This window comes from Saccostrea cucullata, unplaced genomic scaffold (assembly GCF_032062105.1).
Source record: "Saccostrea cucullata isolate Sc308-1 unplaced genomic scaffold, CSIRO_AGI_Scuc_v1 ctg1235, whole genome shotgun sequence".
NCBI classification, from domain to species: Eukaryota; Metazoa; Mollusca; class Bivalvia; order Ostreida; family Ostreidae; genus Saccostrea; species Saccostrea cuccullata.
Genome location: NW_026921301.1, coordinates 19,072 through 89,045, shown reverse-complemented (window position 1 = coordinate 89,045; position 69,974 = coordinate 19,072). Strand labels below are relative to the sequence as shown.

The following is a 69,974-nucleotide window of genomic DNA, read 5'->3' as shown; positions in this document are numbered from 1 at the left end:
TAAATATTGTCTACGACTTTTTGGGACAGCCGTTGTATATCGTGTGGTGTCCGATCCGAAAACTTGGTTTTCTATAGGCTTAAATCTTGTCCGTCAAATTTCGTTAGAATCAGAAAAATTAAAAAAAAAATCTTTATTCATTAAATAAATTAAATATCGTATGCATCCTTTCCCTAATCAATTAATAGTTTTGGAATATTTTGGAATTCTTCTTGTATGTGTTACTTCATATAACTATTGACGACCTCGAGGTCTTGATGAACTCTTACGACCCAGCCAATGTAGCGCACTGGCGATTTATAGCTATAAGGGATGCATTTATTTATTAATTAATCCTAGATTTTTTTTTAAATCGAAAGGTTTTATATGTAGATAGTATTTCAGATACAGTACATTTAATTACCATTTCAAAATCCCACGATGCTTTGTATTATTTAAACTGTTTGTAAATGTTACATATGTAACCAGATATATTGCAAAGATCAACTGGTCGAATTTAGTCAGCATTCTTTAAAAAAAAAGAATAAGAGAAATTTAGACCAAACTCAATCGGGAGTATCTTGTCCTTTTTGACATTCAACTTTGTAAAAAAAATTGTAACTTCAAAAAATTCACTGACAAAATAAAGCAAATGTCAATTTTAATTACAACTGTTAAATATTAAATAAGTTTACACTTAAATTAAGAGGTTACCTTATGAGGGAAAAAGATACTAAGAGAGGAAATAGCCGTTGAAGCCCGTTGAAGGAAAATGGAGATATTATATAATAGAATATAAATATTCTTAAATGGAAGAAATGCCCGATTATAATTTTCCAAGATGTTCATCACCAATAGATTCATTTCACAATAATTGGGAGATAGATAATTCATAAAATCTTGTAGACACATAAGAAAAATTCATCAAAATTATATGTTTACTTAAACACAACTTTGGGTTTTTTGCTTATTTAAGCATCCATTTTTCCGTCTTTATTTATTCCGCTCAGGAAATTGCAACTGATTCTGTACTATTTCCGTTCGGTGATTGTGGAACAAATTACACATATCTAGTCCTGTAAATTCTGCAGAGGAAACTTAATCATACAATTGAAATTAAAAATTATCGAAAATACAAAAATACATTTTCAACAGTTCATATTTCTTTTTAAAAAAAATCAGAGAGACATTTAAATTTCAATCGTGAGGCCAGGAAGGAAAAAACGATTGAAAAACATTAAGGAAATTTTTGTCAATTTATTCGAAACCCTGTGTACAGTCAGAGAGAAATGATTCTCCAAAATAGCGGTCAAAACTAACACAGGATAACACAGCAAATCCACCAACATTGTGAAACAGTAACGGGTAGACCCCCTCGGTTGTCCAGACAAGCTTGGAATTGACGTGGCCTACTTCTAACGAGACATCCCTAGTTATTTTGGGGAAGGTTATTCTATTCCTGTTGAAGTGCTGAAGCAGGTTCTTGGACATTGACAAGTGGTCCGAATTCTTTATACTGACATGTTTATCAGAACTGTTTAATACATTCTCACAAGAACTTTAATTCATAATTCATAATTTTCATTTTACCCTCTTTTCTACATCTTTGATAAAAAGTAAAAGTAATTGATAACAGGAGTTTATATCATACTCGTCGATTTTTACTTAGTTGAATATTGTAAATTCTTGCATGTGTTGCCCTCTGTATTTCGTGTCGTGGTTCCTGTTTCAGCGATTCTTGGTAGGATTGTAAGGCCCCGTCTAAGTCTCCAACAACTTGCTGACAGATTCCTAGTATCTGCCAGGATATGTCTCTGTGTATTGGTGGTACATATCTTCCATCATCGTAAAGGAGCAGTGTGTGAAGGTCTGTCAGTGACTGTAGATACTGAGATCTATTACCAAGGCGGTAATTTGATAAAACAGAAAGCATTTCTACCAATACAAAAATTGGATAACGTGCACCTTCAGCATACAGTGATATTAATTTGGTCTCTTCTTGTTCTAATATTAATTCTTCAATAAAGTGTATCCTATGATAAAACTTAATATCAATAACCCAGGTGGCTTTCATTTTTCTAGACAAAGATGCATTACTTATTTCTTCACTATATCTGTGTCTGTCTACTGGTTTGTTGTAATACAAAATAAAGTGTTCTGAAAGTCTTTGTTTCATCAGATTAGAAACATCAAGTGCTTTATTGTATCTCCCCGTCCTATAGTAATACAATGCTAAATACAGTGAATGTGAGATGTTTCCTATCTTTGACGACAATTTCAACATGTTGCACAGCATTTTTCCCTTATTGTACATACGTTTATTTTTAGAATTTGATGAATACTTTAGAATTACAAAAGTGGTCAGTGCAAGAACATCAGATGTACAACACTGCAATGTTAAGGAACTATACGGTGACAGTGACGAATTTAACAATGTGTCCATAGATTTTAGAAATAAAAAGAAATGGCATTTCAATAAAACAATTTCGTGTAATTCAAGTAGTGTACACAAATCGTTACATACACATCCAATTTCGTGACATATTCCTCCAGAAAATTGAATCCTACATGGACCGCTGAGGGCTGGCTCTAGGATCGATCTGACCGTAGAACTTAATAGTAGGCAGGAAACGCCCATTCTGTAATACTGGTTAAGTTGATCTAATAAAGACTCACGTGCAATGCCGACAATCTTATTTATAAACAAATTGTTCTGTGGAATGAAGAAATTGGCAAATTTACCACGGTATACACACAGAATGAGATATTTTAAGCACTTCCAAAAGCATTCTAATAGATTTTCAGGAGACCACCTCAAATGTCCAACTTGTATTAACAAGAACATTGTAGTCTTCATGAAGTAAGAACACAGTAATGGTTCTTCTACGTTCTTATTGATTACTTCTTCGAGAAATATTTTGAGAAGTCCATAGCACATAAATTGAATATGATTCATAGAATACACTAGTTTTTGTTCTGCAAGAGAAAAGGAAAATCTCCAATTTAATATATTTCCAACACTAGTGGCAATACTCCCAATAGCCACACAGTGGTAATTATTGTTTAAGATATTTTTAAGTGCACTTGCAGGAGGCCAATTGTGTCTTAGGCATCTTTCAATCCAGTCATTTGTATCAGGGGGCCAATATTTGCAGGTAAAACAGAATGCTATATCAACATCTCCCGAGAAATGCCCACTGAAGCAAGGGCCATGTTCGTGACCATTTTTATACAACATACAGCTAGAATACTTTTCAACGAAAACTTTCCTCAGAAAGAAGCTAGATATGTAAATTCGATCATTTAAAGGAACGAATGCTGATGTTAAGAAATCAATCATGTATGCAGGACGTGTAAGAAGCTGTAGTCTAACAAATCCAGGTGGTGTATCCGTGACATCCATGAGAATAATGTCAAGATTTGATAAAGGATAGTCCCTCAACTGAGAAATGTCATTTATCAAAAAATGACGTTCACAAAACCACATCATGTAATCTCTGTCAGATGTATTAAACCTAAATCCTTCTCTATAACTACCGCTTAACATTATTCTTTTGGAATCTACATCTTTTGAAATTTTAGATGTATTTTCCTGTATCTTGTCATCCATGTCCAGCACGTCCCTTCTGATAGTCACTACTGTTGGTGTCCCTATCTTACAACACAGACCATGATACAGGATCTCTGATAGGCGGGGAATGTAAGCCATTCTGTAAATTAAGCAGGGAGAATGATAAAGAAGCAAAATAGCAAACATATAAGAAAATAAAGTTACTTTTTAAAGATATTTTTAGCGAGGTATGATTTTGTCTGAAATGACAATTTTAAATGCCACCTTAACTGAATATGTTTTTTTAATTAAATTTATTTTCACTTGATGAGGATTTAAAGTTGTTTGTGAACCTGTGCTTTATTATTGTTTGATGCAGATGAGTAATAATTAATAGATATATTTATTAATATATACCATTTTGGCAGCAGAAACAATTTTGACGTGTTTAAAACTTACGGAAATTACCTGTACATGTATTTTAAAAAAAATCAATAGTGTAAACAAAGATTATAATACTTTAAAATTATACAAAAATGATTGATATAATATAAATTATTGATAAAATTTGAATTGTAATTATTTAAAATTGAATGTCAGCCAAACAGAAATGCTAAAGCCTGTCTGAATTTCTAATGTTACCTCGGTTGCAAAAGACGCACAACTTTCATAACTTTAAAGGTGATAAGCATTTGTCAACGAAAATCCACGATTTCCGATTTTGATAAAAGAAAAAACTGGGGGTACCTACATGTACATGTATTTACATGTTCAAATTAAGTAAGCACTCGACTCACTTAGCAGCGATGGTCGTTAAAGATCAGATTGAAACAGCAAATATCACTTACCTGATTTATGTTCTATAAAATATTACCGGTGCATATACTACCATAAAAGCTGTAAATTCCAAGAACTCGGTAAAATACTATTAATCGCATTTTTAATATCATGAACGGACATCATTTGTAATATGCTGGAATAAATCAGATCTGTCTTCGTTCAAGGAAGTACAAAAATGTGTAATCTTGAAGAAAACATCTGGTAACTGAAAAAATTTAAAGTGATCTAAATACAAATACTCATGCTTTGATTTCACAGAAACTGACGTGTTGTCCAATAGGGGAATTAACAAAGTTGATTTGATCATAACTTGTCCAATCATAGCATTTAAGGTTTTTTTTTCTATTTATGGTGCATTTTCGTGTGTTAGAAAATAAGTAGAAATACATGTAGGTGTTTAAGTTAATATCTAAAGACTCTAATTTTTAATCAGTTAAAGTCTGAGTATTTTTCTTGCAATAAATAATTGACGACACATTCATGGGATTTTTTTTATTATAATAATAAGTGAAGAATGAAAACAAAATTGAATTCAATTTGGAAAGTTTACATGAATATTAAACATGACGTCATTTCCCTGTAGCATTTTTTTTTTCGTGAATTAACGCAAGTATTTAGTTAATAAAATGTACACTAAAGAGATAACATTTCATTAAAAATTGGTAATAAATGTTTTTTTATCGATTACTGAGTAATTTGATATACTGTATTGGTTATGATAATATTAGTTTATGTCTCCTATGTTTCTTGCAGCCTCGTTATTTGTCAGCCAGAAAACAACACTATCTAAAGAGTGAATGTAGTTGCATAAGTCATTTATGGATGACACAAGGGTAAGACATAAAAATTGAGAGATCCTATGTTTTCCTACAAATTGTATATAGGCATACACCTTGATTTGGATCTCCCAAGATGTAAAGGTACAAGTTCTCATAATGATTGGACAAAGATGTATCTAACAAAATTGCTGTTTTATGGACAATTCCGCATAATTGATAATATACCATATGAGGAGTATAAAATTCCAAGACCCCGATTGAAGGTATATATTGTACTTCAAAGGTCGCTAAATTATCATATTGACTGAACCCATGCAATAATTGTTTAATTATATGATTCAATGATTAAATGTAAATGATACCAATAAACAGTTAACGCCACCTTCTTCTTTACATTGAATTTCAGACATACATGTAACAAAGGATACAAGACTACCACAAATCATTATTGACCCGTCCTACTTCGCGTTTTTAGAGATTGCCACCAGAAACAACAAAATACAGAGGGAAATTTTAAATATAAATGCTACTAAGATTTTGATTTTTCTAAGTAAGAAAAAATCAAACATGATAAATTGTCTACTTATCAATACAGTAATTGTGTATATGTACTTTTTCTGTTCCCGAAAGATAAAAAGCTATTAAAATTAATCCATCATCTGCATAATAATCCATCATCTGTATAATATATCACGTGCACTTTCCTTCAAAAGCTGCTTTTAAAAGAAAGTGAATACAGAAAAGGTGCATTTTAAAACATCTAGCTGATGTGCAAACTCACAGTCACGCATTGAACAAAAATGTCGGCTTTTACTATTCTTTTTGCGACTGTTTTGATAGGAAGCTTGTATCTTCTGGGAGTTATCGGTAAGGTTTGAATATTTATGCGCAAACTGTTTTATTGTTTTAGATTGTTCAAAGGAAGAAAATTCTATTGTGTACATGTGTGTGTATGAAACTGTATGATATTTTTTGTTGTCATCTATTTATTTAAAAAAAAACAACAATTTATTAACATAATAAAGTGAACTGAAGTGAATTAATGGAAGATATGAAATCAAAATTATGCTATATATTAACTATTTTAAATAGTGAAGGTGGAAAAATTAAGTTTTCTAAATAAAGACTTGAACTGAAATGAAAATGATAAAAATATTGACAGAAAAATGTAATTTAACCAAATAAATACACGCAGAGAAATAGAAATTTGGGAAGAAACATAAAAATAACGATCTGAATTTAGAGAAACACATGAGGTAGAATTACACACTGAATTATGCATCGTTTCCAAAAATCATATTACATTCTTTCCTTTTATAAAACAACTATAAATACAGGCTTATCAGAACATTTTGAATAATTATAATTAAACAAGTTAAATTTCGGTGTGGGATTATTAATTTTTTTTCTGTTGTTTGAATGATAGTATCTATAGCATTTTCAATAATGTTTATCCTTGATCTCGAATTTCCTCTGTTGAAGCTTCATGTCAACCAAATCCCTGTCAGAATGGAGGTATATTATGCCACTAGAAGGCGCTGTCCGTTGTTTTTGTCCAATCAAATATGAGGACCTTTATTGTGAAAGTAAGTCTATAGAGTATAGTTTAACAAGAACAATCGTTTTCTTTTCTTTCACAGATATCTTGATTATCAGTTTTCAATTGCCTTTAAGGAAGCTCTGCACACTAAAGAGTTCTGTTTACATGGTAGTTTTATGAATTTAGAAGTTAGAGTGATCTGTCCTTAGAAGTAAGATTGAAAAAATGGTTATTTACGGTTAATGACACAATTCTTAATAGATTAAAATATTCTTATCGTTATATTAGACCAATAATAGTAAATGAATTCATTATTTCTATTTATTTTCCCTATGTAAACATGATTGATTTCTGCTTACGAATAGTGTATAATTGCCTTTTAACATTTTTCTTGCAGAAATAAGGCAGGTACCTTATGTTGAAAAAGAAACAAAATACTTGTAACCCAAAATGCACCGTCACCTTTATATGATAAGTATAAAAGCTCTTCTTAAAATTGATGTTAACACTGCACACTAAAGAGTCCTATTTTAGGGTATTCTTAATGATGTCAAAGTGATCTGTCCTTAGATGTGAGATAGAAAAAACTGGCTATTTGCAATTAATCATACAATTGTTAATAGACTAAAATATGCTTAGCATTATATTAGACCAAGAATATAAGTAATTGAATTCATAAATTCCATTAATTTTCCCAAATGTAGTAAACAACAGTGTTTCTGTTCATGCATAGTCCATTGTCTTTGACCATTTTTGTGCAGAATTAAGGCAGGTACCAATATACCTTAATTTTGTGTGCGCCACCAAGTTAATTTCCAAGGCATCCTTGGATAAAGGGGGGGGGGTTTCATTGTTACAATGAAGATCTAAGCTCTTTTCGAAGGTAAGATAATGAAGAAAAGTCAGAAATAGGGTGGGGGCATTCAAAAAACTTCTTACCAAGAACCACTGGGCCAAAAAAGTTTAAACTTATGTTGAAGCGTCCTGGGGTAGTGTAGATTCTGAATTGTACAAATCATGATCTTCAGTCGGTAGGACTGGGCCACAATAGGGACTCTAAGTTTTACATTAAAATATGAAGCAAAACATCTTTCAAATTCTTCTTCTCTGGAACCACTGGGCAAGAAAAGCTGAAATTTATTTGGAATCATCCTAGAGTAGTGTGGATACTAATTGTTCAAATCATGGCCCCGGGGATAGTGTGGGGCCACAACAGGGAATCTAAAGATGAACATTAAAATATATAGAAAAAAGTCTTCTTCTTAAGTACTACTAGGCCAGAAAAGATGCAACTGCAATTGTTCCAATTATGACTCATGGGGGTAGGAAGGAGCCACAATGAGGAATTATCCAAGTTTTACATTGAAATATATAGAAGAAATGTTTAAAAATCCTCTCAAGAACCACTAGGCCAGATAAGCTTCTACTTATGTGGAAGCATCTTGGAGTAGTTTAGGTTTTATATTGTTTAAATCATGACTCCTCCCAGGGAGAAGACAAGGTTACAACAAGGAATATTTACATTGAAATATGTAGAAAAAATCATAAAAATTTTTCTTCTAAAAAAACCCACCAGACCAGAAAAGCGGCAACTTATGTGGAAACATCCTGGGGTAGTGAAAATTCTTAATTATTCATATCATGACTGTTGAGAGTAGGGCGGGGACACAATAGGTAATTCAAGGCGGCATCAAGTGAGTGAGGCGAAGAACAGCAGGGCCAATGTTACTCAGGTGAGCGTTGTAACTCATGGGGTAATAACTAATAACTAACTAACTAATAAGGTGTTTGATTTTTAAAAAATGTAAAAATATGAAAATTCATAACATGCATATCTGCAATTGCATCATGGTTGTTTGTTTGTTGTTTAACGTCCCTCTCAATAATTTTTCACTCATATGGAGACGCAACAACTTGCCGATGAAGTTCGACCTATACTAGGTACTCAAGGCCATTGAGGAGTAGTGATTGATATTTTCGTGCCAGGATCTATTGCGACACGAGGCCTCGGTTAAAGGTCTTATCCGAAGGATCGGTCTCCACGTCCAACAGTGGGATTCGATCCTGCGACGCAAGGATCTCCCAACTTTGAGACTCTAGAGCAGACGCTCTACTACTGCGCCATGAGGGCGACTTCTATTAAGGTTGTAATTTGTTTTTTTTTCTCCAGAAAGGGAAGAAGTAAATAATACAAAACTTTTAAACATGAACATACAAACTCGTATTTCATTGTTTTTTTTTCCTGAGCCCATGATTGTTCTTGTCATTAGCAATTTCAAAATGTGCTTTGGATAAGAACATTAACCAATGGCATAACTGGGCACAAATTTTTTGAGCTGTATATAAAACTGAAAATATCATATAATTAAAAAAGTCATGTAATTGAATATTAATGTCTCTGTCCTAAAATTCGGCAAAGGCATTTTACTGCAGTCATTATACATGTAATAGATTTAATGAAGATTAAGGTTTTTCTTTAAAAAAAAATATGACTAACGTTTATCATACCTTTAGGTACATCATGTATGATCCCCCGCTTTCAGTTTCAGGAGTTGGGATGTCATTATCTTTTTTTCTTAAATGCTATTTAATCTAAAATTTAATAGCCTTTATTCCTCTAAAAAATAAAGTCGATGTTTTAGTATGATACTTCCATACGAATATGAATGGTTTTGCAGTATTCACTCGTTTAGTATTATTTTTATATAGACCTTTTTTACTTATGATGAAATGGCGCCAGATATGGCACCACCTTGTAAGTTAACTAGGAATGGATGTGGATGTCCCCATGGACGGACTGGTCTTAACTGTGATCAACCTCTACATACAGAAAGTAAGTTTATTATATTAGTCGCAAGTTTCCATTATGACTTTCTTTCCTTCCTGTTACCTTATTTTTACATTTTCAATTCCCAAGTCTTTACTAAATGAGTCCAATTAAATGCATGCTTTAAATAAATTAAACGAAATCGATAACCAGTTCAATATACTTAAGGAAAGAAGCTTATTTCAACTTATGTTTTACGATATAACATATATGGCACGCCAAAATCACAAAAATGAGCTAAACATAGTTTCACAGTCGATAAACTAGGTTTATCGCTTGTAAACTATAGTTTACGGACTGTTAACTATAGTTAACGACGCTAATCTATATTTTACATCCGTAAACCATAGTTAATGCGGTAATCTATGTTTCACAACCGTAAACTATACTTAACAATGAAAACAATCATTTGCGATTGCAAAACATAGATTAATGATAAATACATGTACAGTTTCACGATTTGTAAACTATAGTTTACAAACCGTTATCTATAGTTAACGATCTGATAAATATAGTTTCACGATTTGTGAAACTATGATTAACAACTCTTAACTATAGTTTACGATTGTAAATTATAGTTTACAAACGTGAATCTATGTTTATCAACAAAATCTATTGTTAACGCTTATTACAGACAGATAAACTTAGATTGTCATTCGTAAACTATAGTTAACAACCGTTCAATATAGTTTTACAGATGAAAACTATACTTAACGAATCGTTAACTATAGTTTACGGTTTGTAAACTATAGTTTACAGTCGATATAAATGTAAAACTAGGTTTATCTCATTTTTAGCTCACCTGAGCCGAAGGCTCAAGTGAGCTTTTCTGATCAAAATTTGTCCGTCGTCTGTCGTTGTCGTCGTCGTTGTCGTTGTAAACTTTTCACATTTTCATCTTCTTCTCAAGAACCACTGGGCCAATTTCAACCAAACTTGGCACAAAGTATCCTTGGGTAAAGGGGATTCAAGTTTGTTCAAATGAAGGGCCACGCCCTTTTCCAAGGGGAGATAATCATGAATTTGTTAAAAATTTATGGCATTTTTAAAAAATCTTATTCTCCAGAACCGCTGGGCCAGGAAAGATGAAACTCATGTGGAAGCATCCTCAGGTAGTGTAGATTCAAGTTTGTTCAAATCATGACCCCCGGGGCAAGGGTGGGTCCAAATGGCCGAACCAAGTTTTACATAGGAATATATGGGAAAAATCTTTAAAAATCTTCTTCTCCAGAACCACTGGGCCAGGAAAGATGAAACTCATGTGGAATCATCCTCAGGTAGTGTAGATTCAAGTTTGTTCAAATCAAGACCCCCGGGGCAAGGATGGGGCCAAAATGGCCGACCCAAGTTTTACATAGGAAAATATGGGAAAAATCTTTAAAAATCTTCTTCTCCAGAACCACTGGGCCAGGAAAAATGAAACTCATGTGGAATCATCCTCAGGTAGTGTAGATTGAAGTTTTTCAAATCATGACCCCCGGCCCTGGTGATAGGGTGGGGCCAAAATGGCCGACCCAAGTTTTACATAGAGATATATAGGGAAACCTTTTAAAATCTTCTTTTCAAGTACTTCAAAGCTATGATTAGTGATACCCGGGGTATTTATATGGAATCATCCTCAGGTAGTGTAGATTCTAGTTAGTTCAAATGATGAACGCCTGGAAGGGGGGAGTAAATTCAAGCCCGATGTGCTCAGGTGAGCGCTGTGGCCCATGGGCCTCTTGTTGTGAATTTGGCGTGCCATAAACATAACTTGGGAAGTTTACGTTTTATAAACAGGTTTATAAAAAGCGTTTAACAGTCCCGTTATGTTATATCTTATAACTTAAGTTGTAATAAACTTAATTCCTTATAATTTAATTTCAGTGTAGACAATAAGACAATTTTTCGTCTAGACAAAGGCTTCAAATTGAACGATAATGTTAATAGAAAAGAGTAACACGTTTTTTTACGTAACTAATTGTGACGTAGGCAACTCATGTGGTACGAAATGGATTAAATCTTTTATCTTATCAAATAACGTGTTACATTTAAAATTAAATTATTTTGGGATATACAAAGGAATTTAAAATTGCTTCTAATATTTAAACTGAAAATAGCGTACATGTACATTCATGTATTTTATAAAATTGCTTTCAGCACTTCCATCACATATAGGTATAACTCCACCATCTAAAGATATCCGTACAGCAACTATAAAACTGCCCGATGATATCCTTAAAATGGCAATTGAGAATTGTTGATTAATGATTGTATGTTGTTTACGTCCTGTTCGAGAATTTTTCACTCATATAGAGACGTCACTTTATACCAATAAAGGGCTTCAAATTTAGATTTTTACTCGGTACTGAGGGTCATTACGCTGCAAGGGATCCTTATCGTGCCAGCGTCTGCTTTGACACGGGCCCTTGGTTTTAAAGGTCTCATTCGAGGGTTTAGCGAATTTTATGTCAACATGCTCAAAATGGCCGGTGCTATGCGAAGGAATATTTGCCACCTATTTTTATCGACTTCGATCAGTCGCGGCAGGTGTTCGAACCCACGACTTCGGATCACAAAGTGACGGAAATATTTTGAGAAAGATGTAATTTATATTAAACAGTACGAATTTTGATGCACCAGATAGTACGCATATCGACAAATTATATAATTATGTCTCTCGTTGATGCTTATGCCGAAACGTTGGAAATCCTACACATCTTATTAAAAAAATACTTTGAGAGCAGAAAAAAGAGGTTCCAAAGACCGGAGCCAATTACGTCGAAGGATCAGAAATATGCATGAGGGTAACATTCCTTTTGAAATAAAGTTCTAAATTTTACCATAGCAATTAAATATTTATCCACATTTTCAAGTACCTAGTAGGTACTTAGCTCCTGGGCTGTCGAGAATCTTGGGCACTAACAGTCTACCAGCAGATGTCAACTTATATTGTCCATTTACATGGATTTCTTCTCTTTTTTTCCTTTTTTACTTATATGAAAAAGAATTCAATAAAGGGTGATGTAAAAATGATTTCAATGTGGTTAACGAACATTATTGCAATAAAGTATTTCTGAGTTATACTGTTTAAACATTTTTTTTCAGAATCGTCAAAAATAATGATAGAAGCAAGTGTTTAAAGTCTTCTTTTTGAAAGTATCTGTCATTTCTTTTTTTTTTCAGAGAAACAGAAACAGAAGATCCTTATTTAAAAATCAATGCAGTAAATTTGACTTTTTTATTGCTTACTTTTTCCGAGAAAGTTTACATTTTTATTATTTGTATGATAAACGAGCATGCCATCCCTGAAACACAAATGAACCTGTATGATTTTTCGCGTAAAATGATACAACTTCAAACTATTTGTGTGGAAGCTGCGCGAAGGCGAAATGTGGCTGAAAATACTAATGCATCTTATACCCCATTCATACGACATGTTTTGCATACATCAGTATATTTTACTCATATGTAAATTTACTCACATGTGCAATTTTTGTCGTATGAACTGATTTGCTCACATGTAAATTCTGCACAGTTGAGTAAATTTACACCTGGTCAGGACTAGGTGCAAATTAACTTTTGCATACATGTTGTCGCAAATTTATAGTTCATGTGTGTAAATTTGTCATATGAACTCGCAGCAAATATACTAATGTATGTATTTTGTTTTGTTTATTGCATAAATCTCCATTTTAAGTGTTGTTTCGGTTGTTAATGCATTGTTGTGTGTATAATATCAGTCTGTTAGCATGGCGGCTAGAAAGCAAAACATAAAAACTGGATTTTCTATGGTCATCTATGCTGTACTTCAACAACAGCTAAAAGTAATTTGAGTTTTGATAAGGGTACTGCTTTAAAGGATACGCCGGGTTGTTCTAGCATAGTTCTTTCCACAAATGACTTTTTCAACTCTGAAAACAAGAATCCACACTATATCTCCAGTGTCCTCTGATATAAATTTAAATTTGCAAAAACGTGCGCATCTTGCACCCTTTTCTGGCAAACCTATGTTTTTACCTCTAAATTAAAAAAGATATAGCTGTGGTCAGGCAAACATGTGCCCTGCAGGATGAATAGGTAGTCCCCTTACAATTCAAGTAGTCTTCATGGGAATGCTTCGGAGCTGTGATAGGAGTAGGCATTACATCAATCGCCCGGGCCATTACAGTTTGACTTTCTTCTACCTTTCTTTGTTTTTAAACCAAGCTACTGAAATATAAATTGATGCTACAGGAATTTCAACAACCCTGTTGAAAATAAGCATTTTTGAGCATTCTCGATCCTTGGCCACATGTCCCACCAGGAATTTCTAGGGGAGTCGTCTTTACTGTAAATGTATTATATTTCTAATAGCATGTACGATATTTGGCGGTAATTCAATTTTGATTAAGCGCATTTCTTCTTATTTATGTGTATATGTGCAAGACATTTAGCGGTGTACTTGATTTAGCGGTTGTTGAGTTCCGCCAAAGCCGCCAAAAAGAATACACAGCCAAATGTAATACGTTTACAGTATTCCCTATTCATATTATTTGTTTCGTTTGAATTTTTAAAAAATTGAATGCCCACGCCATTCTCCTGGAAAATACATGTAATATTCAAATACTTCAGAATGACCTCGCAAACTTGAGGTACTGTTGTTTTCAAAACACAAAAAAATTTCCAGTCGTACTTTATTCTGCTGAAGACGACATTCAGTAGATGGCAACAGCCATCTTTTTCTTAACACCCAATGGCTCTTCCATAGACTTTAGGACCGAGGCCAAGGCATTTTTAAATTTCTAACAATGATTTTAATTAATTTTCCTTTTTTCATGTGTAAATTTTTCCTAAAAGTTATTAAGTTTGGTTTTTTTTTTCGCATCAAACAATAAATAGATTGGACACCCCTTATTTCTCTGGGGAACATTCAAAAGTTAATTTTACAGCTTTAAACCTTAATAGTAAAAAATAACATTTTATCTATGCAAATCCACAATTCTGAATCTTATTTTAAATGAAAATATAAAGATTAACTTACAGTACATAAATCTCGTCTGAACGCATCGCAAATTAACTTTTACTTACGTGTGTATATTTACTCATATGTAAATTTGCACACATAAGCAAATTTTCGTCGTATGAATGGGGTATTAGATTTCCTCATCTTCATTAATGAATGATTGGTTTTACAATTTTTAAACTTAACCACTGCAACACAAAACAATGGAATAATTAACACTTTTGAAAGTTAAAAAAATAATAATTAAATTGAAAAGGATTTATCCTGTATCTTACTTCACAAATGTACCAAAATTTGTCCAAATCTGTAGTTATCTTCTAAAGAAAAATTGTTAATACAGTAAGTCAGTAACCATTGCAATATTTTTCAGGAATTGTAGCCTGTTGTATGAAATGTTTTGTTCAATATGACTTAAACTGATGAATGGGTAGTATATTTATTAAGTTAACACACAAAGGAACATATGGACCAGTGTCCCTCTTTTCTAAACGTTTTATTTTTCTAGATACTGCATTTTTCACCTAGTTTTGTTTACTTCTCCACGTGTCCCAGTGCTAAAAATAGGGCCACGCGACCTTTATAACAAAGGAAAGTAATTCTAAAATCAAGACGGACATTAAAACTAAGACGGCAATTGAGAAGTAGGCCCTATGCACATTTTATCAGATAGATAATAAAGTTAAAGCTTTAAAAAAACAGGGCATGGGAAATTGATTAAATACAGAGAAATATGAATTTTTTACATAGTAGGCCTATCTTTTCTGGCACAGAAACCTAAATCGCATTCATGACGGTCATCTTTTATAAACCCGTTATATATATCTAATAATTTAGTGAACATGTTGAAGTTTCCCAAAATTATTTACATGTGTGCAGGATAATAATATCTCAAAATATTGATCATCTGATCAGCTGATTGACTCTCCATTGATTGCCACGCTTCACAGCATAGTCACTAATTAACAACGTGTTTGTTTAACACAGTCCGCTTTCCTTCGAGGCACTATAGGTGCATGGCAGTCGTAGTATAAACACAATTAACTACTCAAGTCATTAAAAAGCAGATGTCAGGACTGAAATGCAATAAACTTTAATCATGGCGGCTGCCGATTTTAACCATGGCGCAGCTCGTTTAACCATGGCGCACATAAATTTAACCATGGCGGGCCGCCATGGTAAAACCTCTTGTGGAGAACCCTGATGATAATTCACAAGAAATGAAGAATCCCAAAGTCCGATTTTATTGAAGGAGCGGTTGTCTATGATATCATAAAGTCTAGATTTTAATTCATATTTAAGAAATAAGATATCATTTTTAGAGTTTCATTGGGATATGACCTGAAGTCGGTCACGTGATCAAATACGTACCGACTTCATGCCATTCCCAGTGAAACTAAAAAAAGATATTTTATTTCTTATATAAAATTATATGTTCATTTTATATTCCCGTGACAAGGCAAAGTAGGCACAATTTAGACTTTGATATGGAAATGCAAAATAACTTTCTACGACGTCATGGGTGAGGGGTTCTGGTGTTAGGGAGGGGTTCCACTGATTATATAGTGAAAATTCATTCACTAGTCGATGTTCGACCGCAGTTTGAGATGTCGTACATGTCGATGAGATGTTGTACCACTTACTACACAGGATTGACAGCTGGGGTCTTTTTTGCATTCGTTGGAATTCGAAAGAAAACGAAATTTATATCATGGTATGTCAAAATAAAAAGTATAAGGTATAATAAAACATTTATTGACTGTGTTCTTGGACAAAATGCGTTTTGTCGACCCCTGGAATTTGAAATAATAAAATAAATATATATTTGCTTTGCGCTTTTGTAATTCATCAATGCAAAAAAAATTCTGAACAGTTTCTGCTGCATACAGTTGCCCTTTAAGGACATACGCAACGTACCTTACTTACTGATATTTTTTCAAGATATTCTTAATTTAAGATTATAGTGCTATCAGATGTTCATAGACAAAATTCAGCATGCATAACCAGGTTTTGAAAAGATAAAAATTAATTAAAATTCTTTAATAATTCAAAAAAAAAAATAAACAAAAATTAGTCAACACAAATTCAAGATATAATGTTTATTCAAACTTGTTTAGGTTGTTGTACACTTCTTCTAAAACAAGTTTGAATAAACAATCTATCTTGAATATATGTATTAAATTAAGAATATCTTGAAAAAATATCACTAAGTAAGGTACGTTGCGTATGTCCTTAAAGGGCAACTGTATGCAGCAGAAACTGTTCTGTAATATAATTTTTTAAAGACGCACTGTTACATGTAACAAGTTTTCACTTTGCGTGCAGCACTGTTTCAAATTCAATGAAAACAATTGAAAACTGCTAGATTTTTTTCCCGTTATTTCTGCGCTTCTAGTAAATCAATAAATGGTATGATGTAGCATATATCAAATAGCTTATTATAAACTAGCTATCATTTCTGAAAATAAGAGAGAGAGAAAAAAAAACATTGAAATTGGCATGGCATATGTAACATGTACTTGTTACAAAAATTGTATCCAAAATGTTCCAGAGAACTAATATTGTACGTTTATAAATAAAATTACGATTTTAGTCATTCTCTTGTATAGCTTACATTATACCGTGTTCAATTATTTTTCACAAATATAGTAAAACGTGTGATTGCATGAGTAATCATGCCAGGATCCGTCGCCTTCCATTGAAACGCAGTTTTCGTTTGCATCACCGTTTGGTTGATTAGAATACCAGTTTGTGTACGTCATAGTCTTGGAAGAGTGTTCCCAGTAAAACGTACCCTCCGAGTTTGAGTCAGTACCCCCGATCCACCAAGAGTCCCCAGAGGCTGAAATTAACAATGTTAAGGTACAATCCTGTTCAACTTTCAGCCTAGCTGAGCTAAAATGTTGTATAGTACAAAAATACGCAAAACTGTACCTTTGTCTTGAATCCATGTTTTCTCAACTTCAGTTTCTATTGCAAGAAGATGTGTTCCCATCGAAATGCAGCTTTCCTAAAATGAAAGAGGAAAAATAAGAATTTTAGTTTCGGTTTACTAGACGTATTTCTCCGATAGGCAGAGAGTTTGCCAAAGATTGTTACTAAGCGCACCTCTGTCAATTCGATCCTTGACGAGAAACTCACCACAACTCGGAAGAATTGTTCCTCATCTGGTAAAGGAGACGGAATTATCATTTGTTTTCTTTTCTGATTCTATAAGTGAAATTAGTTTGAAAAGAGTTTTGATTGCAGTCTATATATAGGTATATGTAGTGTACACTGACTTGGTAAAATTATTGTCGAAAGCAAAAACAATAGTGATGTAACCTAAAGACATACAATACATTTCGTCATTCGTTAATGTCTTATTTCCGTGATAATGTACGTTGTAGTTATACTACTATATTAATTCTAGTTGAAATCCAGAGCAGGTGTTCTCTTCTTCGCATATAGAACCTTTTGAATTAATTCTGTTTCGTATTCATGAATGCAAAAAAGGTTGGCTAATAACAAGGTGCAATTGGTACACATGGAAATTGCAAAAGACGGTGGGAAGTCCTTATCTCCATAAACCACATAGATTTTGTTAATCAGAAACTCAAGCGTCTTTTCATTATGAAATTAAGGGAACTAGTGATACCATCGGAATGATTTTGACAAAAATTCCGAAATGAAATATGACAAGGAAGGTACATATACGAGTTAATTTTTATTGACAATGTACTTGTCTATGATATCCAAAAAGCTTTTAGCATCTATATTTCAATAACACCACCTCTTGAATATCCAACTGCATGGTGCCTCTTTTGTTTCCCCTTAACTGCTTTAACTTCAAAAGATTAAGTCGCCCGCTTGACGCAGTGGCTAGAGCGTCTGCTCGAGAGTCGCGAAGTAAGAAGTTAAAACCCACTGTGAAACGTAGAAACTGGCCCTTCTGATGAGACCGTATAAACCAAGGTCCTGTATCGCAGTAGGTGCTGGCACGAAAAAGATCCATCCCTGCTAACTGGCCCTGAGTGCCGAGTAAAAGACAAAATTTGTAGCTCTCCACCGGCAACTGGTGATGTCTCCATGTGAGTGAAAAATACTCGAGAGGGATGTTACATAACATACAATCAATCAATTTATGTTGTATGGTTGCTCGCGTGGCGTGGTGGTTTGAGTGTCTACTCCACAGTCGCGAATAAGGGACTTGCATGGTTTGTCCATTATCCTTTAGATAAAGTCCCTACCTTTGAAGATCTCCATTGCAGTCTCTTTTTCACAAAGCAATAACTACTCCCTCCGTTCCTTATCCATGACACAGGACAGTCTGCAATATGAAAAATAAAACCATTTGAACATTAAAAAAATGTATAATATAAATATTGTTTCTTTTATTAGGACACCTTCTGTTTAAATTTTCGCAAAGGGAAAAAGCAAAGACGATAATGCAGTATCTTTGCAATTTCCCCTCAGTGCCGAGTATATAGGACACAATTTACAGCTCTCCACCGGCTAGTGGTGGCGTCTCCATATGAGTGAAAAATTCTGGAACGGGACGTTAAACAATATACAATCAATCAATCAATCGATTCTATAGCTTCTTGAATTTGCAATTTCCTCTAAACTTGAAAGTGTTGGCAAGTCATAACACTAATGTTAAGATATTGAAACCCATAAAAATGTTTTAAGAATATACATGAAATAATTTTCACAGACTTTTAGTTTTTCTAAAGAGCTAATGCATGTTATATTTACACACAAAGTTAAGTTGTTCACTGCGATAAATATGCATAGTGTTTCATCAATGTTTTCCTTTCATAATCAAAGTAGCTAAATATGTTAATGATAAAGTAGAAACAAAGCTCAGTTTTGCTTAAGACTCTCTGTTTTTTATTTTAATTTCAAAATTCTTTTTATAATTTTATCGCTGTCCACTTCTCTCAACACTATTGTTAAATTTTGTCAAACATCGAAAAGCATAAAAGAGAGCACTTAATAAAAGATAGATCAAGCCTAAACAATGCTTTGTGAAAAATGGAATGACTGCATCATTTCAATTGTCATCTTGCTTTACTTATTTAGAAATATACCCTTTTCACCTGAATATGGGGATCGACATCTCTCAGTTGATTCGATACGCAATAGCATGCTCTTCATATGAACAAAGTCTAAAACCATTCAAGGTATTGACAAATAAGTTGATGGAAAAAGGGTATCAACAAATTCGTTTAAATTCATCATTTTTTAGTTTTACGGTAGAAACAATAATCTTGTTACCGAAAACAATCTATAAATTAATCAATTATGACCGACGTTTTTCATACTAGTTGAAGGCAATAATTTACAAATTGGATTGTGTTACGATTTTTTCCGTTTTTCCAAACCATGCCAAGAAGCACATGGCGTGTTTGACCGGTCGGTAGGGGATGCTTACTCTCATATTAATTCCACCTTAGATATATTTGGAGGGTCGTATTAGCACTGCTACCGATTTGTATTGTATAAATTGACTTTGAGCTAGAATACTGTTATCTCTATATTTCATAAATACTTTATTTGGTTTTTGAATAACGTATGCGATATAACAAAAGCGAATGTTTAGGATAAATTACTTTTTATCAATTTCCTTATATATAAATATATTAGGTGTTTTGCAGAAATATGAATTAGAGAGATTTTTTTAGAAAAAAAAATAACACATGTAATTTTCACACCAAGATACATGCAATAACAATGCAAAATGTAATAAACCTGGATTATTACATTTTGCGTTATTACATTTTGCGTCGAAATCAACGCAGAATGTAATTTAACGCAAAATGTAACAAGACACTTTTGAGGATTATTACATTCAGCGTTATTACATTTGTGATTATATAATTTGTAATAATAAAGGTTTATAAAATAGTTCGGGTTGGGGATTCAAGTATTTGATACGTCACAATCAGCTGATTTACTACCATATTAAGCCAGTTGTGATTATACCCTGGATTGAGACAGACGTCTGACGACACTGTCCCGTCCGGAGTACACAGCTCAGGTGGGTTGTAACTTATTGTTACCCCTCACCATTTCACGAGTTATACTAACTACATAGATTGTATTCCTTGTACTAACGCACTTCACAACATTGGCGTCGCCTGTAGGATCTCCCGATCGGTGAAGTGCGACATTGTTTATATTTCGCGCCATATTTTTTTTCTTATCAAATAAAATTCTTTTTTAAAAAAAAATAAATTCAAAGGCGGTTTCTATCATTTCCTTGCTTTTTTCTCATTTTTTCATTTAGATTTGATTGTTGTCGGATTTTCTGATAACGATCATAAACATTCCACTCTCGATTTTCTGTCGGACATTCTGATAGTTAATCAACAACACGTCTGTTTCTCTATCTTTATTTATTTATTTTTTGAACAAAACAAAATTGAATCAGAATGGCAAATGGAAAACCCTGTAGACATAAACAATGCTAGTTTGGGGGAATTAAAAACAATCCCAAACATTGGAGATAAAAGGGCAGGGTTAATCATGAGACTTAGGGAAGAAAAGGGGACACTCTCTGTAGAAGATCTAAAAACACTAACATCAATCCCAAGCACAATATGGGACCCCCTTGTGAGTGAGGGTGTGATTGTTTTTGGAGAGAGTCAGAGAGACAAACAATCAGAAAAAATACAACACCCCAAAATTGAAGATGCTTTAAATGAAATTGCAAAATTACAATCAGATATAGCTTGGCTCACAAAAGACAATGAAAGAAAAAACATACAAATTGTTCAGTCAGAAAAAGACATCACTTCTAGACAAAAGCAATTAGAAGATTTAGAAAATACATTAAGATCAGAACATGAACAACAAATGTACAAACTACAACAAAAATTTGAAACAGAACTAGCAAACACAAAAGCAAACTACGAAAACACAATCAGTAAAAAATTGACGGCAAAGAATAAAGAACTTGCGACATTAGAACAAAAACTTTATGAACAAGACAGCAGATGGGTAGGTAAGTTACAACATTTAGAAAACAAAATTAAGCAACTTGAAGATGAAAAAATCGGCCGAGAAGTAGACAAGTTAGCACCACAGGGAATTTACAAAAATACTTCATCTGCGAACCCTGACACTAATGAGCCAAAGGTACCAAGTCCACCAAAAATGTCCACCTTTGATGGAAAGAGCGACTGGAGACCCTTCTTTACACAGTTTTCTCCTATTGCATCCAGATACAAATGGTCTGATGAACAAAAACTGGACAAACTTATTGAGAGTCTTCGAGACAAGGCCTTGAAATACTTCGGTTCCAGACCAAGTTCAGATCAAAGAAGCTTCAAGAAACTGAGTGCAAAAATGAATGAGAGATTTGGCAAGAAAGACCTGTCTCATATAATACGAAGACAACTTCAAGATATCAAACAAGGCCCCGAGGAATCCGTAGACGAGTTTGCGGGTAAGGTTCTGGAAATGACCACAGACGGATACCCAGACACGCCTGAAGACTGTCGACAAACTGTTGCAATAGATGCATTTTTGAGAGGCTGCACAAATAAACAAGCTGCACTCATTGCCATGGACAAAAACCCAGACACATTAGACATTGCCACACTATACATGAAAAGTGCAATCACAAACCAAAAGCTCATTTTAGGTATAAAAAAAAGTCTGAAACAAGAAGGGTCAAGTTTGAAAATTCAGAAAGTGATAGTGAGGAAGAGGAAGAGAAAGTTAGCAAGATTAGGTCTCTTTACAATAAACAAACATCAACACCATACACAGAACAAACAAAAATGTCAAGACTTGAGTCAAGGGTCACAAGATTAGAAGATGACACTAAAGAAATAAAAAAAAACATCCAAGATATTCTGAAAATTTTAAAATCTCCAAATCAGAAACACAATTACAGGTCAAACAGTAGAGAGGGTACAAGACTTAGATCCCCTTCAAGTAGCCCGAACAGACACGCTTGTTTTAAGTGTGATCAAGAAGGTCACTTTGCCAAAGACTGTCCTAATCGTAGAAGTAGGTCACCATTTCAAAGTAGGAATAGGTCCCCATCACCCCAGTCTAAGCCTTTAAACTTCAACAGGTTGGAGATGTAGGCCATTCTTCAACCTATTCAGATACATCAGACAGGCCTCCTAAAGTAAAATTTAAATTACAAGAAATTGACCTTTACAAAGATGATAGATTGAAAAACACCCTTTATGTCCCTTGTACTGTAAACAACAGAATAGTTGATGCTTTGATAGATACTGCAGCACAAGTCACTATTATGAATTGGGAACTTTTTGAAACCCTCAAACCCAAACCAAAATTAATTTAAGAAATAACTTTGAAAGGGGCAGGTAAACATAACATCAAAGCCAAAATAGCGGAAAAGGTCAAGTTGAGAGTAGGGCCAATAGTTCAACGGTGGGATGTAGTGGTTGGGGAGATTGCAGACTCATTATTACTTGGTCTTGATTTTTTTGAAAGCAAACAGTAGTATTATCAATATGCAAAACTTGACTCTTACTTTGGATCAAACATCAGTACCAATCACTAAGATCAAAACAGAGGGTTCTAAGAATGATGTTCAGGTATACAGAATTTCTGTACAGAAAAGAACAATTATACCACCTCAAACAGTTCAAATTACACCAGTAAAAGTTTACAGATCATTCAAAGGTTCACTTTGTATTGAGACGGAAAAAAACTTTTCTAAGGATATTATGCCTCCAAATTCTGTGATTAATTTAGAACATACAAGCATTTCCTTTAGAAATCCAACAGATAGATTTGTCACTTTAAAAAAAGGTGAAAATATAGGTTTTGGAATGGAAATAGATGAAGTGGTTGATATGGAAGATGACGAACAAATATCTGTCAATAAGATTGACATAGATCACTCCATTACTAAACCATCGTCAGAAAATTTAAGATCTCAGTTACCACCTCACTTACAAGACCTACTGAGTATATGATAGATCAATTACTAACCTAAATAAGGAAGACCATTATGAAGTTTTCTCTTTGTTAAACAGATTTCAGCATGTTTTTGCCAAAGATGATTTTGATTTAGGACTTTTTAATGGGGAGATAACTCATAAAATTAACACTGGTGGAGCAAGACCAATCAAACAGAAGATGCGTAGAACTCCAATGGGGGTTTGAAAATGAAGAGAAAAAACATATTGAACAAATGCTAGAAAAAGGTATAATTCAACCCTCTAATTCAGAGTGGGCCTCTCCTCCTGTATTAGTGAGGAAGAAAGATGGGAAAATGAGATTTTGTAGAGATTATAAGGCCCTAAACAAAGTTACAACAAAAATGCTTTTCCCATACCAAATATACAAGATTGCATTGACACTTTAGGGGGAAATATTTTTTCAGTTCTCTAGATATGGCTTCAGGTTACTGGCAGGTACTAGTAGATGAACAAGACAGAAGCAAAACAGCATTTACAACTAAGTATGGCTTGTATGAACATGTTAGATTATCCTTCGGTTTATGTAACAGCCCAGCCACTTTTAGTAGAGTTATCCAACAAGTTCTAAGGGGATTAACATGGCAAGAATGCTTAACATACTTAGATGATGTTATCATTTTAGGTAGTGATATGCTGTCCCATACTAGAAATCTTACTGCAGTTATTTCCAGGTTTGAAAAATACAATCTGAAACTCAACCCCAAAAGTGTGAATTATACCAAAGAGAAATCAAATTTCTAATTTTTAGACACAGATGCATCAGATAATTCAATTGGTGCTGAATTATGTCAAATACAAAATGGTAAAGAACAAATTGTAAGTTTTGCTAGCAAGGTATTAACACCAGCCCAAACAAAATATTGTACCACTCGAAAAGAACTCTTGGCAATTATTACATTTACAAGACAGTTCAGACATTTTTTTTGGGTAATACCTTTATTCTAAGAACCGACCATAATAGTTTGATATGGCTCTTAAATTTCAAAAACATTGAAGGTCAACTAGCAAGATGGACTGAGGAATTGTCACAATATAACATCATTTTACAACATAGACCAGGGAAAAACCATAGTAATGCAGATGCCCTTACCAGAATACCAGATAGTGTAGATCTTTGTAATGAATATAGACCTGGAATAGAATTGAGTCAATTACCTTGTGCTGGGGGCCATTTTTGCACTCGAGCAAAACAACAGTGGGCCACTTTCGAGAATGATATAGATTATGTTACTCCTTTAACAATAAGATCAGTTGACAGTGTTGATGAAATTGTTCTCGGGTTGTCAGATATTTTTGACCGTGAGGAATTAAACAAAAATCAAAGTGAAGATAGTGATATTTACAAGGTCAAGACTTGGATAGAGTCTGGGATAAAACCATCTCAGAAAGAGTTATCATTAAGTAATCCCAGTGTTAGATATCTTTGGTCAGGTGAATCTCAGATACACCTAAAAGATGGTCTTCTATATTATTTATGGGAAGATCATATTAGTCCAAGATATTTGTTTGTAGCTCCAAAAAATATGCAACCGGAAATATTGAAATATTGTCATGACTGCAAAACAGCAGGACATTTAGGTCAAACAAAGACTTATGAAAAATTGGAACAATGCTCAATTTGGTATGGTATGTCACAAGATTCCAAACTTTATGTTGAAAATTGTAGTGTATGTAACAAAAATAAAAAGCCCAAATTCAAAGCTAAGGCTGCTCTAGGTCAATATCATGCAGGTTATCCTCTTCATCGTGTACACATTGACATACTGGGGCCTCTTCCTGTAACCAAAAATGGAAATAAATACATCTTGATGATCATTGATCAATTTACTAAATGGTTAGAAATTGTCCCAATACCAAACCAAAATTCTGAAACAGTAGCAAAAGCTGTGGTTGATAATTTTATATCTCGGTATGATTGCCCTACAGAGTTACATTCTGACCAGGGTAAAAATGTTGATGGTGTACTTATACAAACATTGTGTCAGTTATTACAAATAGCTAAAACTAGGACAACACCGTACCATCCTCAGTCTAACGGTCAAGTTGAAAGATATAACCGTTTAGTACTACAGAGTATTCGACGTTATTTAAAAGACAAACAACATGAATGGGACCTCAATTTACAACAAATTGCAGGTGCTATTAGAGCTACTGAAAATAGACAAACTCAGTTTACACCAAACTTTATGTTTTTAGGAAGGGAGACAACCCAACCTATAGACTTGATACTTGGTACATACAACTTGAACAACTCTGAGAAAGAAATTCCTGAATACTTACAAGATTTGAGGTCTAATATTACAGAATGTCATCAAATTGCAAGAGAAAATATTTGTAAAGCCCAAAATAGACAAAAGCGATACTTTGATACCAATCTATACCAAAGTACATACAATGTAGGAGATGTCGTACTGAAAATTGATTCAGCTACGAAACTGGGTCAAAGTTCAAAATTAAAGTCTCCTTGGAAGGGTCCATATATCATAACTGAGGTCAAATCTCCTGTTTTATTTAAGATCATTGATAAGAAAAACAGAGAATCTGTAATACACCATGACCGTATTAAGCTCTGTAGAGATCTAGATCATCTCGGCTGGGTAAAAAGATTCAGGAATAAATTTTTCAATCAATGTGATTGGTCTTTGAAGCAGATTAATTGTCCTTCCTCAGCTACAACATCTGAATCTGATGCTGTGATATCAGATGTTGCAAACCTTTTTGTTAGGGATGATGCGTCGGATGTTCTGATGCATCATCAAAACCCCAGTACTGCTTCAAGTTCTCTTTCTATAGAAAAAGAACAGGTTAAAAGAGGTCAAAGGACACGACAAAGACCCCATTACCTATCTGATTATGTACAAGATTAAATTAGCAGAAGTGCATGTGAATTAATAACTAACATGTTTTATCAACTTAACTGTTTTTAATGTTATATATATAAATGAAAACAAAACAAAGAAACAAATAATTAAAAGATAAATTAACATTTTTTTTTAAAGTGTATATCTATTTCTTTTTACTGGTTTATATTAAGAGTAACTTGTATTAAATGTAAAGTACAATTGTTTTAGAAATGTCAGACTTAGGAGATCATTTTGTACCTGACTATGAAGAAGAACCTCTACCAAACCATATGCAAGGTTCCACTTTAGGTAAAAAAGGGAAAAAGTGCCCTGTTTGTAACCTGTTTTACACATGTCAGACGACATGTTATTCAAGAACATATTCCTTGGTTTCTTTATCCAAAGACATCATGTTGGACATTTGAATTAGGTTTTGGCCAGGAAAGGTTTTTGAGGCTACATACAGAAAAAGAACATTTTGATGATCCCACATACTGTAGATATGATACTAACATTCATGGTCAAATTTGGGTTGAAAAAATTATCTACTTTAATCAACAGATTCAACAAAGTAAATGTAAAACATTTTCTGCATGTTTAGGAACAATTTGGCAAGAAGATGACCTAGTACAAATAAAATATTACTTAGATACAACCCATCAACATCAGTCATTACCAAAGTCTCCTTATCCTGCTCAAAACTTTACAAGTTTGTTACACTGGAAAATACTCAGTATTCTGTTGGATATAAGCAGCCCTCCTGCTAGGTTCTACAAAATTGTGAATTTACAAAAAAGAAAGACATACTCATAATAGGATCCTCAATTATTCATTGGGCCCATCAAAGATCTATTGACATCCACTCTACCGACTTAGGTTTACAAAATTGAAACATTAAGTGGCATGGAAGAAGAGGCATGAAATGGTCTTCGCTTACAGAAACTCTTCTCTCTGCTACAAAAGATATAATCCCAAGCATTATTATAATTCATTTAGGATCTAATGACATCTCTTTTTCAAGTCCTCTTCCTCTCATAACCAAAATGAAAAATGGCATTTCTTTATACATGGAGAATTTTCCAGATACAATTTTTATGTATTCTGAACTGTTGTCTAGAAGAGTCTGGGGCAAAATTGAGGTCTGGGAGGGAGAAAACAAGAAAACCATAATCAATAGAGAATTAGAATCATTCATGGAAAGAAGGGGAGGGAAAGTGATATTTCATCAGAAAATTCATTGGAAAAACAGAACACTTTTTAGAAGAGACGGGGTACTTTTGACCGGAATTGGAAATGACATTTTACTATCAGACATCAAAGATGCTTTAAAAATGTTATGTTGATTTTATAGTGCAATTATTTGTAAAATTGTACATATTTGTACAGTATACTGCTTTTATATTTAAATGGCATTAAGTCGGATGTTCTGATTTGTGCCATATCCCGGGGCTTATTAAAACGGGGAGGAATGTAGCATTAAAGGTTTATAAAATAGTTCGGGTTCGGGATTCAAATATTTGATACGTCACAATCAGCTGATTTACTACCATATTAAGCCAGTTGTGATTATACCCTGGATTGACACAGACGTCTGACGACACTGTCCCGTCCGGAGTCCACAGCTCAGGTGGGTTGTAACTTATTTTACCCCTCACCATTTCACGAGTTATACTAACTACATAGATTTTATTTCCTTGTACTAACGCACTTCACAACAAATTAAGTACAGTGTATTCAATAAAACGTAAGTCACAGTTAGAAAAAAAATACATTTAGATGTATATTTATGTTCTTAAAAGCCGTAACGTTGGTCTCATTGTTTTAGTTCTAAATATTTTGTAAAGCATGTTTCCCATGTGTTAAAGGCAATCAAAAAAAAATATTCATATTTTTATTACATTTTGCGTTGTCTTCAGTGCAGAAATAAAATAACGCAAAATATAATGTAACAACGAAAAAGCACCTTATTACATTTTGCGTTGATCTCGTTGATCTCGACACAAAATTTATTACATTTGGCGTTGTAACAAACCATGTAGTAATGTTCAAGAAAAATCCATCACCTTTCCTTTCTGGTAAAGATATAAAATGGAGAGAATTCAAATAAAAAGCAAGGCAAAGAATTGAAACAAGCACCCCAAAAATGATCCGAGAATCGTAATCGTAAAAAAGCCGAACATTGAATGGGACAAAAATTTGTCCATTTTTTGACGAGTGAAATGTTTTATTGACATTTATAATTAGACAAATACCGGTATCTACACATTTAACTAATGTTGCATATAACAGTGACTTCAGAAGCTGGTAATATAATAAAAATAGGTATGTTAAAATTCCTCTTCGTATTTAAATTATCTTGGGAGATTAACAATGTGTTGTATTTACAAGAATTGAGTAAAAAGTAGAATTATCAAATGAATTTTTTTAGCTATTTTTTTTTTCTTTTTTAGATCTGAAGTATGCTATGATTGTCCATATATTGTAATAGATCCAGTATTTTCTTCAATTTTTTTATGAAACATTTTACTGAATTACTGACTCTTGCTAACCTCTGTAAAATATGTTTTTAAAAATCTCAAAAATACTTACCGTTGCTTTTAACAAAGTACAACCAATTTCTGTCGTAGAGAAAGTAAGGGTTTGTCGTCACCGAACTGTCCAAAAGGAGGCATGTTTGCAGTGAGTAGCTATACAAAAAGGCAAAACAAGAGGCCATTCCACAACAGTAGACACCGCATGATAGTTTACTCAACGATGTATTGAACGATATTTTGTAAGTTATGTTATTCCAATCAAAGTGTTTTATGATGTATTTCTGTTCAATCAGTAAAGAATCAAATATTTCAACGAGAATCAGCAAATATAATGCACATACTTTTCGTTGGAAAACCATGTTCACCAGGGTTATGATATACCTGTAAGAATGAGTTTCTTTTAGGATCTATGCATGACTGTGCAAAATATTTCTAAAATATCTGCGTACACTTTGAAGAATATTGATGCAATAACCACATAAGAGATGTTTACAATTATGAATAATTTAATCAATACAAACCTTCTTTTAAGTATTCTAGTGAATTTTAAGCATGTCGCCAATTAAACATCTCTAGAGAAAGAGGACAACAGAAAGTTGGTTTTTTTTAATTTGTTATAAATTATGCAATGAATTGACTTTCTAGATATTCCTATTCACAGTCTGTAAACCATATACAACTAAAACAAGAAAACATTGATGTAACCATCAATTGTCGCCCGGGAAATATATAAAGTAAACTGAAAATGAGTCTTGATCATCAAACCGCTTCGATATGTGTGAAAAGGCATGCGTCTAATTGATGGAGACGATAGTCGCGAATATTTTGAAAACTTATACTCGGATAATATCAAACAAAAACGATACCATTTTAAACTTGATCAATTCCTTGAGTAAATGTTGGCTGCTGTTGCCTCATCTGTTCGTCTGTTCATCTGTTAGTCAAGATGTCCCTCTATCCGTTAATCTATCCCTCATAGGTTTATGCATTATTTCTTCACGCATACAGATTAAGTTTATTTTTGGAACATGACTTAAGGATTTTATATACAGAATCCTGATATACATTTTAAAGGTAGACAATTATTCTCCTGAAATATTTCTGTCTCTTGAGTTAAAATTTGATTGCAGGAATTGATGCCGTTAACATAATTCATAATCTTTTTTCAGAAATTCAATTTTGTCTTCCTTCATATTTCAAATTTAAGTCCAACCTTGTGATTTTTATATTGATTGCTTCACGCTTTAAAATTAGAGTCCCTAGGTATCGAGTATAATAACAAGACGCCCACGGACCTTATAAGTCACCTGAATATCATGTAACAACTTTCAAACAATGGAATTTGGTTTGTGTTTTAAATCAGAGACCATGAAATTCTCAATTTTGAAAGAGGCACCGTTATTCATCATAATTATACATTTAGCATGCTTACTCTAGTTACCTTACACCCAGAGGTAGATCAGAGTAACAAAGAGAAAATGCATTTCCACTTTGTAACCAATTGTGCAAACGATCCCACAGGAACTGCATATTTCAAATTTTTGGAAATTTTATCATAAATTTTATTTCATCATAAATGAAGTATTAATACCAAAGAGCAGATTTCAAAGCATTAATTTAGACAATGTACCCCCCCCCCCCCGATATCCCTGACCCAGGGGGCATGACATTAACCATTTTGCTAGATGCACTTTTCTTCATCATTAATATTATATACTTAGATCATTGACATAATATCCAGGAGCCACGAAAAATATTTTCAAAGAATTCATGCATTTTCACTATATAATCATTAGAGCCCCGTCCTAACACCAGAACACCTGACCCACCCTAACAAAAAATACTATAGTTAACTATAGTTAACTATAGTTAAATATAGTGATAACTTTGAAACTTTGAAAACTTTGATTTACTATAGTGATAACTATGACACTTTGAAAAACTTTGACGAAAACTTTGACACTTTGAAAAACTTTGGCGAAAACTTTGACACTTTGAAAAACTTTGGTGAAAGCTTTGACACTTTAAAAAACTTTATCGAAAACTTTGACACTTTGAAAAACTTTGGCGAAAGCTTTGACACTTTAAAAACTTTATCAAGACTTTGATACTTAGAAAAAGTTTATCGTAAACTTTGATACTTTGAAAAAGTTTATCGAAAACTTTTATACTTTAAAAAACTTATTCAAAAACTTTGAAACTTTGAAAAACTTTATCGAAAACATTGACACTTTGAAAAACTTTATTGAAAACTTTGATACTTTGAAAAACTTTGGTGAAAGCTTTGACACTTTAAAAAACTTTATCGAAAACTTTGACACTTTGAAAAACTTTGGCAAAAGCTTTGACACTTTAAAAACTTTATCGAAAAATTTGATACTTAGAAAAAGTTTATCGTAAACTTTGATACTTTGAAAAAGTTTATCGAAAACTTTGATACTTTAAAAAACTTATTCAAAAACTTTGAAACTTTGAAAAACTTTATTGAAAACATTGACACTTTGAAAAACTTTATTGAAAACTTTGATACTTTGAAAAACTTTATCGAAAACTTTCACACTTTGAAAAACTTTATCGAAAACTTTGAAACTTTGAAAAAGTTTTAGGAAAACTTTGAAAAACTTTATTGAAAACTTTGACACCTTGAAAAACTTTGGCGAAAGCTTTGACACTTTAAAAACTTTATCGAAAACTTTGATACTTAGAAAAAGTTTATCGTAAACTTTGATACTTTGAAAAAGTTTATCGAAAACTTTGATACTTTAAAAAACTTTATCAAAAACTTTGACACCTTGAAAAACTTTGGCGAAAACTTTGACACTTTGAAAAACTTTGGCGAAAAATTTGACACTTTGAAAAACTTTATCGAAAACTTTGACACTTTGAAAAACTTTATCGAAACTTCGACACTTTGAAAAACTTTATCGAAAACTTTGAAACTTTGAAAAAATCGAAATCTTTGACACTTTGAAAAACTTTATCGAAAACTATGACACTTCAAAAAACTTTATCGAAAACTTTGATACTTTGAAAAACTTTATCAAAAACGTTTACACTTTGAAAAACTTTATTGAAAACTTTGATACTTTGAAAAACTTTATTGAAAACTTTGACACTTTGAAAAACTTTATCAAAAACTTTGAAAACTTTGGTGAAAACTTTGACACTTTGAAAAACTTTATTGAAAACTTTGACACCTTGAAAAACTTTGGCGAAAACTTTGACACTTTGAAAAACGTTGACAAAAACTTTGACACTTTGAAAAACTTTGGCGAAAACTTTGACACTTTGAAAAACTTTATTGAAAACTTTGACACTTTGAAAAACTTTATCAAAAACTTTGAAAACTTTGGTGAAAACTTTGACACTTTGAAAAACTTTATTGAAAACTTTGACACTTTGAAAAACTTTGGCGAAAACTTTGACACTTTGAAAAACTTTATCGAAAACTTTGACACTTTGAAAAACTTTATCGAAAACTTTGACACTTTGAAAAATTTTATTGAAATCTTGGACACTTTGAAAAACTTTGGCGAAAACTTTGACACTTTGAAAAGCTTTGGCGAAAACTTTGACACTTTGAAAAACTTTGGCGAAAACTTTGACACTTTGATTTACTATAGTTAACTATTGATTTACTATAGTTAACTATTGATTTACTATAGTTAACTATAGTCAACTATAGTTAACTATAGTCAACTATAGTATTTTTTTTTAGGGCAGGGGCAATGAAATTGACAATTTTGGAAGAGGCATCCTTCCTTCTCATAACTATGTTCATAATTTACTGGTTTAATACCCAGGAGCATTGAAGAAGATTTTCAAAGAATCAATGTATTTTCACTATATAATCAATAGAGTCAGAAACCCCAACCCAGGGGCCATAAAATTCACAATTTTGGAAGAAACACTCTTGTTTATCATAACTATATACTTAATTAGTTTGTTTAATACCCAGGAGCAAAGAAGAAGATTTTTAAAGAATTTATGCATTTTCACTACTGTAGATCACTTAATTTTCGCGACACCTTATTTTCGCGAGATAGTCATTGACTCTTTATTAGCGAGACAAAATTTTCACGAATCGTGGTCATTGCGCTAAATAATCTTAAGGAATGCTATTATACGCGAGAATTAAATTTTCGCGAGCATACTGTCTAGCGTAATTACGCGAAAATAAAGTTCTCGCGAATAAAAAGTGATTTACAGTATCTAATCAATAGAGCCCCGCCTTAACTCCAGAATCCCTGACCCAGGGGCCATAAAATTCACAATTTTTGAAGAGGTACTCTTGGTCATCATAACTATGTACTTAGTTATTTTGTTTAATGCCCAGGAGTAGAGGAGAAGATTTTCAAAGAATTATATATTTTTACTATATAATCAATAGAGCTCCACCCTGACATCAGAACCCCTGCCCCAGGGCCATGAAATTCACAATTTTTGAAGAGGCACTCTTGGTCATTGTAACTATGTACTTGGTTAGTTTGTTTAATACCCAGGAGCAGAGGAGAAGATTTTCAAAGAAATAATGAACTTTTACTATATGATCTATATAGCCCCACCCTGACACCATGGCCCCTGACCCAGGGGCCATGAATTTCACAATTTTGGTAGAGAACTGCATGTTAATTACAATCATGCCAACAGTTTGACTGCTTGATGTCCAGGAGTAAAAAAGAAGATTTTTAAAGATTGCACTAATTTCAGTAGTTTTGGCCCCACCCCTCAGGCCCCAGGCGGGGGGCAGAAACCATTAAAATCACAAATTGTGTTTCCCTTAAAACATACATGCTGTATACCAAATTTAGTTGAAATTGGTTTTATGGTTCCAGGGAAAAAGCTAAAAATGTTCAAAAGTTTACGACAGACGAACGACGTACGACGTACGACGACGGACGAAAACAGATAGTTATAGATCACCTGACTTTACTCAGGTGACCTAAAACCAAAGAACTAAGACAGTACTGAGAGACGGGGTCAAAATTATCTTCATGCTAGATTTCACAAAATATGATTTTTTAACAAGTTCTGATCAAAAACACTAAAAAAACAAAACTGTGTATACTATATCTTCACGTTTTTCAGTTACTTTGAAGTAGAAAATTCAATAATTGCTAAGTCTAGATACCTTCATGAATTGCCCGAATTAATATTTTTCCATAAGTAAACAATGGATGATGCGTACGCAGTCGTTATCATACGCAGGAGAGTACTTTGTTCACTAGTGTGATTAACTTAAATTTTCAAAATGCTTCATTAATTTGAGTTTTAAAAAAGTTCATATAACTTTCTTCAGTTTCATACAGAATGTTTTTATTTTAATCAAAACAATTTCTGCACGCTTTCATATAGCTTAGATTTAATTCATGTGTTCTCTAAACGGCTTCCGTTTTGCTCGACTAACAATAATCATATAGACTGGGTCACGTGACCCAGTCTTAAAAGCATCCTTCATCTTATCTTCCTATAGTCAAATGGTGAAAATGAAAATATCGATTGATCTGAAAACAATATAAATCTTTACAGAGGACATGAAACATGGACCACTAGAAATTCCAGTGGTGGGATCAGGTGCCTAAGAGGAGTGAACGATCCCTTCACATATAGTCCAACTCACCATGACGTAAGTGACAACGTGATTTTTTTTCTGTATGTGTACTATAAAAAGTCGATTTCATATTTTAGCGGAGATGGCGCGGAAAACAATGCGCTCATTTATTAATACCATTAATAAAAATATCAAATATACACAAAGACAAAACCAAATGTGTGTAGCGCTAATTCATGATTACGCCAACCAACCAATACCCAGTGATTGCGCTAAATTTTGAATACGTTAATTTATGGACACAAATAGTAGATAATATTAGAGACCTGAATCTACTTATTTTAGAAGGGCCGACAATCTATTTAATTGGCGACCAAACTTCATAAATGTAATTAATAGTGTTGAAGATTATACAATACAATGAACCAAAGACCAAGCATCCTTCTCTCTGTTATATTGTTGACGTGAATAAAAAAAGTAGTAATATGTTCCAGCCTCAGATGAACCAGGAGGTAACAGCTTAGCCTGTTCATAAGTGTAATTAATGGAATCCCTTTTTAGCAGAATTTGGGTTAAGTGTAACTGGTAAAATGACTTTTATTCAAGCTCCCTTTCTGAAAAAAGGATATTCTTTAAAATCACTTTTGGCTTTAAAAGTTTAAACATTTTTGAGACTCCAAACAAGAAGTTGAAATTGAATATATCATGCCTATAGTGGATTCATTAAATCTGAAAAAAAGTCGTTAAACATTCTTACAGGACAAGAAAAAAGAAATAAAACAGTAAAAAGTTAAACGGTTATACTTATATACTTCTAACTCTAACAAGTATTCTAAGAGTGTTGAATAAGCAAAACTATGTATTCCCCTATCGGCAACTCATACCTGGTTCCCATTATAAATTTATTAAAAATGTAATTTTACACAAAAATCATTAAGTGGAAATTTTTTTACTTGATCTTTAACTCATCAAGATACAATCAGGTACCCGAAATCAGCCCAATACTCTGCATTACGCAAGACTCAGAAGAAAGCTACAGTCCCCTCCGGTTTCACTGCAATTAAATAGTAAATGAAAGAATCGTTCGTTGTTGTCTATTGAAAACATTACAACAGAAACTCGAAAATTTTAATCTATCTTGCTGCTTTGTTAATACAAAATTTAAATGACCGTTATATTTAATGACACACGTTTATATTAAAGTTCCTATTTACTTTTTTGGTTGCCTGTTTTCTGAATGAAAAGATTGCTCATTTACCAAACTCAGTGAAGCAGAAAATTTCATTGACGAAAATCAAATTCAAAATTGATTTCAGAAAATGAAAAGGATATAAACATTTAGTATCAGAAATTAAGCACACCTTTCTAAAAATAGTCTTCTTAATTCATAAATATCAAACGCCCACGTAAAAATAGGACCATGGCATGTCAAACTTTCTAAATGACAAGAAAAAATATCCTTTCAGGAATTTTCATTGGAAGAAAAAAAGATCAAAGACAGATTAAAAAAAGAAACAGAATTCGAAAGTATTATTCATCCGATTCTTATTCCACCAATGAGAAAACTCAGATTATATTGATACAATTCATTTTCATCAAGAATTTTCATAACGATACTTTCGAGAAAAAAATCCTTCATTTTTTGTTCTCTTCGCGACGCATATAAAGTAAATTTCGAAAAATAGAGGTAAAAACACCAAAATGCAACTTTCCTGTAAACGCTTTTTACTACTTTTGCAAAGAAAACTCAAATTCCAGTTATAAATTTTATTCGAAATGCACTAAACTGTACAATTTGTATCTATTCTAACAATTTTAATTATACTTTTTAGGGACAGTCATTTATGTGAGAGTCACATCTCAAATACAATTCACCATTGCCAACCAATTTTTTCCAACTGTCCATAACAAAAGAAACTGTTCAGATGTCTTACAGATTATGCCATTTGATTCACTCGATGCAAAAACTCACGTCTGCAGCCGGCATCTTACACTAAGCAGATCAACATTTCCCTGTTCCAGCTCGTCAGATGCGACGGTGAATTTTCGCGCAATGTTCGGTGCCCTTCTTCGAAAAAGTTTGAAGACCCAACAGCAATCATTTCAAACGTTCCAAAAATATGTAAGTCAATATTATCCTGGATATTTAATAAATATAAAAATGAGTATGTTTTAGGTTAATTTACGGTATACTTGATTTTAAATATTGCAAATACATTTCTGCTTTATAACTGTATAGTTTTCCCCCGATATACATGTAACAGGCTATTCTTAAACTCATATATTTTCGCAGTTCAAATTTCCGAGAAAAAAAAACCGTTTGCAGAGATTCGAATACTGGGCTGTACTGTTTTTATTAAGATTTTGTCGAGAACATACATTCAAGGGCCATATCATATCACGGAATTAATTAAATCCATTGAAAAAAAGAAATTTTGTAGTTAATCAGTAACATTAATTGACGAAGAATAAGACTTCAAAGAAGATACTGCAGATAATAAATTTGGACGTAGGGACTTCAATGTTGTTACGCCTTAGATTGTTATAAAAAGAGGTATATGTCCAATTTTTCAGCTAAGAATACGTACACCTTATGTAACAGACTGGTCCTTATTTTCAATGAGACCTTGCCTAAGAATTCGAAAACGATGCTCAGAATGCAGTTCCATGAATCAAGTAAGTGCAATTTATGTATGTTGTTGATTCTTAAGCATATAACAGGTTGAAAATATAACAATATAACATGTTGTAAATTATTTTGATTTACTTTGGAAAATGTAAAATATTTAGCATGATGTAATTAATTGTGTACATATACAGTAAAACACGATTACGCATTTTTTAAACTGTTTTAAAATGTTATGAAAAATAAGAAAATAAGTTTATTAGGAATCAAACTAGTTAACAGTATGGCCTTTTCCTTTAAAAAAGTTTTTCACTGGTATTGCTTTTTATATACTTTTTTTGCTATGAATCCAAAATATTTTGAGGAAAAATGATAATTTGATCCATGTTATTGTTTCTTCACATTGTTGTAGGCCACGGATCTACATGAAGATTTTGAAACTTTTGTAACAATATCAGAAGTGATCGGTAGCATCATTCAGGAAGATATCAAAGTCTCCACTCAAGAACTGGAAATAGTAGTATCCTTGAGGCATCTACCAAGCAATTATTGTGTGAAATACATACATTTCTTCTGTCTGGAACAAATAACATCGGGGATGGATTTATAAATGACGTAATCAAATCTAACGACTGGTGTGTTTTCAGTTCCATTTCATCTAGGTATGAGAGGGATATATATCTGTTGCGACAAATTGCCAGTATATCGTCTAGAATATATAACAGATACAAAACTGTATTCTTATAAAATATTGTAAAACGTATTAAATTACCTATGAAATGATTGATCGGTTGTCAATAAAATGGTACTTTACTGTATCATTTTCTATGCTAACCATCTAGTTACAGTCATTTCAACATTAAATATTTCGGCTTTGTTTATAAGCAAGATGCATAAGATGCATTTTGTTGACATGTGACGAAGTTTTTTTTTTGATTTATGATTTATATAGAATAAATATTCTTCTGCGATTTCATTTTCCTTTTTCTGGTTTAAAGTGCCAAAAAGGCTAAAGTTTTAGATTTAATGAATGTGTGCAATTAACAACGAAATATAGAACCTTGGATAAAAGCCTTGCAAATACTTTATTTTGACCACTACGGAAGAATTTACAGTTCATTGGTACGATGAACCAAACGATTATTAAATAAGATTAACAAAACCATTTGTATCGACCTAGTGAAAGGCGACTAGCTGTTGTACAAGATTACGGTCCTTATAAATACAGGGGTAATACAGGCTCAAGGTCGTAGCAAGGAAACATTCTGAACACGATATTTCCAGTACTAAAGATGCTAGTGAACTTCAATCGTAATTTTAAAAATGGTTCAGAATCCGACACAGTGATAGAGAAAATGTGAAACATCGAACACAGTGCAACTTTACAATGAAATGGCTGTGAGGAGTCCTGTGAATTTCAAGCAAAAAATAATAGTTTCCTTTACAATTAAAAAACAAGTGCATAGGAGAAAATATCTGAAGAAATTTCTAAAAAAGCCAAAATGTAAAGATGAAAATTACACAAAAAATAAAAAAAACAGTTTTGATGCTAGACTTAAATAATAAAATGCGAGCAAAAGTTGTTGCTGAGGGTAAACTTGACTCCTAATTCCCCAAGGACACTGATATCAGAGAACATTATTTAAGGTAAAGAGGGGATACAAAATAAGAAAAAAAATATAGGAAAATTGAAGTGATTTATCAATAAACTTGACTCTCTGTGCATAAACCCTAAACAATATTGGAAACTGCCGGTAGTAAATGATTTAAGATACTAGTATTCTATCCCTAATAGCAACAGATTCAATGAAATTGTATAAACATATCAGATTAGTAGGTGTTAAATACACAGTATATTCAGACATAATTCCCATTTATTACTATTTATCATGTAAGGGTGTGATGTGTCCTAATTATGACCTTGAATTTTTGATTATTAAAAAAATAAAAAAATTAAATTAAAAAAAAATTTATCTGGTAAAAAAAATTGTTTTCAGTTGTTTTTCTATATCTATCCACAAGTACCTGTGGTCAGTATGTCCAAAAAGTATCTTTCCCGATACCGATAGAGTTAGACAGGCCCACTGCTCCTCAATATAATCTGGGAAAATGACCATTTTCCACGAAGATTTAAAGATTTATACCTTGTCATTTTGGTATGCTTTGAACATGAGTGAAATAACAATGTTACATAGTATTTTCTTTTATGGGCTGCTATAACAAAGTTCAGAGGACTAGAAGAGTTATCCCACGTTGTCTAAAACCAAGTACATTTCCCAAACAAACGGATATAATGTCTATAACCTTACAATAACGGATATTAGAGAGGTGACATTTGATTCTAACGTCTCGGGTACAAATCTCACTGCGTAATGTGGAGAGCAGTAAGTTTGATGACATATATACTTTAATTAATCACATTTCACGTATTTCTGGCACAAAAAAAGATCCCTCACTGCATATTCAACAGTTGCTCAATGGATTTATGAGCCGAGTATAGTTAAAAATTAATTTGCAGGTCGCCACCGGCAAGTGGTGGCGTTTTGATGAGAGGGACCTTCATCCACAAAAAAACAGACAAAGAAACAAAATAACGACTCAAATTTTGAAAAAGAAAAAGTTTTCTTTCCTATCAGATATTTGGAACGTACCAAAAAATTTAATATAACTTTCCTAGAGATATTGTTTTTAAAAAAAACACACATGCCTTAATTTATGATAGCTCACTGGCCAATAAAAATCAAATTTTATGGTTGAAAGCTACTGCAGTAGAATAAATAATATGATAAAAATATAAGACTTTTTAAACATTTATGTTTCCTATTCATATAAGAACAAGATCAAACTATCAAAAATATGAAATACAGCAGATGGTACTATTCAATTTCAGAAAATAGGTCCTCCGCTTTAAAGTTGAATGGTTTGCGTCGGATTGATTAATGACATTTTTGTAACTATGTTGTCTGTCCTTAATTTTTACAAGTATACGAGGGTTGATCCAAAAGTTCGTGGAATTTCTTTCTAAAATTTTATCGTGATTTGATGAAATCAATCAACAGGCATATTCATAATATAGAACAAAATGCACATTGAAAAATTTCACTACTTTCCTATTACCAATAAGGTCACACGAGCTTTAAAATGGAATAAACCCGTTCACTGGTTAGATATGTCACGTCAACTTAAAAATGTCCAATTTTAATACGTTTTATGCTGCCCTTTTCTCCATTTTTTTTTTCTCAAGAAAAGCTACTGCCAACTTATCTTCATTTTTTTACTCATATTTCAAAATACTAACCATCTTTCCATATGATGTTCCAATTTCAGTAGCAATGTCGAGAACAGTAATTAACGCTGTTAAAAATATAAAAAAGAGCGTCTAAAAACTTTTTAAACATTTATTTTTCTTAAATTTCTTATGCCAAGAAAACAAGTAACTTAATGCATTTTTCCCAAGCTATGTCAAAATATATGATAGATGAATCCCGGGATACAAAACGTATGACTTGACCGAAATTTGACGTTATCTAACAACTTAAAGATGAGCAATAAATCAACAACTTATAAACTAAATATCCAGTGAACTCAGTAAAACTCTCACACAAAGGTTTATAAGTTGAATAATGACATAATTTGAAAATTTGGCATTTCCAAACAACCGTTTCTATGGCAACTGCCATAAAGGTACTATGGCATTTTTGTTTTTTAATTTAAAATATTCTGTGTTATATTTTCATTTGTAATTTTCAACATTCCACTGAATTAAATAAAATATACCAAACTTTTGTATATGTTCTGTTGCTAAAGTTACCACCAATCGGAACAATATCTGTCAATCTGTTTTATTATAACCTATGTTAGTCATCTTATTAACTGTGTAAAATCAGTTTGTTTGGTCATAAACAATCTACGTAATTTCATAGAAACGTCATACATAATTAGTGATCGACATTTTCAACCCATTCAATTTTTATCGTTGAGGATAGAAAATAATAATGCATATTTGGCCCTAATGGGTTAAAAACTATAGAACACAACTATTTTTAAGAAATCACCCACAGATGTAAAAATATTAAAATAAGTTATGTTTTTTTTTTCAATATTAGGCTTTCAATCGGCAATCCTCGACATCCTCCGCCATACTCCATTCAAACCTAGGATGTGATTGGTGGAGGAATACGCATCAGCTCGATACATTTCTACGCCAGAAACTGCCTTTTCACTCATTTCATATTTTGCACTGCGTTCTTAACTGGGGGGGGGGGGGGAGGGAGGTCAACAAATTGACCAACAGATTTTAACTTACTTTTAAGATATGATATCTTAAGCTGTCAACTATCATTTGACAAATAAAAATTTCATACATTTTAGTTTTAAAATTTGATTATTCTTTATCTCTTTATGTGAAGCTCTTCTTCTAAAGGGGGTCAAAATAGTCTGAAAATGGCAACAACCCCCAGCCCCTTTAAAAAAGGTTTCTTAATTTTGTGTAATTCTTCACTGTAAAAAAGATTTCGATTGCAACATTATGTTAGTAGGTTTGAAAGCAAAGTTTTGAGCGCGCCACAAAATAATGTACATTGTATGAAAAAAAGTATAATGACATTTGAACGAAATTCAAATAAGATCACATGTCTAAACCAGCAAGATGGTAGAACACCTTTGACGTCCGAGGTTATGTGCGAGTATCGGGCTTTATTATAATTAGATGTGATCACATGACCTCTGTTTGCATCCGATAAAACTTAAATTAAATTCTTCATTATACATGTTCGTGAATTTACATACAGCTCCTTTTGCAGCAAACTCAGCTCCTCATATTGCTCTTTCTTTCTTTATCAATCTCTCAACAAATAGTTCTGATAAATTTTTAATCTAAGAACGACCTTTCATTCTCAAAGCATGCCAATGATATGTCAATATTTCAGACGATAAATATGGTGCGCTGAGAGCGGAAATTAAAGCGTTTAATCATCGATTTCTGTGTGAACGTAAACTAATAAACGTGCCTTCTGAGATAACATCACAAAACAATAATATTTAAATGTCATTCTTTATGGTTTTGGCAAGGATCAGTACACGTAGCTGCATTATAAACTGTAACTTTCTGGTTAAAAAAATGGGTAGGCAACTCTTTCCTATGTCAGAATTCTCTCAACTAAAAGTTGCTTTGTGCATCTCTGCGGCTGTAGTCCTTCAATAAGGGAAACAATACCAATTATATTGTCATTTCTGCCCAGTTTATTTATTTTTTCCATTTGCCAACATTTTTGTTCTTTTTAAAATTCGCCAGATTGCGACTAGGACAAAATTTTATTGGAAAACGGTACCATCCACTAGTACTTTATTTCTTTTCCTTAAAAAATAATGAAGTGCAAGAAAACAAAATAGAACATATTTCAAATTTTGCATGGCATTTGAAGTATTCATTTTTGTATATTTTCAGGCAATATTATACATGTATTGTCTGGTTTCATCGGCAACATATTAATAAGTGTTACCGTTGGACTATATAAAACGAATTTTACCTGAGAATACAGTCAATAAATGTTTTGTTTTACATTTTTTTTTGTCTTACGTGTATCTTGTGCTGTCTCTTGTGATTGTAAACTTCCTTTACCAACACTGATGTTAAAACTTGATCATTGTCTAACACCAACGAACACAAATGAGATTAACTGATCCCGCCCGTGATCTGAAGTACCTAGCGGTTTATGAAATATGCAGAGATCTCGAATAACGTTCAAGCTCGAATATTAAACATTACAAAATAGGGTAGTAGAGCAAATCCGTACAGACCTCAAAAACATCAGAGGTGGGATCAGGTGCCATGGATCAAGGAGTGAGCATCCCCTTCCGATCGGTCACATCAGTCGTGTGCCCATTGTCATGTTCGGGATATAACGGTAAAATCGTCGACAATTCGGTGTGTAAATAATGGCTTAACAATTAATATGAAAAACATCAGTCAACATTTGACTTGATAGATTGAATTGCCGACAAGGTCATCATATCAACCTTGGAACTTACGAAATGATGACTTTAAACGAGACTGATGATATTCTTGCTTCATAACTTGTTTGTCATTAACTTACATCGTTTAAGAGATTGTTCATATTTAAAACATGCTCTTCTGTATCGAATCAAAGGAGAGAAGTAAGCTCCGTATGTAGGTGACAATTTAAGGGTATATCTCATCGACAGGTCTAATATCTTAGTCCTTGGTCTAACATTGCTTTTTATTGCTTTTTATGACCTCTCAATAAAACATTAGAAATGATAGTCAATTTAAATAAGATTTTTTTTTAAAGATATAACAACCAAATTCAATCAGAGTACACATTTATTATAGCCAGCGTCGCGATCTCAATAGACAAACGTGTAAGAACAAAGGAAATTTGGAATGAAATTTGTACGTACGTCATGTAAATTTTTGTGTGAAACCTTCTCAAAATTCCTTTGCTACCAGGATTCAATGCGATAATGGCGAATAAATAAATTAATTAAATAAAAGGTCTTTGGATTTTAAAAATCTCAAAAGCAATAGGAAAATACTCTTCAACTTCTTTCGTCAAAAATTGCACTAGGTCTATAGTTTCAACCAGACGCTCGGCTGTCTCCGTAAGCTCCGACGAGCTCTGTTACGTCATGTGACTTCACAGCTAGTTGTGATGTGCGACTTGATGTTTGAAGTAGCTGATCAATGTTTCAAGTCGTATTTTTGATGGTATAACTGCGCTCGCCCCAACGGGCACACCGTATAAGCAAAACATATTATATATAATGTATATCACTCAATTTTACTGTTGATTTTATGCAATCACACGACGTCGTGATCCGACTTTCCGGATCACCACACTGTGGGTTTCTAAATCCATACCCAATCTCCCCTCTCTGACTGATGACGTAGTACGTAGAAACATGACGTAATTTTTCGAGCTCGTTAAAAAGTCCCTTGTTCATATACCCCCTTATAACTAGCTAAATGTAGCAAAATAAAACTTTAGAGACCAATTGTATAATATTTATCCATAAAACAAACCATAATAACAAGGGACATTTAACGTCATGTTTCTGCGTACTACATCACCAGTTTCAGAGAGTGGTGATATGGATTCAGAATCCGGAAAGTCGGATAACGACGTCACGTAATAGCGTAAAATCAACTGTAAAATTGAGTGATACACATTAGTTATATAATAAATGTAGTTACAATCATATTGAAATATGATATAGGAAATTCATCCTATGAAATAGGATATTTGAATAAAAAAATTCTTGCGTTTTTTTATTAACAAACAATACAACAATCGTTTTTCTTTAACAAACAAAACAATAACAAACAAGACAATAAAATTTCTTGTGGAAATATTACAATTTATATGTTACAATGTGTGTGTGTGATATCTCTGAAATGAATCAGAAGTGAAAATGTTTACCCAGACTAACATTTTAAAAACAGATGTTTTAATATATCCATCGACAAAAAATGCACATATAATTTTATGTCTTATAGATATACACATAAAACTCGCTACGATAACACAAAAACAATTAAGACAGAATATCAACTTCAGTAGCTAGAATTTACGTTCGGTAAGAATATCAAATTTTAATACGTTCGGTAGCTATACCTTTTTTAAAAAATGTACAATCTGTTCAATGCTGAAAAAGAATATCTTTTTTGTAATTCTACGATTTCAGATCATCTACATGAAAATATTTATGAAAAGAAGCATTCAATGAGAATACTTTGTAATGCTTAACCTTATATACGTAGATAAAAAAATCTAGACAACTAGTGTAACAGAGAGAGAGAGAGAGAGAGAGAGAAAGAAAGAGAGAGATAGAGAGAGGATAAATCTTACTCAGCGTTGGTAGAAACTTCCAAAAGAAAATTAACAGTTTTACTTTGTCATTTCATTCATACAAATTACCGGTAACTCTTTCACCCTCATTTTACAAAAAGTAAAAAATCAGGAAAAACCACAACTTCAACTCGTATTCAGAGAAACATGTACAATGTAAAAGAAACAAGTTCATCACTTCCATGGTCCAATAATAAACTGTTTGTAATCTTTTTTGCTCATACTTGATACTGTTTTTCTTAAAGTCTGGTCCATATTTTTCAGAGGAGCATTCATTCTTCCGTGATTAGCTGTTCGTCTCGGCTCAACTGCGCTGTTTGAAAGTGGACAATTCATCTTGTGGTCACTTATAACACTTATCCCTGAATCGGACGAAAAACTAAATTTTGTGTCCGATTTCCAAAATCTTTTTGTCGTCTCGTTATTTCTCCAGTCCATATATCTCGGCCCAACATCGTTGGTTCTTGGAGATTTAAACTGAAAGGGCACGTCGTCACTTTGAAAGGCCTTTTCCGACGTTGAAATATAATGAGCACGATCTGGTGATGGTGTTCTTTTAACATTTGGAGCCAATGGTTTGCTGCTGTTTTCAATCCATGGTTTGCTATCATTTGTAGGTGATGGTTTGCGATTTTGCATTTTGACTGAATTACTGCCATTCAAGGCAAAGGATGGGCTACCGTTTGAAGAGAATGGTTTACCAATGAAAGTGGCACATGGTGGGCTATTGTTTGTATAGAATGGTCTACTAGTGGCACATGGTGGGCTGCTGTTTATAATAGATGGATTGTTGCCATTGTTTGTGTCAAATGGCGTGCTACTGTTTGTAGCAAATGGTGTACTTCCGTTTTTAGCCATTTGCTCGCTGCGGTTTGCGGAAAGTGGTGTGCTACTGCTTGTAGCATTTGATGTGCTGCCTAATGGTTTTCTATCATTTGTAGGTTTTGAGTTTATGTCTCTTGTAGCAGATGATGAGCTATTGTTTGTAACAGCTGGTTTGTTTCGGTTTGAGAAGCTAATATTAGTATCAGGTGGTTTGCTATTGTTTGCGAAAGATGGTGTGTAACCGCTTGTACCACGTGGATTGCCATTTTTAGCCATTGGTTTGTTGTTGTCGTCTGTAGTTAATAATGGATGAACTTGTGGCGTCAATGGATTGCGTCCATTTTTGTTGAATGATGGGACCCCGTTCGTTGCAACTGCTGGGTTGTGGTTTTTAGACACCGGATTAATTTCTTGTGGTGTCAATGACTTGTTATTGTTAATAGGAAATGTATTATTGTCGGATTTAGCTACTTGTATGGGACTGTTTGTCGGTAAATGTTTACTACCGTTTTCAGCAGATCGTGAGCTAGTGTTCAAGGCATATGGGGCACTGTCTTTTGAAAACAAAGGATTACTTTCATCTGACAGTTTTCTATTGTTTGTAATATTCTGTTGATTCTCTTTTGGCGCATACGATGTGCCACTATTTGGATTAAATGAAGTTCTACCGTTTTCGGCATATGGCATGTTTCTCTTTGCAACATATGCCGTGTTACTGTTAGGAAATGAAGTTCTTCCATAGGTGTCGTATGGCAAGTTACCATTTGTAGCATTTGAGGTGTTACCCTTTGAAGTAACGGGGGGGTTTTGGTTTGTACCATCATATGCTGTGGTATTGTTTGAAGCATGTAATGGATTACTATTTGTAGCATAGGGTTTGTCACTCTTTATTGTACATGGTTGAGCACTGTTAACATGAAATGATGTGTTACCATTTGTAGCAAAGGGTATGTTTCTGTTCGCACCATTTGGACTGTTACTGTTTCCATCAAATGGCGTGTTCTCGTTGGTGGCATTTGGCACCCATGTGTGTCTCGGTATTGCAGTGCCTTTGTTTGCATCGAAGTATGTGCTACCAGTTGATGCCATTGGTTTGTTATTGTTTTGTGCAAATGGTGTGCTTGTTCTAGTATATTGAAAGTTATCATCTGTACCAAAGGGTATGGCTTGGTTTGTAGCATTTGGTTCCGCGCTACCATTTGTGGATTGTGGTATATTTTCATTTACATCAATGGGTGTGTTTTCATTTGTACCAATTGGTATATTTTCCATTGAAGCGTTTGATATGTTTTCCTTTGCAGCATTTTGTAATCTTCCATTTGCACCATATGCTGTATACTTATTAGAAGTATGTCTTTGAATATGTGAAGCATCAGATTTTTCATTTGCTTTCATAGCAAATTGAGTTCTTTTGTTTGTAACATATGGTGTGTTACCACTTGTGGGTTCTTGCCTGTAACCAGTTCCACCAAATGGCGTGTTTTCTGTTCTAGCGAAAGATGTGTGTTGATTGATAGTCGAAAAATTGCGACCATTTGTATCAATTTGGTCGCTACCGTCAGTTGCAAACGATGAATGACGATCTGAATTTGGTATGCAGTTATTTGTATCAAATGGTGTCATACTGTTCGTAGCAATTGAAGTGCCTCTGTTTGAACCAAATGATTTAGAATCGTTTGGTGAAATGTGCTTGCTATCATTTATGGCACTTGGAATGACTTCTATTGAAGCGCTATCGTTTGCAGCAGCTGTCTTGCTATGGTTTGCGGCCGTTCTGCCATTTGTATATTGTTGTGAGTAATCGAAAGAATTTGATGTCTTACCATTCTCATTAAACATTTTGCTTTCGTTTGTAGCATATGATGAGTCATTTCTTGTTACCATTGATCTGATTTGGTTTGAAGCAAAGTTTGCTCTGCTATTTGTAGCATATGGCGTGTCACTATTGGTAGCAGATGGAGTGTTTTCGTTTGTAGCGAATGATATGCTTCCGTTTTTCGCTACTGGTGTCCCCTGGTTCGTGGCAAATTGTGGTCTATCATTTGAAGCATATGGCGTATCACCGTCTAAAACCGTTGGATTGCTATTATTTGAAGTAAGCAACCTGCTTCCATTTTTCGAATATAAAATTCCATTGGTTGTAGTCGTTTGGTTTGATGCATATTGACTACTGCTATTTGTAGCATAGGGTGTGGAACCGTTTGTAGTCGAGGGTATATTATGGATTGCAACAAACGACGTACTTTCTTCTTCTGCGTATGAAGTGCTTCTGTTTGTAACCACCGGTCTGCTTCCATTTGAAGCAAACTGTGTGCTAAAGTTTATAGCATTTGGTGTGTTAGTGTTCGTAGCTGGTGGTTTGTTATCGTATGTAGCATATGACACACTTCCATTTGAAGCGTTTGATGTACCATTGATATTATATATTGGTCTGCTTCCGTTTATGTCATATTGTGTACTACCATTTGTAGCTAATGGTCTTGTATCATTTGTAGCAGATGGCACTCTATCCTTATTGTGTGAGGAAAATAGAGAGCCTCCATTTGCATCAAATGTGTTAGGGTGATTTGATATAATTTGGTATGAATCAAGCTGTGTGCTCTCTCCTGAGGATAATGATCTGTTATGGTCTGGGGAAAATTGGATAGTACCATTAGCAGCTTGTGGTGTGCTTCCATCTGAGGTATTTGGTATCCTGTCGTCTGTACAAGAGTACGTACTTTCGTTTGTTGCCAGTGATATGTCATGTTTCGTAGACTGTGAGCTGCTTTGATTTGAGACATACTGTGTGTTGCCATTACCCACATATGTTGCCTTTGCGTTTGAAGCAGATTGAATGTTATTGTTTGCAGCCAAAGACGTACTTTCTTTTGTAACAGAGGTCCTGTGGTCGTTCGTTGTATATGATCTGCTGTTGTTTGTTGCATTTAACGTATTATCGTTTGTAGAAACTGATTCACCGAGCTTTGGGGCAAATCGTATGCTGCCATTTGTTGCAATTGATGCCTCATTGTTTGTATTCACTTGTTCGCCATTGATTAAGGCTAATTGAGTGCTGCCGTTTGTAGCATAAGGCGTGTTTTTGTTTGTTTCAACTGATGTGGTTTCGTTTGTAGCAAATGATATGCTAGCCTTAGTTAACACTGGTTCGATACGATCTGCGGCATACTGAGGGTTGTTGTTTTCAAAAAATACTGTGCTTTCCCTTGTAGAAGGTAGTGCGTTCCTATTTAATGTAAATGATCTGCCTTCGATTGCTGCATCTGTAGTGCTTTCGTTTGAAACATATGTTGTATTTCCGTTTGTTGTAACTGTTCTATTATTCATGTCCAAAGATTTGCTGGCGTTTGATACATTTTCTGAGTAGACGTTTGTGGTATTAATTGCATTACTGTTGCTTTTTAGCGAAAGGTTTTCATTTGCCCTCACATTGAGAGTTGCTGAACTACTGTCATTTGTTACCACTTGTTTGCCGTCGTGAGTAATATTTTGTGTGCTACTTTTTGTTACAAATGACGCGTTACCATTTGTGGAATACGACGTATTATCATTTCTAGTATTCTGTGTGTTATCGTTTGTGAGTGATAATGTGCTTTCATTTACCGATGTAGCCATCTGTAGCTCATTTACCAATGTAGCCATCTGTAGCCTCTCATTTGTGACAGATGAAGAGTGAATGTCGGTATTATCCTGTTTATATCCTTTCCATTTTATAGCAACAGTTTTGGTAACATTGCTTTGAGATAAAACGTCGGTATTAGATGATTTTCTGTTTAAAGCAACTGTTTTGGTGACGTCGTTTTGAGATAAAACGTTAGTATTAGATGATTTTCTGTTTAAAGCAACTGTTTTGGTGACGTCGCTTTGAGATGACTCGCTTCCTTGTATTGCTATTGCTTTGCTTGAGTTTTTAGCAAGTAACATGCTTCTGTCCTCATCATTGTGTGAAACACGATTTACAGCGATTGAAGTGTCATCGTTGGTAACGTAAAAGTTATTGTTTTCTGTAGCAAGTAAAATGCTGTTGTTATTCGTGTTCGTTGTGTTTTCATCTGAAGAATATATTGTGCCACCTATCGTAGTAAAAGATGTCCTATTTGAAACAAATGCTTTCGCACGGTTTCTATCTGTGAGGGAATGATCACTTTCCTCAATTTCAAGTGAGTTCACCTCCGATATCCTACGACTCGATGATCCAGAACCCGACGCATGCGTAACAGAGGAATCCTCTAATATCCCCGAATCAGACCTCATTTCTGAATCCGTTCCACTGTGAACCAATACAAGCTTTGATCTTCTTGATTTTATAGAATTGTTCCTTGTATACTGAATTCCTGGTGTGGACATTGCTGACCGTAAATCTGTATCGTAATCGACATACCGCACGGCTCCATCCGGTCCAGGAGAACTATGGTTCGAATGCACGTAATGACCTCCACCTCCAGGTTCAACTTGCGATTCTTCATCCTGGTGAATTTCTTGCAAAGCATCTTCCGGCGATTCACATACCTCATTGTCTTCATCCGCCTCTCTCCCTCGGATCCTTATTATTATTTCATGAAATATATTCTTTCGTTTAAGGTATCGTCTGCACTGATAGCAACGGTATATGCAGGCGCAGCCTCCATACACTAGAACTAAGATGGGGATAACGACAAACATCGCCAGGTTATTGGACTCGGTGAAAACATCCTCTTCTGAGGAAGATGAAGAAGAGTTGGCATTGCGGCGAAGCCGATTTAAAACATCCCCAACATCCATGGCTTTTGTATGATGTACTTGTTCAGTAGCGGTTTTCACCCAATATGGTTTTTTTTTCAATGTTCACATGGATACCTGCAAAAAATATAACTTTAACTATACAATCAATCATAAACATTAAAAAAATTAATATATTTTTTGTTTACTTTATAAATGAAGATTTATTTTTTTTTAATTTTACATCAAAGAAACTATTTTTCGATTAACGTCATGGATTATCACTATTTGTATATTTTCTTTGAATCTAAATTCAATACATGTACACTAATAACCAAAAAAAATCAAATATTGTGATCCTACTAAATTATTAAATTTTTTCCGAATATAATCTTGGAAAATAGGAAACACGAAATTAAAATTTCGTTATGAAAGCAGGTTTTAATGTTGTTTGAAAGAAGGGTTAGGTTAGAGGGCCAATGAAGCGACGGATAAAATCTGAGAAATTATGTGATTAAGTGGAAACAGTACTTTTTTTAAGTCATTATGTTTTGATGTAAATTCATAAAAAAAAATCTTATATGATCATGAGTGAAGGATAAAATATCCCAATTCGATGAAAAGCACGAACAATAAAAGGATGAAACATATACTATCCTTTGTCTGGCATAGTTGCTAAAGGCATCAATTGTACATCCCTGTTCTCTTGCCATTTGTCTTTTAAAATGTAAAAATCAATATTTTGCAAAAAATTCCTGTCATCAAAACCCTTCATTTAATAGATATCATGTTTGCTTTTAAAAAAAAGCTAAACGATTGGCAATAATTGCAAAAAGCAAAACTTTTGTGTATTGTCATCGGAATCCATGAACGATTTCAATTACAATCCATTTTAATTAGATATTTTGTGTTTACATCTAGACGCACAGACAATTAAAAGGACGTATTAGATTTTCAGTATACATTAATATCACTACAACGATAATCTTAAAAAAAATTCACTCAAACAAGATGATTTAATTTTTTAAAGTTTTTTTTCGAATGTGCGTATATTAAAAAAACATTTATAAGGAGCAAACTTTTTCATCTTTTAGTTTAATTTTTTTGAATTGCCATTCAAAAAAGTGTTTTCTACTTCTATTAATTTCGGCAATTTTTACAAAAATTTTACTAATATGTTGCTCAGAGTGTCTTATATAAATAATATAATAAATATAAAAAATATATAAATGATAAGGTTGTTAAATATATTTCCCATTTCTGAAATAGAAAAAAGCATACAAATTTTTAGAGCATATTCTATTATTTTTTAAAATTTATTTATTTGTTTTAAATTTTCTTAATTCTTTTATCAAAACATTAACATCAATTATGTTCATAACCAATTTTTCGCTGTTTTAGGGATGTTTTGGCAATACAACTCATTAATTTATTTTGTGTGCAGCATTTTGTAATGAATCTTTTAAAAGAAAAGTTCTAGTTTCGAAATTGAACCTCAGCTCTAAATATATTTGGAATGAAAAGTACAATTAAGTCAAAAAGTAAAACCAGTCATATCCTTTACAACAGAATTTTCAATTGTTCTGGATTGCTAAAAATAAATCCTTCATAAAAAAAAACTTTAATTTTCAGCAGAAAGGTGTCATAGTTACACAGTTGATTGCTGTAAAATTATACAGTTTTGACGTATATTTATTATTCATAACATAATCAATTTCTTCTCATTTATCATTATACATTTCGATGAAAATCAGGGTGGAAATATGAGAAACGCTCAGATCGTTCGTGCCATTTGTCTTGCCCCAGCATTTTCTAATATAGAATGATTTAATTCTCCAGAAGAATTGAAGCCCATTTTCCATATTAATCCCTTTGAAAATCTTCTATTGTAGTAGTTGAGCTATTAAGCTTATGTGAAACAGCAGTGCAATAATAGAAACGTTTAAGGTGCAATAATGTTAAAGGTGAAAATTACAATGGCCGATGTTGACAAAAAAATAACAAATATAAAAAAGGGCTTAAAACAGACCCCTGGAAACTCCAGAGGTGGGATCAGGTGCCTCGGAGGAGTAGACATCCCCTGTTGACCGATCTCACCAGCCGCGAGCCTTGTATATTGATCAAGTAGGCGGAACCTTCCGTAGTCTAACTCAGTATAAAATATAGGCCTGACAATTGGCATGAACATTTCAGCCAAAAACCGACCAGATTATAGGTTACAAGTGCAGTCCAACTTATACTCAAAATTTCCTTTCTTCGGAAGATTTTCTTCAAGATCATATGTCCGTTTTGAATATTTATAATATCCCAAACAATCAAAATGAATCAGAATTACCATATCTATATTTGATTCAGAAACTTGATAAAATCCTTACAAACAGAGATACATAGCGGGTTCCAGTAAATATTCAACCAAGCCTCTTTCTTTACTCCTCATTGATATATTAATAGTAGTTATAGAGAAACTTCAAGAGTACTGTGCAACAATATATTCGAGAATTGGTGTAAATCAGATGTGGATACTTTAAAATTCCAAGGAAAATTTGAAATTACAAGATTTTACCAAAATTAACAGCTTAAAAACATGACTTTTGATCTTTACACACAACTATTCCACACGATAAAATAAAGTAAAGGTTTTTTTTATATAATTGACAGCTGCTTTTTCAATAAAAATGGAAGTCTTGAATTAACTTACCTTGCCATTAGTTATATGCAAAATTATTTTGTTAAAAAAACAGTCTGATTGTACACACAAGTACTCAGTTGTTGACATCAAAAAGATATTAGTGTTTCTGATTGACAATATCTATGTGGTTTTTGGAGACCAGGTCTTCAAACAATCTATTAGAATTCCCACGTTTTTAGAATTCCCCCGTTATTAGCAGACCTATTCTTGTATTCATATGAAGCAGAATTTGTCCAAAATCTTATACGTGAAAAGAAGAAAACACTTGTTGTGGTCTTCAACTCGACATTTAGATAGATCGACGATGTATTGTCAATTAACCAATGACTATTTCCATTCTTATGTTGATAGACTCGATACGATATATCCCGGTGAGCTTGAGACAAAAGATACCGAGTCTGACACATCTGTTTCATATTTGGATATTTTACTTGAAAAAGACGTTAATGGTTATCTAACAAACCAAGCTGTATGATAAAAGTGATGACTTTAACTTTTCAATTGTCATTTCCCTTTACTTATGCAGTAATATACCTTCTTCACCTGCATACGGAGTTTATATCTCTTAGTTGATTCGATACGCAAGAGCATGTATGCATACGTATGTATGATTTCTAAAACGCAAATTATTGACAAACAAGTTTATGAAACAAGAATATCAGTAGTCTCGGTTAAAGTCATCATTCTGTAAAAAATTGATTATACTTACAGTAAGTAATACTTACAGTAAGCTCAAGTAGCTAATAAATAGTTAGACATAAACACCATTAGCAAGTGATGGTGGAATATTACTACATAAGTTTCAATACTCTAAGAACACTAAAATGTAAAATGATTTAGTTCAATTCAATGAAAAACTTTAACCCTGAAAAATTAACGTAAAAATTAACGTGTTAAATGTGCGTTAAGAATTAATTTGTCACTTTTTTCCTCGCAATGTTTGTTTGAGTCATTTAACTTCGCAACGTCATCTAACGTCATTTGACGTCACAAACAGCTCTTACATCTATTAACCACGACAGTTTTGAAGGGCGCTAAATTCACATTTGAGATTAACGAAATAAGCAATTATGAAAAAGGAAAATTAGGAAATGTAAATATAAGCCGCTAACGCGCAGTATTCAATTTGTCGCACCGCCAGGTGTGTTATAGGACCGAAGACATCCTTAAATAAACAATATATCTTTCAGTTTAAGAGAAAGGAAATAATTTTGCATGAAGTATAGTGGTATTTATATAAGAAATATACCCTTAATATAAATGAATTGCAAATAGGAATATTAAATAGATATAAATCTTTTGCTTACAATAAGATTGTTGGTTTTAGTTTTTTTTTTTTTAAAGACTGAAGAGCATTATAAAAGGCTAACCTATAAAAAAAATCACCAATTAATTACAGGGAATATCATTGTGACATTAGCTTTCAAAATAGTCTGATGAAAAGATATCCTTTAAAAATGCTCTTTCACAGAAAAAAAATGTTTTGGATGTTTTTTGTTTTTTTTTTTACTGTTTGCTGTATTTTTACCCATATATTATTGCTATACAGTATTTACAGTAGGTTATTTCCTTAAAAACTATAATTTTCTTAATTTACCAAAATCTCCTAATTATCTGAAATATTGCCGACTAGGCATTCAACAATAATAGTCAATCATTTCTTTAATTTGTAGTGAGAATGGATTTTTACAAACAAAGGTTCTATCATATGGAAATAAGAATAAACTTCATTACTATTCATCATTTTAGAATCGTAGAATATTTGAAATGGTATAGTTCGAACAAATAACAGCAGTGAATATTTCAAAAATATACAACGATATACTTGTACTTACATATTCTTATACGTGCGAAAAAGCATGTTGGCAATGCATCCTATCATTGTCGATAAACTGAACACATTATATTCAAGACCTAGAACAGGCTCCAAACTTTTTAAAAGACGTTAACATCCATCAGGAATAGATCTTGCTAAAGAAAACAAACAGCTTTGCATTAAGTCTTCATCAGATCGGGAAAGTTTGTACAGGATAACTTTAGCAAATTAACACGATGCCTTGGCGGTACATTGTTTGTCTACAATACAAATTTGACGTCATGCCATTATCTGCATTTCATTTTGAATATGGAACGGCCCCCAGGATATTCCAATAGATACAAATTGATTTATATTTTTTCGATGAAATGCGTGCTTCCTAAATTGGAAGCGTTTTTCTCTAGAATTTCAAACAACTGTTGGGACTAGTAATCTACCGTAAGTTAATGTGATGCTATTGATTCTTAAATTGTTTTAATTTTTTTTAATTTACCACTTCAAACACATCATGACAAACTACAACATCTACACAACTTGAAAACATATGAATGTTTGTAAATGAATTCAAAAAAACTTGTAAGAGACAAAGTATACAGTTTATAATTTATCTGACATACACAGGGATATGAAATTCAAACAATGCCATTCTCTAATGCAAATTTGCACAATGCAGAAAACACTATACTTCCATAATGTCAATTAGAATTTGTCTGGTAGATCAGTGTTATGTTGAGCAGGAGAAGAATTTTCAAAAATTCGCGTATCATCATTGTCCATGGAGGACAGATGTTTTTGAATTCATGGGCCAACTTTATGCACAATACAATGTACATTGTGTCCATCCCAAAGACTGATGCTTTTGTCATTTTGTTACACCAATTTATCCTCTAGCACCTGATTCCACCTCTGATCTTCGGACGCCCGTGTTTGCTCTGCTCCTATTTTATATTGTTTTATGGACTTCTGATCTTGAATACTGTTCGTTATCTCCCTATGTTTCTGTATATATACAAGTTATCATGAAACAATGTCTCCAAGAATAAGTAAAATTTTTGTTGTCTTTCAAAGGACCCACCCCCAAATGAATGGATTCTACTTTATTTGATGTTGCAATCCTCCAAGACATCTCCTTTAACTTCTGAAACTCAAGGTTTTATGCCCTCTTCGCGTTATTATTTTTTTTTACACCTTTGCGAAATATTTGAAAATATTCGCAATTTTAACATTTAGAAAAGGAAATCATAGGGAAAATAAGCATAACATTATTTCCGTGTACGGGAAATATGATAATGGTCTGCATCAGTAATTATAAATTATTTTGATGATAGCCAAAATTTAAAATATATATGCATGAAATTGTATAGCTTTATTAAATATGAATTTACGAAATATGAGAAAACAACAACACTTCAATTTATGTATAATGAACTTCATTTGAAATAAACCTTTTTTAATTAAAAAAAAAAAAAGTTTAAAATAGTGTTGCCTCTAAAACTTTTATGAAAAATCTTATTTAAAATGAATTTTAGTCTCATTTGGGAACCAAGCCTGTAAGTGACAAATTAAGATTTTTGATATATAAAAGGGAGGTATGTCGCCCGTGTGACGCAGCGCAAATATTAGGGTCTGTTTTGTACAGTCGCAGAGCAAGGAGATGATACTAAACTCGAGTTTGCAAACCTCTGCTACCGGTCAGATGAGACGATAGAAACAAAGGTCCCATGTCGCAGCAGGCGCTGGCATGAACGGACATGGGTGTGACCGGTCGGCAGGGGATGCTCACTCCTCCATAGCATCTGATCCTACCACTGATGTTTTGAAGACCCGTGTTTGTTCTGCTCCTATTTTGTATTGTTTTATGAACTTTTGATCTTGAATACTGTTCGTTATCTCCATATGTTTCATGAAAGAGATTCCTTTCTGTTCTTAGACCGTAAGTGCCTAGTAGAAGTTTTAATTTGAAGCCCTCTACCTGTAAGTTGTAACGATAAATACCGGTATAAGTGAAAAATTCTCGATGCGACAAGGACCTCGGTTGGGTACATTTCAGTCTCGTCAAATTGACATCTGTAGAGATAACGAACAGCACTCAAGCTCAAAAGTCCATTAAACAATACAAAACAGTAGCAGAGCAATGACGGACATCCCAGTGATCAGAGGAGGGATCAGGTGCGATAAAGGAGTGAGCATCCCCTACCGACCGGTCACACCCGCCGTGTGCTCCGTGTCATAATCGGGAAAGTGATCTTCAAAAAGGCAAATAAAATCAAAATCTGGTTTTGTCATCATGCTATCTTTATCCTTAGATTAACTAAATAAAGAAACACGTTTTTTTTTAAATATAAAATCATTTAGATGGTTGAGTAGGCTTCAGTTAATCCCTAAATATTTCTCAAAATATTTTTCTCATTATCAATATCTTCTACCAACACCTACATGTACACATGCACGGGATTACTAATTTTTTCTTAAAAAAAAAAAAAAAGACTTTCGATCCCATCGGATGATTTTTTTTATTTATACATGTTTGTCATTTAAATCATTCACTGAAGAATTGCAAAACAAGTTAACTGTGCGGAAGTCTACACAGAATCCACGTGACCTAAATTCTTTTAACTTCTAATTACAGATATTTTTTTTAAATACAGTTTTAGCGACTTCAAAAGTTGGCTTTCACAAAACACAGAATTATCAGTTGGGTTCAATCTAACTGAAAAAAATGATTAATATGAAATTTTCATGATTCAGTGTTACCGTTGAAAGGATTCCTGGATATAATTGATCGACTGGATGAAATAGTCAACATCACAGAGAAAAGCAAGACCATTCAGTGCTTTGTTTATACTAGATTATTGAAATACTTAATTGCACGATTAACCTAGAGTATATTTATTATAAAATTAAGAATTTCAAACATTAGCTGCTAGAAATACAACCCAAACTCTCTCTCTACCATTGTCATAAACAACGATAAATTGTTTTTATATTCGTTTGATAGGAAACTTCAATTAAAATTGCCTAATCCCGCGTCAATACAATTATTAACCAAGGTCACTTGGTTTTATTTGCTAATTACAAACACCAGAGGATACACGCTTTCTAGTGCTATGGTGATTGAAATATACTTCAGGGTTTTTTTATTATTCAATAAAATGTGTTGAGTGGAAATTCCATTCATTGTAAATACTGAAATGCAAAAGAATGATAATTCAATTTTCTACATTGTTTTTAGTTTTAAAAATCAGAGGTGCTTCATTTTTTGAGAATAACTTTTACATGTTCAACAAAGTTCCAATATATCGACGACGTATTATCAATTAACAATAGTACCTTCCATTCATATGTCGACTCAATACATCGATGAAATAAAAGATACTTAAAAGTCTGACATGTTTGTTTTATATTTAGGAATTTTACTGGCAAGAGACAATAGTGATATCTGTACAGCAAAACTTATTTAAAAAATGTGATGATTTCAAATTTTCGATCGTAACCTTCCTTTACTTTGTAGCAATTTACCTTTATATCACCTGTATATGTCTCCCAATTTATTCGACAAGCAAGAGCATGTTCGGTGCACGAACAATTTCTAAAAAGATTATATTTGAACATCTTTTATTATCACATTTAAAAAATTGGAAACAAGTTCTGACAAGTAACAATTCATCTCCTTATGTTAAAGTTTATACTTTAGTAATTGTTATAATAACAACATATTTGTTGATAATATTGGCAAATGACATAAAGGATTGAAATGTTTACCAAATCTTCCGAATTCATTTACTGCAAAATACATATCTTTGTGGGGTCAATTTTTCGAGATTTGAGGAAAAAATATTGGCTTTGGGGAATTTAATTTTGTGGTTGGAGAACGTATAATAATAATGTATACTATATTTCGTTGTGGTCTGATAAATTCATTGGGTCTCTCAATACTTTGGAAACAACGAAAATCTAATCCCCCACGAAAATAAGTGATTTCACAGTATGAGTTTATGAACTGCTGAAAAAAATAAAGCTTTTAATATCATACGACAGCGTGTCGCAACCACAAAGCTACATGTATGTTTCTATTAAGATTGTTTTTTCCATCTAAAAAGTGTGTCAGAGATTATTTCTTGCATTTAAATATCTTTTTAAAGAAAAATGATAAGCATTCTCATTTTGACCACAATTAAAATTAGGAAAAGCAGTAATATTTCATAATTTAGCAAACAGTACTGTCTTAATTTGGTGTGTATAATACTGATAGTGTAGTATATTTCTAGACAAGCTTGAAAACAAATTGAAATCAAGGGAATCAACAATCTTATTAAAAGTCATCCTGTTGAAATGTGTATGGTCGAAACAATGACGTTGTCAGCAAAAACAATCTTCATGACAAGAGTACACGGCGAATGTGACCGAGGATATGGAATGCTTACTACTCCATGGCATCCGATACCACCCCTAGCATTTTATAGGACCGTATATGCTCTGCTCTTTATTTGTGTTCTTTTAATAGATTTTTGATCATGAGCTTGAATACTCTTTGATTTCACAGTATTTCATTTATACAACACAAAAAAGAAACGCATCATGATGAGGAGAAAAAAAATGTCATTGCGCTATCTGGTTTGGGAAATTTTGGGCACTCTTTATTGAACATGTGTATCTTAAAAGGTTTTTGAAACGGATTATCATATAAAAGGAGTATTTTGAAGGTAATGAGCTCCTATTTTATAGAACTATTGCAAAAAAGAAACACACCATGTTTGTAAAAAAAATCATACCTACATTCAAGTTGTACATTATTTTTGTCAGTAGTTGTTAATATATGTAACCTTAGATTTCTCAAACTATCTGGTATCTGAGTGGAGTCTGATTATTTAAAATTTAATTTTAAACTTGTTGATGCTTGTTTGTTTGATTCGATAGTGTTTAAGTACTCAGTCCTCTGGGAATTCTAATTGTTGGTTTTCGAACAGTGATTACGATTCCAACAATAAAAAGATACCTAAAATATGCATTTTACATTGCACATAATAATAACTTGCATGCTAACAAAGTTAAATAGAAGCTTCCCGTTTCCTTTAACGAGAAATTCAATTGATTTTCACTTTATTGCTCTCTGTGACTAATTAAATATTCATAATTATCACTGAGTGGGCCGAAACTGAAGGCATAAAACATATAGTCAACATTATTTTATGTAGCACTTATATTGAAATACTTGCGTAAATATTGTTTTAGAGAAGGGATATACAAATAAAGTATTTGATTTGACTGTACAAATACTAAATGGGTCGTTTTCTAACTGTAAAATATCAGTTGATATAATGCTCTTAAAAAGACTTTTTTTATTTAAGTCTGATTAAAATAAATTCAGACGCAGTAACTTCGCTATGTACAAAGAGTTTTCCATGACCCTTGCTTAAAGGTTAATATCAAAAGTCAAGTTCAATTTCTAATATGTTGCTTTCAGTGACTAAAAATATGTCATGATTCACAGTTTTAAAGGAAGAGGTCACTATAAAACATTGTCGAGGAAAATGTTTTCTAGCCGTGGATTTTCTTCAACTTTTATATGTTATTCACCATTACATTGTCTTGATTCGATAAATGTCACGCATTCCTTCTTATTGGCAGTATTGGAAAGCTTTTTTAACGAACACCTTGTTACACACATGGCGTCTACTCTAGTTTAATATTAATTGGACAGGAGGAGCGTAAATGAAATAATTGCCAATCAGGAACACATCAACACATTCTTCCACAGATTAAAATATTTTGTCGTCAGAGTTAGTTTAGTGTTGCATGTAATGTATGGCATGTCAATAGCTGCAATATTAATTTTTTTCTCATTTTTATTTTAGGATTTTTCATTCGTATGTTGTATATAATTTTTATTTTCTTCCATAATGTTCTTATTGAGGTGTAACACTTTTTATATAACTTTAATTCTTTTTATCTATTTATTAGTAATTTTACTTTTGTATTTTTTAATTTTGAATTTAAATTGTATAATCTATAATTTTCCATTTTTTCCCAATTTGCATTATATACTTTTCTTCTCTATTGTATAACTTGTATGTGTATTCTATTATAAGCCACTTTTATTCAATACGTTTTTTATATTATATACGGGAAATTATACAATACAAATGGAAAGTAATGCAACTAAACATTTTAAATAAAATATGTAGAAAAATATTCAATTTAATAGAGAATTTAAAAAAATGATAGTGGAAAAACTATAGAATATAATGGTATACAAATGGAAAAGATCGATTTTTTTATTGTTGTTGTGATATTAAGTTCATCAAATATATTTGTTGTAGGTTTTCCTAAAAGCGAATAAAAGACCTTTCTCACAAAAATAAGTTTCCATCAAAATTAGTGGATCAAAACATGAGTTTGATGGTTGTTTACAAATGGCAAAAATGGGTGAAATAGAAATAAAATTACTTAATTGAATGTGAATAATAAAGTTACATACCTTTTAACTTATAGGTTGATCTCTTGACAATGTTTTATTCTGCATAAGTCTGTTGAATGAAAAACCCATCGCTTTGTAGAGAGTTCATTCTGATAACATTGATTTTACAACATTGTTCACTCATGTGTAATTGCAGGGCAAACACGATCAAAGTAAATATATATATACTAACCGAGTCTTTCTCTATTATTTTAAAATTCGAATGATAATATTTTTTGTGTATTATATAGCTATTGTGTGTGTTTTTACTGTATTATTTAATTTTGATTCTATGAATATCAAAGATAAAAAGGATATATGGAAACTTTGTTTCAATGTTGGAATTCTTTTAACTTAGAACGTGGATTTGTATAATTATTAATTAAAAGATAAAAGGTACTAGACCTAAACATTTGTTAAATAAATGAACGATTATAAATATTTTTTTTCAGATAAATTGTCTGTATGAAGTGCATGTTCATGTTTATAGAACTTCAAAAAAGAGGAAGCGGCTAATAGATATCCTCCTCACCTGTTCGTGCGTCTGTCCGTCATTCCCTCCAAATTTATTTCGCACATTTTTTCCACAATTGTAGATACTTGTATTTATCTATCTAATTTTTTCGTTTTTTGTTTGTTTGATTGATTTATTTATTTGTATATTTGTTTTTGTTTGTTTGTTTTTGTTTTTATGCCCCCGTAATCGAAGATTCGGGGGTATGTGATTTATCCCCTGTTCGTCCGTCTGTTTGTCTGTTTATATGTTTGTCCGCAAAAAACATTTACCTTGCCCATAACTTTTGACTGGGTGGGGCTTTGGCTTTCATATTTCACAAGTGTATTCTTTGTGACAAGGCTTTGCTGGATAGCAGCAGATTTGACCTCTTAGCAGACCTATTCTTTATATTCATGTGAAGCAGAATTTGTGCAAAATCTTATGCGTGAAAAGAAGAAAACACTTGCTGTGTCTAGTGTGACCTTCAACTCGACATTTAGATATACATGTATCGACGACGTATTGTCAATTAACAATGGTAATTTCCATTCCTACGTCGATACGATATATCCTAGTGAGCTTGAGATAAAAGATACTACAGAGTCTGGCACATCTGTTTCATACTTTGATATTTTTCTTGAAAAAGACGTTAATGGTAATCTAACAACCAAGATATATCAAAAACGTGACGATTTTAACTTTTCTATCGTCAACTTCTTACTTATGCAGCAACATACCTTCATCACCTGCATAGGGAGTATACATATCTCAGTTGATTCGATACGCAATAACATGTTCTACGTATGAACAATTTCTAAAACGAGGTAAATTATTGACAAGCAAGTTGATGAAACAAGAATATCAGCAGTCTCGTTTAAAGTCATCATTTTGTAAGTTCTATGGTCGATACAATGACCTTGTCATCTTCGCTAGCCAAGGGTTTCTGATACGCTTCTCTCCTCATGAGGAAAGTAGCGTATCAGAAACCCTTGGCTAGCGAAGATGTGACCTTGTCAGCAAATACAATTTATCATTGAGTCAAATGCTGACTGGCGTTTTTCATACTAATTGTTAGTCCATTACTTATACACTGTAAAAAGTAGTGTTCATTTTTAACATGTTCATATGTTAATTGATCTACGGCAGTGTTAAAACTTGAACACGTAATGTATTAAAGGTGTAAAATCTTAAACACATGAACATGTAACCATTCCATGTATCCTGCTTTAACATATTATGTGTTAATATCTCATCAGTCTTCTTGCAAGTTCATTTCAATTGATATAACTATTTTCTTTACCTTTCATTTTATATTGCAAATTATTTTGATGTGTAAGAATTTTGTAACCCCCCCCCCTCCAACTGGTTTATTTCCTGAACGCATTTTAAAATCTTATTTCACTAATATATATATGATTTATGATTTTGGTGTATATCAATTTATATGCATCATATGTACATGTAAATTAGCTGACATAATTAGTAATATCCCAAATATCTTTGAATTGCATTTGGTAAAACAAACACTCAAAAGCAAGCAACAGATACATACGGTATTGTTAACTATTAACATCCGTGTTAAAAGTGGGTATTATTTCATTAACACATTTAGTGTATAAATTAGTGATGAATTACATCACTGAAACTGACCTCTCTCTAGTTGACCTGACCTTTTGCCGCCGCATCAGTAATTTCTTTGTTTCAAAGAGAGCGGTCAGCAGAAAATTCACAGAAAGCAAGGCCAACTTCGGAGTGTGTTCTTGTTTGTAAGTGTAAGTTGATTATCATTTTAAAGTTATTTTTACATAAATTGCATTGCAAATTTTATTTCAAAAACATTTGTGTAAATATTATTTTTCAAACACTTCAATTTTGCATTCTTTGGTCGGTTGAGTCAAGTAAACCATGTAAACAAAGAGTAGATATTGTACTAATTTATAAACGTTGTATTAAGTAGTGCTTATACATTTCCATCATTTATTTAGAAAGCCATGTCAATACAAGACCTGTCATCAAAGAATTTCAAAGCACGTCGAGTCTGAATAGGAATATGCCCCTTCCAAAGTAGCTTTTTAAATGATGAAGAATTTTGAGATATACATTGTACATCGATCATTGGAGACGTTTGCCTTTGTGAACTTGATAATTCTGGACTTACATGGTGGTAAATCTAAATTATTTTACTTTGGACTTTGAATTCTTATGCTGTATCTCGGATAACAACTTAGAACGTTTTGGATTGTGTTCGCCTACTCAGACGGTTTCTGTAAATGTGAGCAAAATTTGGACAAAAACGGATTTAAAAAAGAAACAACAGGATCCTTTGTGACTGCTGTGTGTGCTCAAAGCAAAATTGTATTATGTATTTGACTTGGACTACCCATGCAGTAATCTACGGACTGTTTTGGAATATTTTAAAACATTGGCTGGTGGTATTTTTACACAAAACTACAAATTTGAACTAATTTAGTGATCAATTTAACATGCAGGTGTCGAAAAATAAAATTATTCTCGTACGATGTGTATTTATGTTTGTTTTTTTTCCTACAGGACAACAGACAAAAGGGTTCTTTTTTTTATCGAAACGTGTGTTAAATGTTAAACACCAGTTTCAGAATTAACACGTTAAAGCGTGAATTAAGTGTTTCCAGGGTTTTTAACGTGTAATGCGTTAATTTTATTTAGCATTTCTACATGTTAATAGATTAACACACACGTTAATGTATTCACACTTTAACGCGTGAATTAAGTGTTTCCAGAATAGTGTTAATAATTGTGTTAAATTATTTACACTTCTTTTTACAGTGTACACTGAATTGACGACGGATTTTTCCGTTATTTCCTGATCATAACCAGGAGCAACGGCGGGTGTGACCGGTCAGCAGGTAACGCTCACTCCTCCATGGCACCTGATCCCACCTCTGATGTTTTGGAGGTCCGTGTTTGCTCTGCTCCTATTTTGTATTGTTTTATGGACTTTGAAATTGAATATTATTACTGTTCGTTATCGCCCCAAATCCTTCTCTTGTTTATGACCTTGGAGTTTGACCCATTTTTACAAAAAATACCAACCATTAACAACAACTTTCAAACAGTTGGTGCCAGGGCTTTCATACTTCACATATGTATTCATTGTGACAAGACTTTTCAAATGGTATAAATATTCTTGACCTTTTGACCTTGACCTTAGAGATTGGCCCACTAAAAACTTAAACCGTGGTCATTCCTTTTGAACAGTTTTAGGGCTTTCAAATTTCGCAGGTTTATTCCTTGTGAAAATACCTTCCTCTTGATACCAACAGTTTAGATCTTGATCTTGGGGTTTGACTTGCATTTGGAAAGTTTAACCTTCGCCATAAGCTGCAATACGGGGGTATCAGTCTTTCATTACCATAGCTTGTGTGGATTTTGTTGTTGTTGATGTTGTTGTTTTTTGTTTGTTTGTTTGTTTTTATTTTTTTGGGGGGGGCGGGGGGGGTAAGAGCAACAATATGACAATGACCATCGAGAACTTTAAAAAATTGTTCAGGCATTGCTTGAAGCAGTGGTTTCAGTGAAGAATGTTTGTCAAATAAATTTTAATAATGAATTTGACTTTCTAAAAGCTAAATAACAATAAAAGTAAATGAAAATTAACTGGGCGGCTTAATGGAGTAAAGATCGAAAATGTCAAATTTCTCTACTTTCAGAATACAATAAAAAAAGGAAAGAACGATTCAAAAATTGATATTTTTAAAACGAAAAATAATGCAGACATATACCTGTCGCCAGAGTTCAGTCGATATTTGTTTTCCTCCATCATGGAATACCCTATTTGTACTACTTATTTCGTAATATATCGAACTTTTATACTGAAATACGAAATCACTCACAATGTACATTGAAATTGATTATCGATGCTGTCATAAAAAATTCGATGTTCTTGTTGACTTTATCCCCATATTCGTACTTCTCCATCTATATACAAAGGATTCTACAGCAGAAAAACAATTTGTCTTTTAAAAGAAAATAGATTACATTGTACCAAGTTAAGAAACCTTAAACAAGATAGCCATTGTTTGATATAAAATCCACGTACAGGTTCAATAAAGATTTCAAAGTTTAAAGTGTTATAGTAAGTTATAATTTTTTATGCCTCCAAAAAGTTTTTAATGACGTTTTCAATTAATAAGAAAATAATTCAAGACAATCTCTTGTTTGTCTCTTGGTTTGTAGAGACACAAGCCATGTCACTGTAGTTTGTTTAACGTCCTTTCGAAAATTTTTCACTCATATTGACCACTTGCCGATGAAGGGTTGTCGACACTTTCGGTTTTTGAGGAATCTCTTTCGTGCCAGCACTAACTGCGACAAATACCATCTGTTTATACTGTTTCAACCGAGGGACCGGTCTCCGCGTTTCGCACTGAGATTCGAAAAGGCGACGGTCAACACCTCATCGTACAGCAATAGCTCTATTTCTAACTTCATCATTTTGTAAACTGGGGTAGCTACTGGCAAATAAGTTGGTGTTACAGGGATTTCATCATCATCGCATTCTTTCAATTTTATAGTCCATATAAGGCCCTTGTTAGCAAATATAATCTATCATTATCTTTTTTTTTTAATTTTGTCTGACGTGTTTTATACCAACTGGTCAGTCTTTCGTTTCTATTCAGTCCGTATTTGACCACTTAATCTTCTACCTGATCAATCCAAGGGCTCACAGTTTGTGTGCCAGGTTGACCTTGGATGATTACTTCTCCTTGGCACCTTATCCTATCTCTGGGATTTCTAGAGGTACGTGTTTGATGTTGTAGATCTTTCAAACACTGTATGTTCGTAATCTTCATCCTTTTCAGTATCGGCTTCAAATACTTTTGACCAAAAGGCCTTATTTTTTATTTTATTCATATTTCTGATGGGAAAAAAGGAAAAAAATATCTGAATTAATTATTATAGCAAAACTTTTCTAATCCGGTCATAAAAGTTATTCGGATCGGATTCTTTCTTTCAATTGGTGAGCAAAGTCAAAGTGCAAATGTTTTAAAAGGAAATGAATAAAATATCTCTAAAGTGTATATAGGTCGTCTATATTTGACAACCGACCATTATCTAGGAGAGGCCTGATGTTACTGAAGGTTAAATAAACGAAGTCATATACTGATAGTCTGAAGGGTCTTTTGAAAAAGTATTTTAAAAGTCTTTTAAAAATATTGATGCCTATTAAAGATATCATCAGTTTTTGAGTGCGGCCGGACTCCGATATAGATTTTAGGCTTTGGTTAACCGGCTGATATATATTCATTTCCAAAATTTATATAAAAAATGATAATAAACAAATAAATAAATAATTAATTAATTAAAAAAAAGATAAATAAGGTTTTGCATATGTCCATTTTTTTTTCAACGAATGAATATGAAAATGAAATGAATACAGATATATTAGATATTGTGGATTAGATGTATATATAAGGATTGAATTATGCAGGTGGTAATAAATCTAACTTTTACCCATAGCTCCTTTTTTTTAAGGAGAAAATTCATCAAAACCATATGTCAGTTTGAAATATTTTTAGATAATCACAACATTCAGTATGAATTTGATTTACCATTCCAATGCTAAATTATAAAATTCCATAAAAATCCTTGCAAACATGCAAAGATACATAGTGGGCTCTAGTAAATGTTCTTCCAAACCTCCAACTTTACTCCTTACCAAAATACTAGTAAAATGTATTTACAGCAGTGAGGGAGAAACTTCATGATCAGAAGTTCTGTGCAACAATATATTTGAGAAGTAGTGTCAATCAGAAATTGGTGCTTTAAAACTGAGAAAATTTTAGAAAAACTACCAATATCAATAACATCAAAATGTGCGACTTTTCAATACTTTTTAAACCATACGTTAATTGAAATACAGCTAGCTTATTGACGTCATAGATATGCTTTTTAGTAAATTAGTAAATATTTGCAAAATTATTTAGTTACAAACATTATGACATATTATTCATGACATACATCTTTACAAGTATTCTGAAGATGAAATTGATCTTGTGATTGACAATATCTACATATATCATTTTGCAGATTTTGGAAATCAGGTTTTCAAACAATCTGCTGGAGGAATCCCTATTGGGTACAAATTGTGCTCCGTTTTTAACAGACCAATTTTTTTTTTATTCATATGAAAAAGAATTAAAAAAAAAATAAAAACACACGCACACACACACACCCTCACACTGAAAACAAACACAAAGCTAGAATACTTGTTGTGACCTTCAACTCGACAGTTATATATATCAACTACTTATTATCAAATACTAATAGTTATATACTTCCATTCATATGTCTAAATTATATATCCCAGTGAATTTGAAATAAAAGATACCATAGAGTCTGTCTGAAACATCTATTTAATATCTGTATATTTTACAAGAAAAAGATATAATGATAACCTCAAGTAAGTTAGTTATAAAGGTAGTCTTTGATAAACGTGATGACTTCAACTTTTGAATCGTCAACTTCCCTTTCTTATGTTACAATATACACTTATCACCTATATATGGGATTTATGTTCCTCAATTGATTAGATTCGCAACAGTATGATATAGCTTATATGTATGGACAATTTCTAAAACGGGGCATCCTATTGACAAACAAATTCATGAAACAAGGATATCAAAAGTCTCGTTTGAAGTCATTATTTCGCAAGGATTTTTTTGTCGATACAATGACCTTTAACAAATTCATGCTGTCAATGAGTCAAATGCTGACTGACTTTTTCCGTACTTATTGTCAGGCCATTATTACATAATGTCTAAGTTTTTTTTCGATTTAATTTTCCATGATCATGACAAGTAGCAAACTACCGGTCGGCAGGGATGCTCACTCTTCCAAAGCATCTGATCTCTCTTCTGATGTTTTGGGAAGTCCGTTCTTTTCCAGGTATGCTTTCAAGAATGGACTTTTAGATATTCTTCATTCTTCCAACCCCCTCCCCCCCCCCCTTCCTTCTCGACCTCGCCTCTCATAATCAAATGGCCAACTTCTTTATGATCATGTATTTATAAACTTTATGCACGTTCTGATTTTTATTTTTATTTATGCATTGCTTATGCTATACATATGACTGAATTCGGTAATTCTTCCTCATTTCGTCTCCGTCTTCTCTCCGATAGGATCATCCGGATTTCCCTTCTCCATACACATTGGTTTAGATTTAGTACGATGGATATGTTTCCGATGTAAATTTATATATATAAAAAAATTCTTTGTTACTTTATTCATGTTATTAGTTCATAAATTTGCCTAAATTTGAAGTTATGACAGAATCTGGACTGTGACAAAATGGAGGAAGACTTCAACCCACCAACAGTTTGTCCAGACGGCAGATGCCGGGATCTGACCGATGATTTCATCTACATCGTTATCGTTCCCCTTCTCATCGTTCTCATCGTGGCTGCTGTCCTCGCTGTGGTGTTGTTTCGTCGGAAGACTAAAAGGTTTATAGAATTTTCTCATATAACTTAGAGTTGCTAGAATAGAGATCAAAAGAATTAAGCATGAGAACATAAACATATATATGACTTATATGTATTATCATAGGCGTCGGAACCGGGGGGGGGGGGGGGGGGGGGGGGCTAAGCCACTTTTTTGCAAATATACACATAATATAGGCAATGAAAAGTGAGGTTGACCCCCCCCCCCCACTTTTTTGCAAATATATACATAATATACAGGTCCAGTACAATCACTAGATTTAGCTACGTACTAGGTAGAATTACCTACGTAGCTTTATTTACCTACCTCAGGTAGCTTTATTTAGCTATTTCAAGGTAAGCCACTTTTTTGCAAATATACACATAATATAGGCAATGAAAAGTGAGGTTGACCCCCCCCCCCACTTTTTTGCAAATATATACATAATATACAGGTCCAGTACAATCACTAGATTTAGCTACGTACTAGGTAGAATTACCTACGTAGCTTTATTTACCTACCTCAGGTAGCTTTATTTAGCTATTTCAAGGTAAGTTTTCAAAAGTTTTCTTTTTATTAAAAAGAGACAAAAAGTCGCAATTAAATGACTATTGAAATTTATTCTAGGGAGGCTTAAAAAGGCAATCCAAAGCAGAGATAGTT

The 69,974-nt window shown here is 33.0% G+C and overlaps 5 protein-coding genes, 1 long non-coding RNA gene and 1 pseudogene across 6 annotated transcripts in view; 4 read left to right on the top strand and 3 right to left on the bottom strand.

Annotated features, from left to right (window-relative positions):
* Positions 1-1,624: 1,624 nt before the first annotated feature.
* Positions 1,625-3,688, bottom strand: LOC134259669 (uncharacterized). The gene is made up of 2 exons (XM_062742264.1): positions 3,231-3,688; positions 1,625-2,195 (listed from the first exon to the last, which is right to left on the bottom strand). Exons 1-2 carry the CDS (start codon positions 3,686-3,688, stop codon positions 1,625-1,627), a joined length of 1,029 nt encoding a protein of 342 aa, XP_062598248.1.
* A 2,213-nt stretch (positions 3,689-5,901) lies between these two features.
* LOC134259666 (uncharacterized) lies at positions 5,902-11,743 on the top strand. The gene is made up of 3 exons (XR_009990395.1): positions 5,902-6,015; positions 6,631-6,734; positions 11,655-11,743. It is a non-coding gene; the product is annotated as an uncharacterized LOC134259666 (long non-coding RNA).
* Positions 11,744-17,041: 5,298 nt separating this feature from the next.
* Positions 17,042-29,057, bottom strand: LOC134259665 (CD209 antigen-like protein D). The gene is made up of 4 exons (XM_062742260.1): positions 28,880-29,057; positions 18,726-18,805; positions 17,431-17,506; positions 17,042-17,338 (listed from the first exon to the last, which is right to left on the bottom strand). The coding sequence occupies exons 1-4, from the start codon at positions 29,004-29,006 to the stop codon at positions 17,127-17,129; spliced, it is 495 nt and encodes a 164-aa protein (XP_062598244.1). The 5' UTR covers positions 29,007-29,057; the 3' UTR covers positions 17,042-17,126.
* On the top strand, positions 26,518-27,710 carry LOC134259664 (uncharacterized; annotated as a pseudogene).
* A 7,257-nt stretch (positions 29,058-36,314) lies between the features above and the next one.
* Positions 36,315-37,748, top strand: LOC134259668 (uncharacterized). The gene is made up of 3 exons (XM_062742263.1): positions 36,315-36,497; positions 36,950-37,051; positions 37,473-37,748. Exons 1-3 carry the CDS (start codon positions 36,315-36,317, stop codon positions 37,746-37,748), a joined length of 561 nt encoding a protein of 186 aa, XP_062598247.1.
* A 7,266-nt stretch (positions 37,749-45,014) lies between these two features.
* On the bottom strand, positions 45,015-50,528 carry LOC134259667 (uncharacterized). The gene has a single exon (XM_062742262.1). The coding sequence runs from the start codon at positions 50,453-50,455 to the stop codon at positions 45,044-45,046; it is 5,412 nt and encodes a 1,803-aa protein (XP_062598246.1). The 5' UTR covers positions 50,456-50,528; the 3' UTR covers positions 45,015-45,043.
* Positions 50,529-69,078: 18,550 nt separating this feature from the next.
* LOC134259662 (uncharacterized) overlaps positions 69,079-69,974 on the top strand; it is a 4,845-nt gene continuing 3,949 nt past the window's right edge. Inside the window, exon 1 of the mRNA XM_062742259.1 lies at positions 69,079-69,334. Coding sequence (XP_062598243.1) covers positions 69,180-69,334 — 155 coding nt within the window. The 5' untranslated portion in view covers positions 69,079-69,179. The remainder of the gene's footprint in view (positions 69,335-69,974) is intronic.

What these genes read in the sequence shown, in the direction of transcription:
- LOC134259668 (XM_062742263.1), top strand. Translation starts at nt 36,315, where the DNA reads ATGCCATTTGATTCACTCGATGCAAAAACTCACGTCTGCAGCCGGCAT. An exon ending in TTCAAACGTTCCAAAAATAT is followed by an intron (nt 36,498 to 36,949) that starts GTAAGTCAATAT and finishes CCAATTTTTCAG; the next exon opens with CTAAGAATACGTACACCTTA. An exon ending in AATGCAGTTCCATGAATCAA is followed by an intron (nt 37,052 to 37,472) that starts GTAAGTGCAATT and finishes AGTGATCGGTAG; the next exon opens with CATCATTCAGGAAGATATCA.
- LOC134259667 (XM_062742262.1), bottom strand. Translation starts at nt 50,455, where the DNA reads ATGGATGTTGGGGATGTTTTAAATCGGCTTCGCCGCAATGCCAACTCT.
- LOC134259669 (XM_062742264.1), bottom strand. Translation starts at nt 3,688, where the DNA reads ATGGCTTACATTCCCCGCCTATCAGAGATCCTGTATCATGGTCTGTGT. An exon ending in AGGAAAGTTTTCGTTGAAAA is followed by an intron (nt 2,196 to 3,230) that starts GTATTCTAGCTG and finishes GTATTACTATAG; the next exon opens with GACGGGGAGATACAATAAAG.
- LOC134259665 (XM_062742260.1), bottom strand. Translation starts at nt 29,006, where the DNA reads ATGGCCTCTTGTTTTGCCTTTTTGTATAGCTACTCACTGCAAACATGC. An exon ending in GTACTTTGTTAAAAGCAACG is followed by an intron (nt 18,806 to 28,879) that starts GTAAGTATTTTT and finishes TTCATATTGCAG; the next exon opens with ACTGTCCTGTGTCATGGATA. An exon ending in TGCAATGGAGATCTTCAAAG is followed by an intron (nt 17,507 to 18,725) that starts GTAGGGACTTTA and finishes CTTTCATTTTAG; the next exon opens with GAAAGCTGCATTTCGATGGG.